Source organism: Lemur catta, chromosome 1 (genome assembly GCF_020740605.2).
Source record: "Lemur catta isolate mLemCat1 chromosome 1, mLemCat1.pri, whole genome shotgun sequence".
In the NCBI taxonomy this organism is placed as follows: domain Eukaryota; kingdom Metazoa; phylum Chordata; class Mammalia; order Primates; family Lemuridae; genus Lemur; species Lemur catta.
In genome coordinates, this window is record NC_059128.1 from 112736914 (window position 1) to 112808063 (window position 71150).

Below are 71150 nucleotides of genomic sequence, written 5' to 3' on the forward strand. Positions count from 1 at the left end.
GATCAACACCTGTATCTCACAGTAGCTGTAACCCTGAGGTGCAATCCGCACGGCCCTCTTCATGACATTGGGCAGAATCCCGTCTCTGCTAACCACAGCCTCATTTTGATCCTTTCCCTGCCCCATCCAACATCTCCCATGTCCCTTCTAATGTGTCCATTCCCCACAAAATCGCTATAATAAGAACTCATGATCAGGTTTGTTTCCTATGGGCAGTGACCAAACAAACTGAGGATAGGAAATAGAACTCCTGTTCGAAACATCCCAGAGCTATACAAAAAGGAAATCAGGTTTCAAGCCAAGGTAAAATGTGCTTACCCATTATGTGAACTAGTCCTTTTAGAATAAATTGGTGATGACAAGAGTCAGCCACCAGTATACCTTTCGCTCTGACTCATTCTGGAAACCCTAGCCCCAAACAGATGACAGAATCACAGAAAAGAAGGTATTGTAGCCAAGAGTTTCCTTATAGCTTCTGTCATGTCCCTGTTCCTTAGGCTGTAGATGAAGGGGTTCATCATGGGAGTGACCACAGTGTACATCATCGAAGCCACTGCCGTCTTCCTGGGAGAGTGTGTAAATGCAGAACTGACGTACACCCCAAAAGCTGTCCCGTAGAACAAGGACACAACCGAGAGGTGAGACCCACAGGTGGAGAAAGCTTTAAACTTTCCACTTGCTGATGGCATTCTCAAAACAGAGCAGGCAATCTGAGTATAAGAGAAAATGATCCCAGACAGAGGAACACCTCCGAACACGACAGCTGCGAAATATATCAGGATGTTATTGATGAGGGTATCAGAACACGCGAGCTTGATGACTTGCACAACCTCGCAGAAGAAGAGGGGTATCTCCAGGTGTGTGCAGAAGGACAGCCGCAAGACCATCAGATCGTGGAGCAGGGTATCCATGATGCTAATAGCCAGGGACAAAAGGATCAAGAGGCCACAGAGACGAAGGTTCATGATGACCGCGTATCTCAGAGGGTGACAGATGGCCACATAGCGGTCATAAGCCATTACTGCCAGGAGAAAGTTTTCCAAAGTAGCAGATACCAGAAGGAAGCACGTCTGGGTGAGGCAGCCTGCATACGTGATGCTCTGACTCTGTGTTTGGATGTTTGCCAGGATCTTTGGGACGGTGGCTGTGCTTAAACAGATGTCAGCGAGGGAGAGATTGGAGAGGAAGAGGTACATGGGGGTGTGGAGGTGGGAGTCCGAGATGACAGCCAAGATGATGAGCAGGTTTCCGAGGACGGTGACCAGGTACATGGACAGGAACAGGCTGAAGAGGACGGGCTGCAGTTCTGCATCCTGTGTCAGCTCCAGCAGAAGGAATTCTGAAACAGTCGTTTCGTTTCTGGGTTCCATGTTATGGATGAATCTGATGAAAAAGATGGGAGAACGAGACTGTAAAATGTGCACTTTCCAGAGAGCAGATGAAACATCAGCAGACAGAAACACCGTCTTTGCAAGTGAAGGAGACCTAGTGGAGAGGGATGCAAATGCCTTCTCTCTGTGTATTGTTTTGTTGCTTTTGCAAAACCTCAAGCTTAAATAGCAGAGGGTCAACAATGTAAATTCTGGAAAGGGTTAAGGAGTGATTATTTTTAAAATTATACCATCCTTGGCTGGGTGCACTGGCTGACATTTGTAATCCCAGCACTCTGGGAAGATTGCTTGAGCTCAAGTATTTGAGACCAGCCTGGACAACATAGCCAGACTGCATCTCTAAAAAAAAAGATAGAAAAATTAGCTGGGTGTGGTGGTGAGCACTTGTAGTCCCAGCTACTCAGGAAGCTGAGGCAGGAGGATCCTTTGAGCCCATGAGTATGAGGTTGCTGTGAGCTGTGATGACGCCACTGCACTCCAGTCTGGCCAACAGAGCGAGACTCTTTCTCTAAAATAAAATAACACCATCCTTGCTGTTCTGATTATATAAAATGTTTGGTGATTTTATAAAGAGAAACAGACTAGGGAGGCAGCTTTAAAATTCTACATGGATCTACATAGACTGCACAGCCAGGAAACAAAGATAATAGGAAGATATATCAAGAATCAGGAAAGGGAAGATGAGGTGATGTTGACCAAACGTCTTGCTCCCTATAGCCACAGGACTGCTGGTACATGTCAGAGAATTTCCTAATAATCATTGTGCTTTAGAAGAGGCAGATTTTTTACTCAGGACAAAAATGGTCCTGGCCATGGTAGAAACTGAGGTATGAGATTAGTGGATGACAAATACCTTGAGTATTGGTGCAAAGATACAAGAAAACATACGAAGAGAATCACGGACAGTTTGTCAGGAGACGCAAGGGTACCTGGGGTCTGATCATTCAATATATGTACTGTTTTCACAGTTTCCCATCTGGATGAAATAGTAGTAAAACACCCAGTTCATGTCTGAACATTTACTAAGGGTATCTTAGGGTACCTGGTTGACATCACAGTGGAAGGATGCTTGATATCTCTAGATGTATCATCATACATCATATGGAAGAGATGTGTTCACGAAGGGCAGAGAAACTGAGTGAGACCCTGGATCCCAGGCAAGAGCAATCAGCTATAGGAAGAGGCTCAGGTGGGCTGTTTCTTTCTTTTGTAGAGATGGGGTCTTGCTATTTTGCCCAGGCTGGTCTCAAACTCCTGGCCTCAAGCGATCCTCCTGCTTCAGCCTCCCAAAGTGATGGGGTTGCAGACCTGGCCTGAGGTGTGTTATTTCTTTGCTAGGGAAGAACTGACGAATGAGGTGGTCATAGAGACTACCAACTTTGTATCCCCAGAGGCTCAATTTCCAATGTTCCTCATTAGCCAAGGAATTTTTATCGTCACTGTAATCCCAGGACACTTAAATCCTTACAGACCAAAACTCTAAAAGGGAGAAATGTAGGATAGCTGCTCCCTGAACCTAGAGGCCAGGTGCACGTCATGCGCTGTTCTCCGTCTGTGTTTGCCCACCTGCATTTCATATACCTTGCACACCTGGACACATCATTCTTCTCTAATTGTCTTCCAGTCTTCTTAGGGGTGAACAAAGTCATCTTTGTATAATATCCATGATATCAAAATAGTCTGAAACCCATTTTTGGTGTGAACATAGAGTTTATACGTGTGTGTATAAGTAATTTACTTAAAAATATAGGTATGTTATTTTAAAAAGCAAACACACAGGGCTGTCCTCTCTAAGAGTCATTAAATGTTCCCTGAACCTTAATGTTTCTGGGTATACTTTATACAGCAGAGTCTAGCCAGTTCTCTGTGACCATTCTGTCTCTGATCAATCCAGACAGATCTGCATAGATCATAATCATCTTTTAAAATCTCATCACCATAGTTTCCATATACATATTTCTTCACTTTCAGGGAGCATGGGTTGAAATTATAGATCTTGACTCTTTTAACTAATTAATTAATTAATTTTCTGGGACAATGTCCTGCTCTGTCCCCTGGGCTAGAGTGCCATGGCATCATCATAGCTCTCTGCAGCTTCAAACTCCTAGGCTCAAGTGATCCTCCTGCCTTTGCCTCCCAAATAGCTAGGACTATAGGCATGCTCCACAACACCCAGCTAATTTTTCTATTTTTTGTAGAGATGGAGTCTCACTCTTGCTCCTGACCTCAAGCGATCCTCCCAGCACTGCCTCCCAGAGGGCTAGGATTACAGGCTCGAGCCACCACACCTGGCCTAGACCTTGATTTTTAATAGAATTCTGAGAAATTACCATGTCATGACAAAGCACTAGTGTATAAGTGTAATCTCAGTATATATACTTAAATTTCACCCATCCTTTAATACATGGAGAGGGTATTCCATATTGATACTTAATTTGTAGGAATGCAAAACACTTATTGGGGAAAAAGATATTTAATTCTACTAAGTGAAGTATCCCAAGAATGGAAAAATAAGGACCACATGTACTCACCATCAAATTTATTTCACTGATCAACACCTAAGTGCACATATAGGAAACACATTTATTGGGTGTCGGGCAGATGGGACGGGGGAGGAGGGGTTGGGTATACATACATAAAGAGTGCGATGCGCACCGTTTGGGGGATGGACACGCTTAAAGTTCTGACTTGAGGAGGAGAAGGGGCAAGGGCAATATATGTAACCTAAGCATTTGTTCCCCCATTATATGCTGAAATAAGAAAAATTTTTAGTTTCAAAGAATTCAATATTTTCATGTTTATCATTTTATTGTTCTCTCTTGTTGAATACTTCTGTATGAACTTTCTTAACCTATGATAGTCTTGCTATTTTAAAACCAGTAAGAGACAAGAGGGCATTGTAACGTTATCTTTCATTATCTTAACCCTATTCATTTCAAAAAGATAAGAAATAAAGTAGAAAAGTACATAGAGATATAAAATATAAAAAGTCAAGAGCACAGGTAGAGCTTTGTTACTCAAAAATGTGAGTGAGATCAACTGTTTTTAATATTTAGCTCCCACATATGAGTGACAACATGTGAGATTTGTCTTTCTTGCCTGTTTTATTTCAATTAACATGATGTTTTCCAGTTCTTTCTATGTTGTTGCAAATGGCAGGATTTTATTCTTTTTTATGACTATCTAATATTGCATTGTTTATGTATCCCAATTTCTTTATCCATTCCTCTGTAAAACATCATATGTCCCTTATAAATATATACAACTACTATGTACCTGTAATAATTAAAAATTAAAAACAATAAAAAAAAGAAATTTGAGTGTTACTACTAGCAGGGAGGAGAGGAGGAGTAAACTCACACCTAATGGGGGCAGTGCGCAGTTTCTGCTGGATGGACAAGCTTGAAGCTCTGCCTCGGGTGCGGCAAAGGCAAAATATGTAACCTAAACATTTGTACCCTGGTAATACGCTGAAATAAAAAATAATTTAAAAAAAGAAGTGTGAGTGATCACAATAATTGTGGACACTTCCCTGACTTACAACTGGACCCAGAACAGCTGGGAGTTTAAAAAAAAATCCTTCAAGGAAGAAGTGAACTGAGCTCCCTGCTGGCTCCCTTGCTGAATTCTTTGATAGTCTCAATGTCACCAAGTAGCAGGGTGAGTCATTAGGTGGAACTCAATTTTAAAGGACTGGTGACTGGTAAAGATAACTGTGAATCCATTAGCTGAGAAATAATGAACGCATGCGTAGGAAGAGAGACAGGGAAACATCTATAGTTATTCAAGTAGAATCTGTGAATCAAAATTTAATTGCCCATGGGAAAAATGATCCTCAAAGGATGAATCTACAAACTCAATCATCACAGCATAAATCCATTCTGGCTGACATTACACTTATAAAAGTGGCATGATAACGATGTTAAAATAAATGTCTGCTTTGGAGTCTGCCTGCCTTTGATACTCATAAAAGTTGCTGCATGTATCACTAGCTCCTGCCTTTTTATTGCTATGTTGTATTCAATTAGAATAGACAACTATGTATTCATCATTCCCCATGGAAGAACATTTGGGTTGTTTCATATATTATCAATTGTGAATGAAGCTGCCACAAGTATCCATGAGAAGATTTGGGGAAAGTATGTTTTCATTTATAGGAGATTATGAAAAAGACAGAACTGTAGGTATGGAGAACAGGTCAATAGTTCCCAGGCATGAGACGTAGCAGAGTGTGTGCCTACGAAGAGGGGGCATGGGGTGGTTTATCGTGGGGTGATGTATCTGCTCTACATCCCGACTGTGGTGGGAGTTACAGGAATCTATACATATGTTATAATTCAAAGAACAATACTCAAAACCCACATTTTACTGCAGGATAATTTTTTTATTTTTAAGAAACAAATAATAATTGTATATATGTATGGAGTACAACATGATGTTTTGATATATGTGTACATTATAGGATGATTAAATCAAGCTAATTCACATATCTATCACCTCACATAATTTTTTTTTTGTGGTGAGAGCATTCAAAATGTACTCTGTTACCAATTTTGAAATAGACATTACATAATTGTTAACTATAGTTATGCTCTGAATAGATTTCAAAAACTTATTACTTTTGTCTAGCTAAAACTTTGTGCCATTTTGCTAACATCTCTCCTTTAACTATACCTTCCCTGTCCTCCCAGCCTCTGGTAATCACCATTCTGCTCTCCACTTCTATGAATTTAACTTTTTTTAGATTTCACATATACATTGAGATCATGTGATATTTGTCTTTCTGTGCCAGGCTTATTTCACTTAGTATAATGCCCTCCATGTTTACCCATATTATGGCAAATGACAGAATTTCTTTCTTTTTAAAAGTTGACCATATTTTCCTTATCCACTCATTTGTTGATGAACACTTAGGTTGATTCCATCTCTTGGCTTCTGTGAATAATGCTGTAATAAAAGTGGAAGTGCATGTATGATAACTTTTTAAATAAAATTTTAAAAGAGCTAAACATGAGTATATTTAGCATTCTCAGAGCTTCTGAACAGAAAACTAAGCATTTAAAAAAGAACATCTCAGCACTCTGGGAGGCCAAGGCTGGAGGACTGCTTGACCCCTGGAGTTTGAGATGATGCATGAGCAACACAGTGGGACCCCGTCTCCTCAAAAAACAATTAAAAAATTAGCAAGGCGTGATGGCACACACCATTCCTCCTAGCTACTCAGGAGGTTGAGGCATGAGAATTCCTTGAGCCCACAAATTTGAGGTTACAGTGAGCTATAATCACATCACTGCACTCCAGTCTGGGCAACAGAACAAGACCTTGTATCTGAAAACATAAAAAACAAAAAATACATTTTCTTTAATTTTAAAAATGGATATCCAAAAAATTGACACATATAAGAAAAGTTTCAATGCATATAAAACTAGTACTCTGATTATATAAAGAACTCATGAATTAATAAGAAAAACATAAATAGCTCAGTAGAAATACCACAAACAGATATCTAACAAAGAGGAAAATAAATGTTCCCAAAATCAGTGGAAAGAACTTATAATAACAAAAAATGTCAATCAATGAAATAATTTTTATACCTGATATTATCTCCATATATATGAAAATGTGTTGGTGAAGATATTGTGTCAACAGGAACTTTTCATATAAATTGATTCAACCACTTAAGAAAATGCTTTGGAACTACCCCAGGAAGCATATGTATTCCTATATACCCAATAATACCATCTTATCCATTAAAAACTCTCACATTTTAGAAGAAGGTATATATAAGAATATTCAAACAGCTTTAGTCATTCATTCAGAAAAGCTACCTGATCGGAGAATTATTGCACATAAGTAAAAATACAGAGTATTGGAAATAAGTTAGTTACTGCTACACCCAACAATATGATTGAAGGGCAAAAGTACAATTATGAAAAACAGAATCAGAACAAAAAATCATACATTAAGATTCAACATTTCACCAGTTTGGTAAGAGGCAAATTTATAAACTGTGTAAGAATAGCAACAATGATAAGGTGCAAAGACGATGAGGTTTAATCCTATTGCCAGTTTTACACAGCAAATATTCTCAAACACCAGCAATTTCATAGAAATCAACCTAAAGAAGATCAAAGAAAATGATAAAATAGAACTCAAGTTGGTGTTTTCCACTGGGAGGGAACAGGGAGATAACAGTGGAAGGCCCTTCAGGTGGGTTCTGTGATGAAAGCATTGCTTTATATTTTTTTAAACCCCAGATAGGTATAATTATCATTATTGGGCTATTCTTCTTCTCCTCCTTTTCTTCTTCTTCTCTTCTTCTTCTTCTTCTTCTTCTTCTTCTTCTTCTTCTTCTTCTTCTTCTTCTTCTTCTTCTTCTTCTTCTTCTTCTTCTTCTTCTTCTTCTTCTTCTTCTTCTTCTTCTTCTTCTTCTTCTTTTCTTCTTCCTCTTCCTCTTCCTCTTCCCCTTCCCCTTCCCCTTCTCCTTCTCCTTCTCCTTTTCTTTCTTCTCCTTCTTCTTTCTTCTTCTTCTTCTTTCTTTTCTTCTTCTTTCTTCTTCTTCTTCTTCTTCTTTTCTTTCTTCTTCTTCTTTTTTTTTTGAGACAAGGTCTCATTCTGTTGTCCTGGCTAGAGTGCAGTGGCATCAACATAGCTCACAGCAACCTCAGACTCCTGGGCTCAAGCGATCCTCCTGCCTCAGCCTCCCCAGTAGCTGCGACTACAGGCATGCACCACCACACGTAGCTAATTTTTCTGTTTTTTGTACAGACAGTGTCTCTGCTTTTGCTCAGGCTGGTTCAAACTCCTCAGCTCAAGCAATCCTCCCACCTCGGCCTCTCAGAGTGCTAGGATTACAGATGTAAGCCACTGCACCCAACCTTTGTGTTAGAGTGCAGTGCCTTCTCTCAGAACTACAGCTCAATTTTATGCACTATTTTCTGTATGGTAATTAACAAGTAAAATTAAGGAAAGGGATTTCTGTATTCTTAATTCTACCTACACACATTTTCATGTGTTCTAATATAAAAGTCACAAGTCTCAGACTTCGGAGGTCATCAGAGTCTTACAATGTGCTTAGTAAAAATTCTCATCCCTCACGTGTCTCTCAGAGGTTTAGTATGGGTAGTTCCTGAGAGATGTAAGAGAAACTGCAGTACAAAGGGCTCAAGTGATTCATCTCTGAAGCTGTTCTATGGACACCAAACAAGAAAGAGTGCAAAAAGACACTGGGAGCTGTTTCCCAGGCATGGTGCTGAAAATAACACCACTGGATCAATCTCCCACAACAGCCATCTCTAGCCATCACACCGATGCCTCTTGGAGACTCTACTGCTTAATCCTTACCCACGCAGATAATTCTTGCCGATGGTGCCACTTTTTTGAGCTAATCAGGCAAGTATTGCCCCAAATCTTGCTAACTTAATTCCCTTGATTTTTGTTTTGTCCTACACTCAACATCTCCTTCTGAAAGCAAAGTAGTTTTTCTGAAAATAACTTTCCTCATAAAGACACATTAAAAAATTTAAAGGATGTCCATTCCCCAGACAGTGCACATCGTACTCATCATGGGGAATGGACACGCTTGAAGCTCTGACTTGGGGGGTTGGGGGGGATGGGCTATATATATAACCTGAACTTTTTTACCCCCATAATAAGTTGAAATAAAACAAAAGTTTAAAAGAGAGCCCTAAGACGTCACCCAATACTCTAAGATGTCAAACAAATGATGAATTTTATTCTATTATGTTTCTCTGTGTGGACTCCACTAAAGATCAGTAAGAAACACAACAAGGAAGATGGCTTAGGGGAAAAGTGAAAACTCAGACACATTATTAACAAATAAATCAATGAGAAAGTTTCAATGCCAATAATATCCCAAAAGAATACACCACCTTTTGCCTAGACTACTTAGTAACTATTTATTTTATCCTATTGCTCAGAACAGAAAAAGCAGCTGGTAAAACAATAAAACAAATCTAATTGCCAAAGTAAGTGGTAAAAATATGGGAGACCAATGAGATTATATGATTATGAATGTACCTGCTAGGCACAGTGGTTTGTGTCTGTAATCTCAGCAGTTTGGGAGGCTGAGGTAGGAGGATCGCTTGAGGCCAGGAGTTCAAGACCAGCCTGAGCAAGAGTGAGACACCATCTTTACAAAATATAGGAAAATTAGCTGGGTATGGTGGTGCTTGCCTGTAGTTCTAGCTACTGGGGAGGCTGAGGCAGGAGGATCACTTGAGCCCAGGAGCTGGAGGTTAAAGTGACCTATGATGACACCATTGCACTCTACCTAAGGTGACAGAGTGAGACTCTGTCTCAAAAAAAAAAAAAAGAAAGAAAGAAAGAAAGAAAAATCTGTTCTGAGAGCGGCAAGATGGCGGAGTGGAGGTGATCTCCCGGATTCGTGCTCCCGGAGAGGAAGGCATGGATCTTGACGTGCCACAACGCTAGAGGATTGCTCCCCTGCAGGAACTGCGGTGTGAACCCATGGAGAATCACCGTGGGACACAGAGAACAAGAAAAAACAGAGGCGAGTGGGAAATCAGACCGAGATAATTTGGAGAGTGAGGGACAGAAAACAGACAGCGAGTGTGGGACGGCTGTACCTGCCTCACCGACGAGTGAGGCGGGTTCAGCACCACAGCAAAGCAGCTTGATCTCCCCACTGACCCCCACATCCACTCAATCAGGGATCTGACTGAAATTGGTGCAGAATCACCGTGGGAGACGCGGAGCTCCAAGGACAGGTGACATAAGCGGGAAGGAGCTTAGACTCTGGCGGGTTTCCGCGGTCACCTAACTCTTAAAGGTACAGGCGCGGACCTGCGCCGAGGCGAGGGGCCGCGAGCATGAAATATTAAAGCGGGATTTTTTTTTTTTTTTACTTTATTTTTCCCCTTCGGCGGCTCCCCAGCCGGGGAGCTGCTGTGGGCCCTGGCGCCTGCCGAGCTCTGAACATTCTCCCCGCCGGCGCGCGGTCGCCATCTCGGTTCCCACAGCTTAGCCAACGCGGATCCACAGGGGGCCGCGCGGTCCCCGCACAGCTCCCTTCTATAGCCCGAGACCCAACGCCAAGAGCCGTGGCTCTGTATGAACTCTGTGGACGGGAGACATAAGCGGGAAGGAGCATAGACTCTGGAGGGTTTCCGCGGCGACCTAAATCTTAAAGGTACAGGCGCGGACCTACACCGAGGCGAGGGGCCGCGAGCGTGAAATATTAAAGCGGGATTTTTTGCTCTATTTTTCCTCTTAGGCGGCTCTCCGGCCGGGGAGCTGCTGTGGGCTCTGTGTGAACTCTGTGGACAGGAGACATCAGCGGGAAAGAGCTAAGACTCTTGATCGCGGAATAACAGGTTTTTTGCCTTTTTTTTTTAATCTCTTTCTTTCTTTCTTTCTTTTTCTTTTTCTTCTCTTTCTTGTTTTCTCTTTTTCTTTTTCTTGTTATTCATATTGTTTTTTTAAAAAATATTATTATTATTTTTTACTATTATTATAGTGGTTTTTTGTTTGCTTGTTTGTTTGTGTGGTGTTTTTTTTTTTTCCTCTTTCTTTCTTTTCTTTCTTTTTCTTTTCTCCTTTTCGGTGGCCCTCCAGCCCAGGAGCTACTGTATACTCCTGAGCGCTCCAGACCCCCAGCTCTGATTCCTATTGGACCCTGAAAATTGCCCCCCAGTGCCAGTGATCTGCGGGTGGGCAGCAGCAATTGTGCAGTCCAAGGTCTAACTGCTGCAGAGCCATAGAGTGCCAGGCGGCTCTCCAGGAGGCTCCATCTCCTGGTCCGTGGACCCTCTCAAGGTCCCCTTCCCAGGTGTGAACACTGAGTGCTTCCCCAGACGCAAGAGTGTGGAGCCTGGACCTTGGGAACATTGGGACAGTGTAGACCTTTGCCCATGGGAGCTGCAGCAGCTGGGGCACTGAGTGAGTGAGGGCACCGCCTCCTCTGCCTAGCCAGTGTCTTTCCTGCAGAAAGAGACAGAAACCACACATCTAGAGGAAGAACCAAAAGACAGGGGAAAAAACAAAAAGAGAGGGAGAGGCTTTCTGCTTGCAAATAGTGTGAATCCTGCCTGCTAACTGAAAGTCCACAACACAGTGATTTAACTTGCCAAACTGGTCTTAGGTCAAGCCAACCCTCTGGGGATGGACCCATCAGAAGCAGTCCCCCAACTGAGATAGAAAAAAACTCTAAACAACACACAACAGTCTCCCCCTCTCGACAAAGGAAGCAACATACCTAGATTGTTTCACAGCCTAAGAACAGAGTACAAGACGTGCTGTTAACTAGACTAAAGCTGTGAGAAAAGATCTAACGATAGAGCCAGATGGGAAGGGCTCAGCGGAAAAATATGGGGAGCACAAAAAACCAAAAGGAAACCTCGCCCCCAAAGAGAAATACCAGCTCTCCTCCAATTGGCACAAGCCAGATTCAGAATACCAACATGTTACCAGAAGAATTTCAGTTTTGGGTTATAAATAAGCTGAATGATCTACAAGAAAAAATAGATAACCAACACAAAGAAACCACAAAAAAAAATCCAGGATTTGGAAGAAAAATTCACTAAAGAAATAGAAATATTGAAGAAAAACCAAACTGAACTCCTAGAAATGAGGGATTTATTCAGGGAGTTACAAAATACAGTGGAAAGTCTCAAGAACAGGGTAGATCAAATAGAAGACAGAATCTCAGAGATCGAAGATAACTCTTTCCAATTAAATAAGACAGTCACAGAGATAGAGCAAAGAAATAAGAAAAAAGATCAGAGTCTTCAAGAAATGTGGGATTATGTGAAGAAACCTAACGTGAGAGTTATAGGCATCCCTGAAGGTGAAGAGGATAATAAGCAAGGGCTGGATAAACTATTTGAAGACATAATAGAAGAAAATTTCCCAGGCCTTGCTAAAACTCTAGATATGCAGGTTCAAGAAGCTCAAAGAATCCCTGGTAGATTGACAGCAAATAGGAAAACACCACACCACGTACTCGTCAGACTGACCAAAATATCTACTAAAGAGACCCTTCTTCAAGCTGTAAGGAGAAAGAAACAAGTAACATACAAAGGGAGGCCCATTAGAATTACGCCAGATTTCTCAACTGAAACTTTACAAGCAAGAAGAAGTTGGGGCCCCATTCTCACTCTTCTGAAACAGAATAATGCCCAGCCTAGAATCTTGTACCCAGCTAAGCTAAGCTTTCTATATGAAGGAGAAATTAAGACATTCTCAGATAAACAAGGACTGAGGGAATTCACCAAGACAAGACCACCCCTCCAGGAAGTACTCAAAAGAGAGTTACACACGGATCATCACAACAAAGACCCACGAATGTAAAACCACCCAAGAGCTAAAGATCAAATTCTAGCCACCACAATGGCTCAAGAGAGAAAACATAGCAATGAAGTTCTACCCAATAAGATGAACAGAAATCTGTCCCACTTATCAGTTTTCTCACTAAATGTCAATGGCCTGAATTCCCCACTCAAGAGACATAGACTGGGCCAATGGATAAAAAAACACAAATCAAGTATCTGCTGCCTTCAGGAAACTCACTTAACTGGCAAAGATGCATTTAGACTGAAAATAAAAGGATGGAAATTGATATTTCAAGCAAACGGTAGCCAAAAGAAAGCTGGTGTGGCAGTTTTAATTTCCAATAACTTAGTCTTTAAACCAACAAAAGTAATAAAAGACAAAGATGGTTACTACATACTGGTGAAAGGCACAATTCAACAAGAAGACGTAACCATACTTAATATATATGCACCCAACCTAGGTGCACCCTGATTCATAAAGCAAACCCTACTTGATCTAAACCAAATGATAGACAACACCACTTTAATAGTTGGAGACTTTAACACCCCACTGACAGCACAGGACAGATCCTCCAAGCAGAAAATAAGCAAAGAAATAGTAGACTTAAACAGAATGCTAGAACAAATGGGCCTGACTGACATCTACAGGACATTCTACCCAAAATCCACTGAATATACATTCTTCTCATCAGCTCACGGGACATTCTCTAAGATTGACCATATCCTAGGACATAAAGCATGTCTTAAAAATTTTGAAAAAATACATACCATGCATCTTCTCAGATCACAGTGGAATAAAAGTAATAATAAACCCTAACAGGAACTCTCATTCCTACTCAAAGTCATGGAAGCTAAACAACCTTCTCCTGAATAACAATTTTGTAAAGGAAAAAATTAAGTCATAAATCAAAACATTCTTTGAATTAAATGACAAATGTGACACAACTTCTCAAAATCTATGGGATGCAGCTAAAGGAGTCCTGAGAGGAAAATTCATTTCCATAAATGCCTATTTCAAAAAGACAGAAAACTTACAAATAGACAACTTAATGAATAGACTCAAAGAGCTGGAGAAAGAAGAACAGACTGACCCCAAACCCAGCAGAAGGCGAGAAATTATTAAGATCAAATCAGAATTAAATGAAAAGGACAACAAAAATACTATAAGGGAAATTAATAAAACGAAAAGTTGGTTCTTTGAAAAGGTAAATAAAATAGACACACCACTGGCTAGACTAACCAAGAGCAGAAAAGAAAAATCTCTAATAACTTCTACAAGGAACATGAAAGGAGAAATAACGACCGATGCCACAGAGATTCATGACATCATCTATCAATATTACAAAAATCTTTATGCACACAAATTGGAAAATGAGGAGGAAATGGACAAATTTTTAGAAACACACAGCCTTCCCAAGCTCAATCAGGAAGAAATAGAATTATTGAATAGACCAATATCAAGAACTGAAATTGAAACAGCAATAAAAAACCTTCCCAAAAAGAAAAGCCCTGGTCCAGATGAGTTCACACCTGAATTTTACCACACATACAAAGATGAACTGGTGCCCATCCTACATAAACTATTCTTCAATATTGAGAAGGATGGAATTCTCCCCAACACATTTTACCAAGCCAATATAACATTGATACCAAAACTAGGAAAGGATGCAACAAAAAAAGAAAACTACAGACCAATTTCTCTCATGAACGTAGATGCAAAAATTCTCAATAAAATCCTAGCAAATTGTATCCAAGTGCTTATTAAAAAAAATAATTCATCAAGACCAAGTAGGCTTCATCCCAGAGATGCAGGGGTGGTTCAACATACGAAAATCTATAAATGTAATTAACCACATAAATAGAGGCAAAAATAAAGACCATATGACCTCTCAATAGATGCAGAAAAAGCATTTGACAAAATTCAACACCTTTTTATGATAAGAACACTTAACAAAATAGGCATAAATGGGACGTACCTAAAAATGAGACAAGCCATATATGACAAACCCACAGCCAACATCACACTGAATGGGGAAAAATTGAAAGCATTCCCACTCAGAACTGGAACCAGACAAGGCTGCCCACGGTCCCCATTACTTTTCAACATAGTATTGGAAGTCCTTGCGAGAGCTATCAGGCAAGAGAGCAGAATCAAGGGTGTCCAAATAGGGACAGAAGAGATCAAACGCTCACTCTTCGCTGATGACATGATGTTGTATCTGGAAAACCCCAAGGACTCAACCAAGAGACTCCTGGAATTAATTAATGAATTCAGTAAAGTCTCAGGTTACAAAATCAATACACACAAATCAGAGGCATTCATATATGCCAATACCATTCAATCGGAGAACCAAATTAAGGACTCAATACCTTTCAAAATAGCAACAAAGAAAATAAAATATCTAGGAATATATTTAACTAAAGAGGTAAAGGACCTCTCTAAAGAGAACTATGAAACACTAAGGAAGGAAATTGCAGAACACGTAAATAGGTGGAAATCCATACCATGCTCATGGATTGGAAGAATTAACATTGTTAAAATATCTATACTACCCAAAGTAATCTATAGATTCAATGCAATTCCTATTAAATTACCAACATCACTTTTCACAGATTTAGAAAAAATAATTATACACTTTGTATGGAATCAGAGAAGACCCCGCATAGCAAAAGCAATTTTAAGCAATAAAAACAAAATGGGAGGTATTGATTTGCCAGACTTCAAACTGTATTACAAAGCTGTGGTTCTTAAAACTGCCTGGTATTGGCACAAGGGCAGGGACACAGACCAGTGGAACAGAACAGAAAACCCAAATATAAAACCATCCTCATATAGCCATCTAATCTTTGACAAAATAGACAAAAACATACTCTGGGGACAAGAATCCCTATTCAATAAATGGTGCTGGGAAAACTGGATAGCCACATGTAGAAGACTGAAACAGGACCCACATATTTCACCTCTCACAAAAATCAAATCACGGTGGATAACAGATTTAAACCTTAAATGGGAAATGATTAGAATTCTAGAAGAAAATGTAGGAAAGACTGTTACATACATTGGTCTAGGCAAAGAGTTTATGAAGAAAACCCCTAAGGCAATCACAGCAACAACAAAAATAAATGAATGGGACCTGATTAAATTAAAAAGCTTCTGCACAGCCAAAGAAACAGTCATGAAAATAAACAGACAGCCTACAGAATGGGAAAAAATTTTCGCATACTACACATCAGATAAAAGACTGATAACAAGAATCTATTTAGAACTCAGGAAAATCAGCAAGAAAAAATCAAACAATCCTATCAAAAAATGGGCAAATGACATGAATAGAAATTTTTCAAAAGAAGATATGAGAATGGCTAAAAAACGTATGAAAAAATGCTCAACATCCCTAATCATCAGGGAAATGCAAATCAAAACCACAATGAGATACCACTTAACTCCAGTGAGAATGGCCTTTATCAAAAAATCCCAAAACAACACTTGTTGGCGTGGATGCGGAGAGACAGGAACACTCATACACTGCTGGTGGGAATGCAAACTAGTGCAACCCCTATGGAAAGCAATATGGAGATACGTTAAACAGATTCAAGTAGACCTAACATTTGATCCAGCAATCCCATTATTGGGCATCTACCCAGAAGAACAAAAGTCATTCTTTAACAAAGACACCTGTACCCGAATGTTTATAGCAGCACAATTCACAATCGCAAAGATGTGGAAACAACCCAAGTGCCCATCAATCCACGAATGGATTAGTAAACTGTGGTATATGTATACCATGGAGTACTACTCAGCTATAAGAAATAACGATGATACGACATCTCTTTGGTTCTCCTGGAGAGAGTTGGAACCCATTCTATTAAGTGAAGTATCCAAAGAATGGAAAACCAAGCATCACATGTACTCACGAGAAAGCTGGTTTCCCTGATCATCACCTAAATGCACATCGGGGAAGGATACCAATTGGATATCAGACTGAGATGGGGGGTGGGGGGAGGGGATGGGTATATGCCTACATGATGAGTGCGTTGCACACCCTCTGGGGAATGGTCATGCTTGAAGGTGCTGACTCAGGGAGGTGGGGGGTGGAGGGGATGGAGGTATGACTACATGGTGAGTGCCAGGCGCACTGTCTGGAGAATGGACACGCTTGAGGCTCTGACTCAGGGGGATGGGCGGGACATGGACAATGTATATAACCTGAACTTATGTACCCCCATGATGAGCTGAAATAAAAAGTAAAATAAAAATAAAAATAAAAATCTGTTGTACATAGTGTTTCTATTCCTAGCAGGCCCATAGAAGGACAGTCAGTTTTCAGTCTCCGGGCATCACAATGCGTCTTTCACAGCTGTTTGGGTCCATGGGAAAACCAGTCTTAGCGTGAAACTGCATCAGGAAGGACTGGATAACCCCCTACACTATTGTTGCTGTACATTCCCTACCTCTGACATCCTTGTAATGAAAGACAGTGCTCTTACTGCGTACACATGATTCAATCCGGGTTTCTTTCTTAGAAAGAAGAGCCTCCCCACTGATGAAGTCCAAATATCTCAAACCACTGTAATAATCTAATTATAGCAGCTTTATTGACAATGAAGCTCAGTATTGCTGGTGTTCACGTTGCCCTGAACAGAGACCAGTCACAGTAAGTACTGAATGGGGCAATGGAAGTTCAGCACCTATATCTCATAGTAGCCATAACCCTGGGGTGCAATCCACATGGCCCTATTCATGAGATCAGGCAGAATCCGGTCTCTGCTAACCACAGCCTCATTTTGATCCTTTCCCTTCTGCATCCACCATCTCCTATGTCCCTTCTAATGAGTCCATTCCTCAAAAAATCACTATCACAAGAACTCATGATTAGGTTTGGTTTCTATGGGCAGTGACCAAACACACTGAGGAAAGGGAATAGAACTTATGTTCGAAACATCCCGGAGCTATACAGAAAGGAAATCAGGTTTCAAGCCAAGTTAAAATGTGCTTACCCATTATGTGAACTAGTCCTTTTAGAATAACTTGGTGATGACAAGAGTCAGCCACAAGTATAGCATTCACTTTGACTCATTCTGCAAACCCTATCCCGAAACAGATGACACAATCACGGAAAAGAAGGTATTGTAGCCAAGAGTTTCCTTATAGCTTCTGTCATGTCCCTGTTCCTTAGGCTGTAGATGAAGGGGTTCATCATGGGAGTGACCACAGTGTACATCATCGAAGCCACTGCCGTCTTCCTGGGAGAGTGTGTAAATGCAGAACTGACGTACACCCCCAAACCTGTCCCGTAGAACAAGGACACAACCGAGAGGTGAGACCCACAGGTGGAGAAAGCTTTAAACTTTCCACTTGCTGATGGCATTCTCAAAACAGAGCAGGCAATCTGAGTATAAGAGAAAATGATCCCAGACAGAGGAACACCTCCAAACACGACAGCTGCAAAATATATCAGGATGTTATTGATGAGGGTATCAGAACAGGCAAGCTTGATGACTTGCACAACCTCGCAGAAGAAGAGGGGTATCTCCAGGTGTGTGCAGAAGGACAGCCGCAAGACCATCAGATCGTGGAGCAGGGTATCCATGATGCTAATAGCCAGGGACAAAAGGATCAAGAGGCCACAGAGACGAAGGTTCATGATGACCGCGTATCTCAGAGGGTGACAGATGGCCACATAGCGGTCATAAGCCATTACTGCCAGGAGAAAGTTTTCCAAAGTAGCAGAACCCAGAACAAAGCACATCTGGGTGAGGCAGCCTGCGTATGTGATGCTCTGACTCTGTGTTTGGATGTTTGCCAGGATCTCTGGGACGGTGGCTGTGCTTAAACAGATGTCAGCGAGGGAGAGATTGGAGAGGAAGAGGTACATGGGGGTGTGGAGGTGGGAGTCCGAGATGACAGCCAAGATGATGAGCAGGTTTCCGAGGACGGTGACCAGGTACATGGACAGGAACAGGCTGAAGAGGACGGGCTGCAGTTCTGCATCCTGTGTCAGCTCCAGCAGAAGGAATTCTGAAACAGTCGTTTCGTTTCTGGGTTCCATGTTTCCGGTGAAAAGACAGGCTGACAAACAATAAATATATATTCTCTAGACCAACAGGGGGAGCTTCAGCAGAGGTAGTCACCAGGTTGGGAAGAGAAGAAGACTAATCAAAGACAATATAAAAGGTGTTCCTTATGTGTGTATATTATTTTTTCACTTTTTAAAAAAGACATGAATTTGAATTAACAAAGTGTCAACATTTGCTAATTCTGCAGAGTGAAGGGGTGGCCATTTTTAAAAATAATTACGCTGTCTACATTGTTCTGATTATTTACCACGTTTGGGTAATTTTATAAAGAGTTAACAGAAAGACTAGGGAGTCAGCTTGACAATTCTGTGTGGATCCCCAGAAACCTCAGAGCCAAGAAACAGAGACAATACAAAGACGTGTCAAGTGGCAGGAAAGGAGTGGTAAGGTGATGGTTACCAACGTTTCTGCCTACCTACATTACGTGATTACAATGAAATGTCAGAGAATTTTAGAACAGCCTCCTATTTTAGAAGCAGATGACTGCTCAGGAAAAGGAGGTTGTTTCCACAGCCTGGCAGTAGAGACAATACACAGGTGTGTTTGAAAATCAGGAATTGGAAGATAAGGTGTGACTAACCAAGCCTCCCTGCTGTCACTGCTAGGAGAATTAAGTACATGTCAAAGCATTTGGTAACAGTCACCATGTTCGGGAAGGAGCGTATTCCTGCTAAGAAGGAAAACGGTCTTGGTCGTTGCAAAGAGAGGGGAGGAGAACTGCAGGGTGGGGGTTGCTTGAGGATTGGAGAAAAGCTACGAGGGAACAAGTAAAGATGATGGAAGACAGGTAGGCAGCAGACCCAGGGGGACTTGGTTCTAATCAATCTCATCCATGTACTTGCCTCACATCACCCTGGATAAACTTATAGCGAAATACCTGTTCTTGTTTCCAAACATTAAGGGACATTCGGTTACCTGGAAGGCATCACTGAAGAAGGATATTTGACATCTCCCCTAGATGTTGAATGGTGAAGACTGAAGATCTGTCCTCAGGAAGGGCAAAGGGACTAACAGGGACACCAGGCTTCTGGGCAGGAGGAATCACATCTAGGAGGATGCTCAAGTGTGCTGCTTCTTTAATGGAAAGGAATTTTTTTAAATTTACTTATTTTATTTTATTTTGTAGAGACAGTGGTCTTGCTATGTTGCCCAGGCTGGTCTGGAACTCCTGGCCTCAAGCGATCCTCCCACCTCAGCCTCCCAAAGGGTTGAGATTACAGGCATGAGCTGAAAAGGACTTTTAAGTGTGGGTATTACAGATAGACTAGACTATTGGAAGTATCTCAACCCTTGAGGGACCAACATCCACAGCTCCTCATTAGTCAAACAATGTTTTTATCATTATAATCCCAGAGCAGTGCAAATCCTCAAAGACTGAAACTGTACAAGGGCAGAATTCAGGATGGCTTGTTTTCTGACCCTATGAGGCCAGCTGTAAGCCATCCACTTCCCTCCACCTGTGTCTGATCACCTCCATTTCTCACACCTTGCAAACGTAGACACACCACATTTCTCTAGTTGGTTTTTTAGTCTTATTTTTTTTTTCAGGTTCAGCCGATGGCAAATCTATGTATTCAATGATATCATGAATCCTGACCACAATTTTAGGTGTGGGAAAAGAAAAGTCTTGAGAACACCTAACACTTGCATTTTTCAAGAATACAATATATAGTCATTGACTATAGTTAACATTGTCCATGGTGGACAATAGATCTCTTGCACTCACGCCCTCTATCTAACTGTGATTATACATCCTTTGATGAACGTCTCCTCATCCACCCGAACCACCCTAGCCTCCAGTAACCACTATTTTACTCTGTTTCCACGAGATCAACATTTTTCAGATTCAACATCTGAGTGAGAGTGTGCAGTATTTGTCTGTCTGTGCCTGGCTTATTTCACTTAGCATAATGTCCTCCAGATTCATCCGTGTTGTGGCAAATGACAGAATTACCTTCTTTTTTAAGGCTGAATAGTATTCCATTGTGTATATAGACCATGTTTTCTTTGTCCATTCATCTGTTAATGGACACTTAGGTTGATTTCATATCTTGGCTACTGTGAGTAGTGCTGCAATGAACCCAGGAGTACAGATATCTCTTCAGCATACTGATTTCAATCGCTTTGAAAGTCAAGACTACAGACATATAAGCAACTATAAATATATATATATACACACACAGAAACACACATATGCGTGTATATATGTATACACACACACAGTTGGCCCTCAATACCTACACATTCCACATTCATGGATTCAACCGATCTTGAATCAAAAACATGTAAAAAATAACAGTACAACAATAAAAATAATATGAATTAACAGACAATACAGCAGACAATATAGGGGCCAGTTGCACCGGCTCATGCCTGTAATCCTAGCACTCTGGGAGGCCCAGGCAGGAGGATCACTTGAGGTCAGGAGTTGGAGACCAGCCTGAGCAAGAGCAAGAACCCGTCTCTACTAAAAATAAAAAAATTAGCTGGGCGTGGTGGCGCCTGTAGTTCCAGCTACTTGGAAGGCTGAGGCGGGAGAATCCCTTGAGCTCAGGAGTTTGAAGTTGTAGTGAGATATGATGATGCCACTGCACTTCAGCCTGGGTGACAGAGTGAGACCTTGTCTCTAAATAAATAAATAATTTAAAAAGAAATTCTTGAAATGTACTGGTGAGAGAATTTACACCACGGAATTCAGCCAGTGCTACACATCAGAACTTTTACTGACTTCCTAGCAAATCATTGTCTCTAATGATCAATTTCTTCATCTCCATGTTACAGCCCAGCCAGGTCCCTTGCTCACAGCCCATTAAAAGCCAACATACAGAAACAGCAGGAGTTGTAGTGGAGAAAGACTTTACTTTCGCAAGGTGCCAGGCGAGGAGATGGGAGTAATTTTTCAAATCCACCTCCCCGAGAATTTGGGGGCTAAGGTTTTTAAAGGTGGTTTGGCCAACAAAGGGCTAGGGAATTGGGTCTGCTCATCGGCTGGGGGTGAAACTCATAGGGTTGGGAAGCAGAAATTATCTTCTCAGGTGGACATTTCCTGGGTAGGGGGGTCTCAAGGCTTGCTGGATCTGTTTCCACACATGTCCACGGATCCAGTTGATGTCAGTGGGTGCCCCTGACCCTGAAGGCAGAGTCTGAAAAATACCTCAAAGTCCAGCCTAGGTCTTACAATAGTGATGCTATCTATAGACGCTGTGGTTGGGGAAGTCACAAATCTTGCCCCTGTCAAGAAGGGAGTATGTGCCCTGAAACAATAAGCAGTTACCTCAGTGGAGAATGGAGAAATTAGGGAACAATGGCTGGTTAATTTCTGGCAGGAGCTATACTTTTATAGAAATCAGACTTTTATTACTATTTTCACCTTACGGCTTTACATTATTTTAATATAGGCGGATTTGATCATAGCATCTAACTCATAGGTTGAAATAATTTCTTGACTCATAATGGTAATATTTACTTAGTTCTTATTTGGGTCTGATATGGTGTTAAGTAAGTAAGCTACAGTGAGAAAAGACTGACAAGTTATTTTTTTAATTTATTTTTTATTTTTTTACATCTCTACCTTTTGTAACCAGGAAAAAAAAAAAAAAAAACCAGAGAAGTGCTTGTTCCCTTGGGGTTGTAATTTGCAGACAGAGTGGACTTTAATCACATACTTGCCAAAGTCTTGAGTCCCAGTACAATCTTAGATGAGTGCTGTCAATGACAGGAACACACATGAGAAAACTCCAAACAAACGTCAACGGAAAAACCAAATTCTGCCAAAATGTTTTATGAGCTTTATTCTGAGCCAATATGAGCGATCATGACCCGAGAGGCATAGTCTCAAGAGGTCCTGAGAAAATGCACCTGCGGTGGTTGGGTTACAGTGTGGTTTTATACATTCGTGGACACAGGAATGACAGGTAAAACCATAAATCAACACATGGAGGGAAATCTCAAAGCAGGGGCTTACAAGTCATAGGTGGGTTTTAGGGACTCTTTAGTTGGCAACTGGTTAATAGAGTTTAACTTCGTATAAAGACGTGGAGGCAGTAAAAAGGAATGCTTAAGTGAAGATGGTGGGGGCGGGGGTGTCTGTTGTTATCTGTCATGTGATGCTATTTCAGATTCTGGTTGGAAAATAAGCTACATTAAGCTGGGTTAATTAAAAAAAATCATTTAATGAGATTGTATGGTTGGTAGGCATGACCCACCAGGTCTAAGAAAGGAATTTGGGCAAGAGATAAAAGGTCAGAGTTCAATCCTTACCAAGGACCTGGCCCTAGTGTGGAATTTATAGGGGGCTACCCTGAGCAGATGCTCCTAGAACAAAAATCTAGAAGCTGTGGAGATGGCAATGATTAGTGTTTCCAACCAGGGTACAGGGAGAATTTTTAAGATTACAGATTTTTAAACAAAAATTTTATTTTTATTTTTTTGCCTTTTTTGAATCTTGAGTCTTTTTCTGTTTCGCAGGCTAGAGTGCAGTGACATCAGCCTAGCTCACAGCAACCTCAAACTCCTGGGCTCAAGCGATCCTCCTGCCTTAGCCTCTCGAGTAGCTGGGACTACAGGCATGTACCACCAAGCCTGGCTATTTTTTTCTATTTTTAGTTGCCCAGCTAATTTATGTTTATTTTTAGTAGAGACAGGGCTCTCGATCTTGCTGAGGCTAGTCTCGAGTTCCTGACCTCAAATAATCCTTCCACTTCAGCCTCCCAGAGGGCTAGGATTACAGGTATAGATTGTCATATGTATTTTGAACATATATTTTAGAAGATAAAGGGACTTCTAGTACAGGTGGGATGTGGTAAAGGGTGATTGTCATTGCTGTTGGGCATCTTGGTCAGCCCCTGGCTGTGAGCTTCAACTCTGGAAGAGAAGAGAGGCAGGCGAGAGGAGTGGGCACATGCTTGCCCTCCCTCAGGTAATTGGCAAGCCAGCAGTCTCCTTCCCTCTGCTGCAGGACTGGAATGAAAACAGAACAATTTGGCTAGTGAGTAGTTTTGGATATAAGGCCCCTAGGACCAGGAAAAAAAAAAAACACCAACTATAAACAGACCACACGTCCCCTATCAGCACAATTTTCACCCTTGCCAGACCAGAAAGAAGGACACTTTGTCTCTTTTTTAAAAATGTGTCTTGTCCAGAAACTGTACTGCCTATCTCCCTGAAATTCTTGAGGGTTGATGTGCCTTCAACGTCCACATCTTGGAGAGAAACTCAGCCCCTGTGATCATCTGTGGAGCCATCCTGGAGACACAGAAATCCCTTGTAAATTCTGGAGGAAATGGGGCAATTTCTAAATTATTATTATTATTAATGCCATCTGGGGTAGTCTTAGTTTAATTAAGTAGAAAGTCTAAAGCAAAGGTTCTCTAAATATTGTCCCCAGTCCAGCAGTCAGGGCTCTTGGTTTATGGCTCTGCTGTCACCACCCTGAATTTTTTTTTTTTTTTAGAGATGGGGTCTTGCTATGTTGCCCAGCCTGGTCTGAAACTCCCAGGCTCGGGCAATTCTCCTGCCTTGGCCTCCCAAAGTGCTGGGATTACAGGCGTGAGCCACCACACCCAGCCATATTTTTTCTTTTCATGTGTATTCCTGGGGTGTAGGGACTATAATTTAGTTCCCAGTTGTTTTGAAAAACAAAAGCTGAAGCAGGTTTAAGCTTTTCCCTCCTTGGCCTTACCCAGGATTTGAACCCAGATGTGGCTGATTCTACACCATGCTTTAGAAACTTCTATAATATCACAGTGGCTCTCCAAATGGGCAGTATTTGCATCACCTGGGAACTCGTTAGAAATGCAAATTCCTGGGCCTCACCCCACACCTAGTAAATTGGAAACTCTCTGGTAAGACCCAGAGATCTGTGTTTTCACGCAGCCCTTAGGAGCATTCATTCTGATGCAAACTAAAGTTGGAGAACCACAGTGCTATCGTAATTTCTGTCTTCCTCAACAATGACCAACTCTGTTTCTGTTTTGCCCTTGGAGGCTGGGTGTTGACAGCTCTGTGATTCTCATTGTCACTTGGCCTCTCACCCCTGGAGACTCATTACAGACTGTTGCTATCCCTTCGTTTGTAAGAACAATTGGTAGACACCTAGAGACTCATTCAGTCCTTTCTGGCCTGTTTGCAGGGCCCAAGAATCAGTCTCCCAGGATCCCGAAGCAGAGGGCGGACAGAGTTGGATCTAAGTCTTGCCCATACTGTGGATTTTTCCTGGAGACAGAACTTACCCTGTCGCTCCTGTGCCGGACTTGGGCGTGACCCTACGAAGAACAGGATGAGGTAGGGTCTGATTGTCTGCGAATGGTGTTAAATAGAATCACAACTTCCTCTTGTATAACCTACTCTTGTAATAATAACAACTATTCTGCTATTAATAAAAATAATAACAACATCAATTATAGCTAATATCGCCAGAGTATCCACTATCTCCCTAGCACTAAGACCTTTGCTTGTTTAAAGTATATAGCATATTGTTCATCTCAAGGGACACAAATGAACATGGCACAACTTCTTTTGTCTTTGTCATGGATTGACTAATGTCCTTTTCCCCTGCTTCATAAACCATCACATGGTTTGTGATTCTGTCAAGTGGCCTGAATGTTAGCAAGATGCACAGGTCTCAATGGAGTGGTTTGATCTAATTGTGAAATATAGAATATTTAAAGGAATGGATTAATGATGCTAACAGGCAGTAGAGAACAGAGATTATAACTTCCAGCAATACCTGAGATTTGCAATTATAAGCAGACTTGGATGAAGCAGAGTTAACAGACCAGGTGTGGTGGGTCACACCTATAATCCCAGCACTTTAGGAAGCTAATGTGGGGTAGAGCGTCCAAAGCACTGCAGCCTCCAACTCCTGGGTCACTTGAGGTCAGGAGTGTGAGACCAGCCTGGGGACCCTGCCTCTAAAAATTAATAAAATAAAAGTAGCTGGGCGTGGTGGCATGTGCTGTAGTGCCAGCTACTCACAAGGCTGAGGCGGGGGATCACTTGAGCCCAAGAGTTCAAGGCTGCAGTGAGTTATGATGATGCCACTGCACTACAGCCTGGGTGACAGAGCGAGACCCTGTCTCTAAAAAAAAAAAAAAAAGAAAGAAAGAAAGAAAAAGAAAAAAGAAAAGAAAAAAGACTTCCCTCAAGTGATGATTGTGTGTCTGTTTCATTATAATTCATGTCTCTATTTTCCATCAAACTTTTCAGCAACATGAAATCAGAAAACCAAACAGGTGTCTTGGAATTCCTCCTCCTTGGCCTCTCAGAGGATCCGGAACTGCAGCCCATCCTTCTTGAGCTGTTCCTGTCCATGTACCTGGTCACGGTGCTCGGGAACCTGCACATCATCCTGGCCGTCAGCTCTGAGGCCCACCTGCACACCCCCATGTACTTCTTCCTCTCCAACCTGTCCTTTGTTGACATCGGTTTCACCTCCACCATAGTCCCTAAGATGCTGGTGGACATCCAGACAGAGAGCAAACCCATCTCCTATGCAAGCTGCCTTACTCAGGTATATTTTTTCATGGTTTTTTTATGTATGGACAATTTACTCTTGACCATAATGGCCTATGAGCGCTATGTGGCCATCTGCCACCCTCTGCGTTACACGGTCTTCATGCACCCCCATCTCTGCACCCTGTTGATTCTACTCTCCGTGCTCATCAGTGCTTTGGACGCTCTACTCCACAGTCTGATGGTGTTGCCACTGTCCTTCTGCACAGACCTGAAGATCCCCCACTTCTTCTGTGACCTCGCTCAGATCCTCAAGCTCGCCTGTTCTGACACCCTCATCAATAACATCCTGGTGTATTTAGTGATCATCCTGTTAGATGTGGGTCCCCTCTCCGGGATAATTTTCTCTTACGCTCAAATTGTCTCCTCTATCCTGAGAATCTTATCGACGGGTGGGAAGTATAAAGCTTTTTCCACCTGCGGGTCCCACCTGTCTGTGGTTTGCTTGTTCTATGGGACTTGTGTTGGGGTCTACCTTAGCTCTGCAGTTTCTGACTCTCCCAGAAAGACCACAGTGGCCTCGGTGATGTACACCGTGGTCACTCCCATGATGAACCCCTTCATCTACAGCCTAAGGAACAAGGACATGAAGGGAGCATTGAGGAAACTCACTTCTGGAACACTGTCTTAGTAATTGTCTACCACCTTGGCTGTGGGCTTCTGGAATGAGTCAAAGGGAATGAAATATTGAGTGTTCCAGAAATCGTGACTCCTCCACAATTCAATTCTCCCAGCAGAGTGGTTCGTCTTGGGCTCTCAAGGCAAATAGCTTTGTATTGGATCCTGTATTCCTGTGGTTTCCCACTGTCATTGATCAACCAACTTAACTCTCGAATTCAGTTTCAACATCTATAAAATGGGCAGAGTAATATTGCACAAATAATAGTGATATTGAGACAACATGCTTCATATATTGGGAGGTATAATTCAATATATTGTATATACTCAAAATATTATGTGTATTAAGTAAGCACTAGTAGCCAGACTCTGTGGCACATTCCTGTAGTCCCAGCTACTGGGGAGGTTGAGTTGGGAGGATCGCTTGAGCCCAGGAGTTGGAGGCTGCAGTGAGAGCTGTGATGACACCACTGCACTCCAGCCTGGGAAACAGAGCAAGACTCTATCTCTGAAAAAATAAAAAATAAGTAAAAAAAAATCACTAGTAAAATTAAATCACTAGTAAAGTTATCTGTGTGCAGCCCCGTGTGAGTACACTTTTAGAGGACACTCATTTGCTTCCATATTTACTGATTAAATCAATTCTCACTTTTTTTTTCCCTCTCCACTTGGAGTCATCTTCATTTTCCTGTTTATTTTTTCCTCATTTCTGCTGGAGTCTACACAGAGAAACGTACATGAGTAAAGTCCATTGGGATATCTTATTTAATCCATGTGTTATATAGTAGTGCATCTCTTATTATCCAAATATATGGAGGATCTCTTTTGGCATGTTTGTTATTGAATCTAGCCTATTGCATTGTGGTCAGAAAATATACTCTCTGTGGGATTTTAATTCTTTGAAATCACAGATTTATCTTACATAGCACCTGTGGTCAGATGTAGTGTTTTGTTTGTGCTGAAAAAATAAATGTATATTCTACAGTTATTGGGGGCATTGTTCTATATTTGTCCTATAAGTCAAGTTTGTCAATCGTGCTCAAATCTGGCTGGTTTTTATTTATTATTCTTTTTTTGTCTCCTTGTTGTATTCACCACGGAGTGATGTATGTTATAATCACCCAGTGTGATTCTGAATTTGTTTATCCTGCTTGTAGTTCAATCAAATGACCAGTGAGTACAAATTCAGAATTGTTATGTCATCCTGGTGAATTGGATCTTTTATCTTTATGAAATTACATTTGTTATCTCTGGACACGTTTTTGCATTAAAGTCAACTTTGATAGTAAAACAGTGTCGTCACACAGTTTTTTCTGGGTCTCCAGGTGATGGGAAGCCTGGCTATAGTCCATAGAGTGATTGGTTTGCTTCTAGTTCTCTCATGTCTAAGATACATCCCTTTGGGGGTATCCCAGGCCAAAGAAGGGAGATCCTGACTCTCATTCTTTACCCCTGAGCCTGGAGACACCTAAAGCCCACATTGGCCCCTAACCTGCCTCTTCTAGACCAAGGGTAAAACCAGCCCTGTTGTTACCACTCTGGAGCCCTGTCCTCTTATAGTCTCAACACAGTAATTTGCTGGTAGCAGTTAGGTATTTGGTGCTTTTAAGACACATTTTTTAAAATACACATTACATGCAAACTTTTTTTTTTTCCCAAGGAGAAGACAGGGTCTCACTGTATTGCCCAGGCTGGAGTACAGTGGCACAATCATAGCTCCCCACAGCAACCTCCAACTCCTGGGCTCAAGAGATCCTCCCACCTCAGCTTCCTGAGTAGCTGGGACTACAGGTGTGCACCACCACACCTGGCTAATTTTTCTATTTTTTTTTTTTTAGAGATGGGGTCTTGCTATATTGCCCAGGCTGATCTTGAACTCCTGACCTCAAGTGATCCTCCCGCCTCGGCCTCCCAAAGTGCTAGGATTACAGGCCAGGACTATTATAGTATGGGGCCACAAACTGGGTGGCTTAAACAATAGAAATTTATTGTCTTGCAGTTCTGGAGGGTAGAAGCTAAAGAACAAGGGGTTGGCCAAATGGTTCTTTCTGAGGGCTGTGAAGGAGAAACTGTTCCATGTCTCTATGCAATAGCCTGAATAAGATGTCCCAATTACCCTGATTTGATCGTTACTCAGTGTGTGCTTATATCAAAATATCACATGTATCCCATAAATATGTACAGGCATTATATTTCCATAATAATTAAAAAGTTAAATAATTTTTAAAATAGTCTAAATAAAATTAATCTCCTAACTTGTTTACTTTTTGTGGTTGTTGTTTGTCTCTGACAAAAGATAGCACAAACACGTTGGAAGAGTGAGTGAGCTTCATTGAAGAATATTGACAACCTCAGCAGAATGCTAAGGTGATGCTAATGAAAAGCTCACCCTCCAATATTGACCTGGGGAGACTTCGAGTCAACTCTAAGGCTTTTAAGAGGCATTAAAGTGAAAGCAAAGCAAGGCAAAGGTGAAAGGAAATAAAAACCCCGGGACAAAGAGGTTCTTGTTGCCCCACCCCACGCCAACCCATCATTCTAACAGCTAATTCTCTGTAGAAAAACTATGGCACTGCTAATTCATTTAAGAGAATCATCCTTATTTGTGAAGTGCCAAACACCCAAAGACGGTGAAAAAGTTTTTGTTTTCCTAAAGCCAGTTATTTCAGAAAGACTAAAAATAAACAGATATCCAACCTGGCACACCAGACCTCTAGATAAACCAAGAGCTAGCTGGGAAATGTAGTCCTAAACTTTGTGTTGACAGTATCAGCTTATTTATAGTCACAGATGGGTATGCTCTTCCGGGTCTGCTTACAGGGAGCAGATGAGATCTGAATTCTGAATGGCATTCATGCAAACTACAAAAGTGTGGACCCTGGAGATCAAGCAATATTTCTAGTGAAAAACTCAACAAGGAATTTCTACAGCTGCCCACTGAGGAGATGAGAAAGCAGCAGCAGTCAGACCCTTTTATGTATCATTTATAGGCATTTATAAAATAAATAAACACTTCACGGACCATAACGAAAGGCTCCAATTTATAGTTTGTAGTGTCAATGGAAAAAAAGCCAAACTCTGTAAAATGATTTTAAAGAGATTTATTCTGAGCCAAATTTGAGGATCATGACCTGGAGCCATGCCCAAGCAGCCTTGAGCAAGTGGACTTGGTGTGGCTGGGTTACAGTTTGGTTTTATACATTTCAGGGAGACAGGGGTTACGGGTAAAGTCATAAATCAATATGTGGGAGGCATACATTGAGTGGGGGGTGGTGGGGGTGGTGCTTATAGGTTATAGGTGGGTTTAAAGATTCTTTGACTTGTAATTGGTTAAAGACATGAAGCTTTGTCTAAACGCTTGGAATGTTTTAACATAAGGAGCTGTTTATCAGAGACAAGCCACCAGACATATTTTTTTGTGTAAATTGAGGACCTGCAGGTTTGTCTTGCATACCCTTAGGCCTGTTAATGGGTTACAAAGGATGTCCCCAAGAAGGGAAGGGAGCATGATGAGCCATGTCTGACCTCTCTTCTCCTGGCAGGCAATTTAGTTTTAGGATATTCCTTTGGCCAAGAGGGGGTCCATTCCATCAGCCAGTGGGGGGTGAGTCTTAAGATTTTATTTTAGTTCACAGTAGACTGCTTGTTGTATGTTACTATACTCAGAAGAAGTCATAGCAGTTGCTCTTCCGGCATCAGAACACAGAGTCTGAAAAATATTTCAAAGATCAATCTTAGGCTTTACAATAGCGATGCACAAGTCCTTGAGTTTCAACATGACTAGCTCCATTTTGCTTCTGATTCCTTGCAGTAATATCCTTTAGGATAAAAGATTCTCCTTAGCTCTGAACATGGGCCATTATAGGAAGAATTTAGTTTGTAGTTCAACTCTAGAAGAAAGATGATAACCCTCCTTTTCCCAAAACTACCCCAGGGGGCAGGGGGAGCAGTGTTAAGGACACAAGTAACAATGTTGTGTTAGAGATTAATAGGAACATTGTGACCTGACCTACGTCATCCCAAGTTAAACTGACCAAGCACAGAGAATTTTTATAACTTGCTGGGACCCTTGTTGACACCCAAATGTCTGTGGTCCTGCCTCTTGCAACCCCTCCCCATTCAATCCTCTTCCCTTAACATAAAAAGGAACCTAAAATTCATACTAAAGATGGTTCTTCTTTAGGACATTAGTCTGCCATCTTCTCAGTTTGCTGGCTCTCCGAATAAAAGTTGCTTTCCTTGCCCCAATACCTTGTTACCTCATTTCTAGACTTACTGGCTAGACTTACATGAGAAAAGCTTGGACTCGGTTACAGGAGGATGAGCAATTTCTTGGTAACCCAGGGGAAGTTCAGCTCCTCCGGTTCTAGGAAGCCGCCATCCCAGGATTGCTAACGTCCTATGCATGGTCTCAACTGCATACTCACAGCTTTTAATTTCTCCTTTTGCTCATGTCTCCGTCTAGGAATGTCTCAAGAAGCAGGGAATCTGGATCGATGTTCCAGGCAGAACCGACAACAGTCTCTGAAGTATCTATGGACATGGGAGGGACAAGTAAAAAGGTCAACGATGTTGCCAAGATTTACAATGAACAAAGGGGAAAGTGAGGTGGCTACTGTTTGAGGTTTAGAAGGTGGAGACAGGAGCTTGATCTGCGACCTTTGAACAGGTCTATAAAATATCCAAGTGGATGATGTCTCCGACAGTCTGGAATTCAGGGTAAAGGTGTGGGCTGTGGCAGGAAATCTGAGACTCTTGAGTGTTTAAATAGTACCCAACGTGGTCAGATTCGCTGCTGACACACAGCGAATGATGATAGAAAGAGAAGAAGGCTGAGGACTGAACCCTGGGGGACTCGAACAATGAGAATTTGGGGAAATGTGCCAGAAGATCAGTTCCCACCTGGGCTCCGCCAAGCCGGTCAAAGCTTAAGAAATACATTTCCCAGAATCCTCTCCGCCCCCGCTTCCGTGTTAGAGGTGGCTAGTGAAGTCCCGCGAGATTTGGAAGGCGGAAGTGAAGCGGAAGCCATTACTCGCAGGAGGCGATTGCACCGAGACACATGGACGGCGGAGGGGTCCCCGTCGACTTCTTTCGACATGTTGGGGACCCTCCGCTTCCCCGCTGCAGACGGAACCTCCCGGATGAATTTCTCATCCCTTCGGCGACAGCTTTCGTGATCTCCGCTCTCCTGGTTTTACCCTACAAGTCATGTAAGCCCCAATTTCCTTACTAACCCTTTCCCCCGGGTGTTCCTGGGGTCCCGGGAGGCTCCCCCAAAACTAAGAGGAATAAGGGGTACGAGGGTCGGGGACCAAGCAGCCAGGCAGCCAGGCGAGATGCGCGGTTTAGACTCTGCGGTCAGCGGCATGAAACGCTGCTGTCACCGGGACTGAAATTCGATCACAGCATTTAGGGATGAGCGAGGTAGTGGTAACTGGTCAGAAAAACCTGCTGAGTCTTTGGGGTGCGGGCGGAAAAGCGCGGCCCAAGTGAGTTCAGGAGATTTGGGGGATGTCGGCATGAATTGGAAACAGCAAGGAAAAATCACCTGCCTTCTGCTCTGTAGTCAAATATTACTATAGGAACACTGGTTTGTTGTTGTTTTGTTGTTGTGGTTGTTTTGGTCATCATTTTCCTTGAATACCTTTTATATTTTTAAACTGTTCTTCAGTGCACTTATTTATTTATTTTTATCTTATTTATTTTAGTTGACTCTCGCGTAAATAGCCTATAAGCAGATTTAAAATGCAACGCTCTGTAAATTGAGAGTCCACTAATACTTGTTGTTATTACTAATATTTTGCATGGATTTTACTATCTTATTTTGTGCTGTTTGTTGTTTTCCTTGCAAATATTTTAAAATTGGAAAATAGGATATATGTACCAAAAAAGTATGATTACACACCCGCGTGAACACACACACTCTTAAAATGACAATAAAGCAAATGAATCCATAAACCAGGACAAGAAAGAGATTATTAAACCTCAGAAAGCTATGTGCTCCTTCTAAACTTTGTCCTTCTCTCCTCTCATGAAAGAAATTCTTTATGAATTTTACTGCTTATATATGTTTTCCTAAAAATATATTTTCTAATTTTGGTAATGATTTGTAAGTGAATCCACACTCTTCAGTATTTTCAGAGACATTCTTTTTTCCATACTGATGCAAGTACATATTAAGTATCTGTGAAAAGGATTTAAGTTGTTTTTGTTACATTTATTCCTAGGAACCTTTTTTTTAGGTCCTCAGAAGTTACATTGTTCTTGTTTATTGATAAAGTTCAGCAAGCTTGCTGAAGTATATAATTCTCTTAATTTTGTGTAGTTTTTTGTACTTCATACATTAATACAATTTTATCATCTGTTAAAATAAGCAAACATTATATTTTACTTTTGAATCATATACATTTTTTATTATTTTCTTTCTTTGTTGGACTAACTGGGGACTTCCAGTGTCATTGACTGGAATTTGGGTAGCAAACTCTAGGCACGCCTGGTTTTTTTTTTATTATTTTTTATTTTAAAGGCAATTATCTTTCATGTTTGCTGGAGATGTTTCTAAGATAGTTTTTATTAGGCCAGGGAAGCTCCCTTTTCCTAGTTTAAGAGTTTTTCTTGTGCATTGTGGTAGGCTTTTAACAAGTGATTTTTTTCACCATCTACTTTTATATCAGTTTATTGGTGTATTTCAAGTGCCTTAAATGGTGGCACTCAGTACTGCTGTGTATTGAATAAATGAGCAAATAATAAGATTTTCTTTTTTATCCGATAGTATAGTGAATTAAACCAGTTGATTTTCTAATGTTACATTAAGTTTGTATTGGTAAATAATGTGGAAAGGGCGTGTACTATTTTGTCATTTTTGGCATCACTTTGCTAGTATTTTGTTTGGTGTTTTTGGATCTGTTTGAGTTAAATTTTCCTTTTCTGTTTCATATTTATGGCAGCCTCACAAAATGGGGTGGAGAGTGTTCTCTCATTTCTTTTCTAAACTCTGCAATATTTTCCATAAGAATAGAACCATTTTTTTCCTTAAAAGGGAGTAGTACCTGGAAAAAACATTTGGGTCTGGAGTTTTCTTAGAGGAAAGTTTTTGTTGCATTTTTTTTTTTAACTTTCTGATATGTTTCCGGTTTCTTGTGTTGGGTGCCTGTCACATCCCAAAGAATTGCAGTATAGTACTTTATTATGTTTCAGTTCTAAGTATCAAATATCATGGCTTCTTAGACATATGAAATTAGAATTTTTTTCTTTTAATTTCCACTTCTGTAACTTTTTTTTCCTGGTCATCTTTTTGTCATTGTTTGCTAACTTCATTGCACAGTGGTCAAGAGATTGATGGCATTTTCTGAGACAAATATGGCCCCATGTGTGGTTGGATTTTATAGTTAGGAAGGTTGGATTTTATGGTTAGGAAATGCTATTACATCATGTTCAATCATGGTATTGAATTGCGTGGTTGAACTGTATTTGTAAGAGATGCAAGGTGACTTTGCTTATTTCTCATTAGAGTTATTCCTTCCCTTTCCCCTTTTTTAAAACTTTTTGGGGCTATAACATATATCCAAGCACACACGCATACACAGACATACAAACACATACAGCTCTTTTATGATTTGTATCTATCTTCATTATATAATATCTCATTTTTCTCTATGATCCTTTTTGCCTTTATTCTGTCTGATAGTAATGCAGTTAAACCAGCTTTTTTAAATTTGCCTTGTATATCTTTATTTCCATTCTTGCTATATCATTATATTTTAGATATCTCTTGTAAATAACATAATTGTATTATTTTTAATCTGTTCTGTGAATATCTGTATTTTAGTTAATGCATTTAGTCCATTAACAACATATTAATATATTTGGATGTTACATTTGTCCTATCTCTGTTTTTTTCTTTCTCCTAGCTTCTTTTGATTTGAGTATGTTTCTTTTTTTATTAAACATTTTGAATTTTTTTACTATATTATTTCAGTGATCATCCTGAACAGTTCTTATTTATCCATGTTTGTTCATTAATTTAGATTTTGTTATATGTTATCACTCTCTTGATTCACAGGGTTTTCTTGTTATGTATTTCAGTTCTTTTTTTGTTGATATAACATAGGTGTACATATTTAGTTCTGTCCTTTTTTAAACCTCAGAAGAGAGTATTGCATAGTCATTTCTTTTGTTGTTTCATTATACTCATATTTGCCACTTTGTGTGCTTTACTTGGTTCTTACACTCTGCTTTGGTTCTTTGATTACTTCTTTCTCTCTGAAATACATCTTTTAGAATATCATTTTTCTGTGGATGACAAGCCCCCAAAATAATTGTTTTTTCCTCTTTCTCAGTGGACATTTTGGTGATTATAGGATTTTATATTTTATTCCAAAACTGTGAAAACATTCCACTATCTGTTGGCTTCCATTATTGCTAAGTTAGCTGTTGGTCTGACATTCATTTCTTTATTTTATTTATTTATTTTCTGAGATGGGGTTTCACTCTGTCACCTAGGCTAGAATGCAGTGGCATCCTCACAGATCACTGCAGCCTCAAACGCCTGGGCTCAAGCGATCCTCTCACTTTTGCCTCCCAAAGTGCTAGGATTACAGGTGTGAGCCACCACTCCCAGCTGTTTTGTAGTTCTTTATGTAATCTGAATATAAATTCTTTGTCAGTTATATGCATTGCATATATTTTTTTCCCAGTCTGTTGCTCAGTGTTCATTTTCAAGGTGTCATTTGATAGTAGAAATTTTTGATTTTGGTAAATCCACTTTATTGTGGTTTTATTAAATGTTCTATTTAGTCTAGTCTGAGATATTACGTAACCTTTAGGTAAGTCATGAAGTTTCTTTATGAATTTTATTTATTGGTATCTGATTTACTACAAAAAGTTTGTTTATATTCAAATTTTTGTGTATGCAGTGAGAAGAGAGGTCAAAATTCCTTTTTTTCAAACTTTGCATTCTTACTGAAAATCATTTGACTGCTTATGTAGGCCTAATTTCTAGCTCTGTTCTGTTCCATTGTCTTTTTGTCTATGCTTCTTCCAGTAATTCTTTATTACTGTGATAAAATTAATATGAATCTTCCAACTTTGTTTTTCTTTCTTAACATTGTTCTGACTCTTCGAGATCTTTTGCATTCTTAATTCTTGTGAATTTCAAGAAAAAAGCCTGCTGGGATATTGATAAGGACTGTGTTGTATCTGCAAATGAATTTGGAGGGAGTGAATGCCTTAATAATATTGAACCTTACTGTCTATGAAAATGGAATTGCTCTCGTTATTTGGCTCTTAAATTTCGTCCAGCAGTGTTTCATAGTTTTTATTGTCAAGGTCTTGCATAGCTTTTACTTGAGTTATTCCTAGCTATTTGATACATGCTATCATAAATGAAATTGTGTTTAAATCTTCATTTCCCAGTTCTTGGCTGAGGTACGTTTTTTAGTTGTGATTATTGTGCAGTGAAATGCAAGTTTTATTTGCTGATAGTAAGGGTAACTATAAGAAAGTTTTTGATTCAGGAAAACTGGCCAGATTTTACATGGTCTTTGGGAGACTGGAAGATTGGATTGACTAGTCGGCTTCTGTTTAGTGTAGATGTGCCTTGGAGTTAGTGGCTTCTGAGTTTCTACTCTACCGCTGTGACTGGTTTTGTGCAGACTCATTTTCCCAGGTACCTCCAGGGAGGAGGCAGATGGTTGGAATTGTCCACGCTGGTCTTTTGCTAGTTAGGGGTTCTAATAGAGTTAAAGGAGTTTGGACATATAAACTGTTGGAAGTGGTGGGTTGTGGTGAATCTCAGCTGGGCAGGTGAGAGCAGAAGATGGCCATTAGGACACAAGACCGCAGAAGCACAGGTGGCCTGGATTCTCTCTAAAGTGGGGGAGTTACTGTGAGAAGGCGGCTGTGTAGGAGTTTTTGTCCAGAGACCAGACTTCTAAATCATTGTCTGGGAGGTGAGGTTGATTGTAGTGATGATACAGTCTAGGCTGTGGCCCAAGGATGTGTCTATTGCTGTGGGATGTGGGTGCAAAAAGCATTGGCGATTGGAACTTGTAGTCCTGGCTGGACTATCCCCATGGATAGAGGCGTCCTAAAGGATAGCAGGCCTTGAAGGTGGAAGGAAGAACCTGGGATTGGAGTATTTCATGAGTGAGGGAGTTTGAGTTGTGTTTGATGGCAAATCACTTGGGAAGAGAGTGAATCTGAATCCTACTTGAGGCAGATCAAGGGCTTCCCCTTCCCCCCACCACCACATTGCTTGGAGGCTTTACCTAGATAAGAGAAAGACCCAGCGTCAGGCAGAACTTGCTGTTCAAAAAAGGAAATATCAAAAAACAAAACTTAAGAATTTTCTTTGGTGAGCAAGGGAGACAGCCTTTGACTACTCACTCCTGGCGTTCTTTTGTTTACTACAGATGCCAGCCTGGAGAGTCCCATGAGAGCAAGAGAGTAGCTTCCTGGTTCTCCCAGTGCTCCGCTGTTCAGGCAAATTGACTGTTGTTCTCACAGGATGGCTGCTCTTGGGCTGTCCCCCACGTTTGGTGAGTTTTGGGTGAATGCCTGCCCTGGGGAATTGAGTGTAAGTGGCCCCTGTCCCTTGACCATTCAGGGCTACCAAGGCAGGGTGGGTGAGTAGAAGAGAAGGGGAGCAGAGCCGCAGCGGCCACTCTGGTGACTGTGTCTGATTTAGGGTCTTGCTGGCTCTGGGAGAGGGAGAACATAGAGTAATGGTGTGTGAAGAGGGCATAGGTGATGGGTGATCTTGTATTGTCCTATTTATTATTTTGATGAATTTGAGCAAGGTAACAACTGTCTCTTTCAGAACTTCCATTTCTTCACTCGTAAGTTGGAAATATATGTCACTTCTTGTGGGTGGCCGGCCCACCACCCTCTTTTATGTCTTTGAATGGAACAGAGCCATTCTGGATTTTTTAAAAACGTGCGTGTGTGAGAGAAAGAGAGATGTTTGGGGTGTGGACACTCACTGTGGAGGAGTTTCCCTGTTTGCAAGTGTTGTGACGTAGAGCAGATTCTTGGGTCACAGCAAGTACTTAAACGTGATTCTCATGGATCCTCTTTTCTCCTCCAGCGTTGTCCACTCAGGACCCCACCTGTCTCCAGGAGTCAGAATTTTCTCTTTCTTCAAAAGACCGTCCCTGTCCCCAGGACTTGGACCTGTTTGCTTACGATGGTCTGGAGCCTCATGCACCAGCCAGTGTTGGTTCCCAGGTACCCCACAGTGTCAAGGCCCCTGAGGGTTGGAGAGGCACTTCCCAGAGCCGCCCCACCAGTGCATGTTAGAATATTCAGATCTTCATCTTGACTGATGGACACCTGAACAGGGCCCAAAAGAGAGCGCCAGGGAATTTTGGGGGACTGTCCTGTTTTCGGGGAAGTTGGGGAGATGACTTACATTGCAAGTGTTTCTCTCATGTTTGTAGAGTGCTCAAGCCCATGTTCAACCTCAGAGACAGGGAGGAAATAAAGCTAAACGCTCTTAGACCAGGCTAGAAGTAGACAGAGATTTGGTCCCTTGTCAGAGTAGCATTTGAAGTGATGAGATGGGACAAGATCCCCTCACAGAAAGAGGAGATATCTGACGACTGATGTCTAGAGGAAATGTGAGACCTATGTAGCACACTGTCTGAAAATCCCGCAGTAGGTCTCTCGTGCCCAGTCTTCAGCCTCAGCCCTCTTTCTGTGAACACCAGCAGGCTGGTTCCTCCCTGACCCCAAACGTGTGTGGTGTTTCAGGAGTCAGTGACTTTCCAAGATGTTGCTGTGGACTTTACTGAGAAGGAGTGGCCCTTGCTGGATTCTTCTCAGAGAAAACTGTACAAAGATGTGATGCTGGAGAACTACAGCAACCTCACTTCATTGGGTAAGGCTGGCACCATTTCTCTCTTTCTTCATTCATGAATCAGATGTTTTTGTGTAAGTTCTTGCTGTGACCCAGGAACTGTGCAGGGGTTCAGACCCACAAGCAGCTCTGGCACCCACTCTCATGCATTCTCCTATGAGCATTGACCTTGGATGTTCTCCAGTGTGTGAACTTGAGCACAGGTTCCTTCATTTTGGAGGGCCAACGTGTGGGTGTTTGTGGATTTATTTTCTATGAAAGACTCTCACTGTGTTCTTCAGAAATTTGGCACCATCATTTTGCTGCTCCTAAATCAGACTTGTCCACCTTCAGAACACTGAAGACCAAAATGTTGACCCCAGTCTAATGGAAGGGGTTGTCCTCTGCACGGCCCGCCCTCAACTGTGTCTTTCCCGTGAGTACAGGGTATGAGGTCGGCAAGCCCAGCCTCATCTCACACTTGGAGCAAGAGGAAGAGCTGAGGACAGAGGAGAGGGGCACCCACCAAGGCCCTTGTCCAGGTGGGTGAGCAGCAGTGTGGTGACTCTCACCTCTACTCAGTGAGGTGGAGGGAGGTACATTGGGAAATGTCACCCAGGGAAATTGGGAAGTGCATGCGCGCGTGTGCGCTCACTCACGCTCTCTCATTGCCTATACATTCTCTCACAAATCCTTTAGCCTCCATGCCCCTTCATCTTTGAATTTGACATTTCCATGTAGGCTCTTTGTCCCATTCTTTCATACTTGACATTCTTGATCATCTTCTTTCTGTCTTTGTCAACATCTATCTGAATTGACTTAAATTTCTCCCTGTCACTGACAAATATCTCCAACAACAAGATTTTCAGCCATTGTTTTTGCTCGTGTGTATCTTTCCCTTTCGCGTTGGCTCTCCTTGCTTAGGGTTAGAATCTGCAAAGAAATCCACCTCTTTTTGTCACCACAATCCCACCATTTTTTTTTTTTTCCAGCAAGTTCATCCTTTGCTAATGTGTTTCAGATTGGGAGACTCCATCTAAAACCAAGTGGTCGATTCTTATGGAAGATATTTTTGGGAAGGAGACGTCCAGTGGTGTGACGATGGTAAGAGTTCCTTGGGATAAATCTAGATACTCCTCCCACATTTGCAAAGATTGGGCAGCCTAAGTTAAAAAAGCAGCTCAAGAACGAGGCACTTGGTGTTCCCCGAGAGGAAGCATGTTCCAAAGACACTGAATACTGTCAAGTTGGGGAAAACTCTCAGCCTCGCCTCAAACTTCTTGACTTGGAGTTCTTGTTAGTAAATATTTCTGTAACTATGTCTCAGATATTAAGTGTTGGTGCCCATTTCAATTTTAAATAATGAACAAATTCTGTATGCAGAAATCTTTGTAAAAGTAACATTCATGGAGCCTTACAGTTTAGCATTTGCCTGATCTTTTTGGTGGAGTTCAAATCAGACAGGAACAGTACATTTTCACTGTAAATTATGGCATCTCTAGTCATGATGATGTGCTTCTATTAGTAGCAATGTATGTGGGGATGATCCTTAGGAACGTAATGAATGTGGGAAACGTCTTAGCACTTGTCTCTTAACCAACAGGAAAGAGCTCGTCTTGGAGAGAAGTCCACTGAATACGCTCACTTGTTTGACGTCTTCAGCATGGGTGCTCATCTTACCCAGCCAATGGCCAGGCATGCTGGCAAGAGGCCCTATCACCGTCGTGACTATGGGGTAGCTTTCAAGGGCAGGCCACACCTAACTCAACATGTGACCATGTATGATGGGAGAAAAATGCACGAATGTCATCAGTGCCAAAAAGCCTTCACCACAAGCGCTTCCCTCACACGGCACAGGAGAATACACACTGGGGAGAAACCCTATGAATGCACAGACTGCGGGAAAGCCTTCAATGACCCTTCAGCCCTTAGGAGTCACGCAAGAACTCACCTCAAAGAGAAGCCCTTTGACTGCAGTCAGTGTGGAAATGCATTCCGGACCCTCTCGGCCCTGAAGATACACATGAGGGTTCACACTGGTGAGAGGCCTTACAAGTGTGATCAGTGTGGGAAAGCCTATGGCAGAAGCTGCCACCTCATTGCACACAAGAGAACGCACACTGGAGAGAGGCCCTATGAATGTCATGACTGTGGGAAAGCATTCCAGCACCCTTCCCATCTTAAAGAGCATGTCAGGAACCACACTGGGGAGAAGCCCTACGAATGCACACAGTGTGGCAAAGCCTTCCGTTGGAAGTCTAATTTTAATTTGCACAAGAAGAACCACATGGTCGAGAAAACCTACGAATGTAAGGAATGTGGGAAATCCTTTGGTGATCTCGTGTCGAGGAGGAAGCATATGAGAACTCATATCGTCAAGAAGCCTGTTGAATGCCGACAGTGTGGGAAAACCTTCAGAAACCAGTCCATCCTTAAGACACACATGAACTCTCACACTGGAGAGAAACCCTATGGGTGTGATCTCTGTGGGAAAGCTTTCAGTGCAAGCTCAAACCTAACCGCACACAGGAAAATACACACTCAAGAGAGACGCTATGAATGCACTGCCTGCGGCAAAGTCTTTGGTGATTATTTGTCCCGGAGGAGGCATATGAGCATTCATCTTGTAAAGAAACGCGTTGAATGTAGGCAGTGTGGGAAAGCCTTCAGAAACCAGTCCACCCTGAAGACACACATGCGAAGTCACACGGGAGAGAAACCATACGAATGTGATCACTGTGGGAAAGCCTTCAGCATAGGCTCTAACCTGAATGTGCACAGGAGAATCCACACTGGGGAGAAGCCCTATGAATGCCTTGTCTGTGGGAAAGCCTTCAGTGACCATTCATCCCTCAGGAGTCATGTGAAAACTCACCGAGGAGAGAAGCTCTTTGTGTCGCCGGTGTGGAAGAGGCTCCAGTGAGAAAGCCTCCTTTAAAAGAAACATAAGCACTCAGACTGGAAACAAACCTTGTGGGTGTGAGAAGGCAGGAAGCTTTCACCTTACTGGGCACAAAAGAATACATGTAGTTTGGGAAAAACCCAATTCCTATAAAGATTATAGGTACACAAGGTGTTTTCATCCTTTAGATCTGTGAGAACTTATTCTAGGGTAGAAAATGTACTTCTGTAGCATGGAGAAGTCTTCAGAGTACATTCTGCACTTAACAAACATGAGAACTTAGGGGACAGAAACTCCAGTTTGGCAACTAATGTTGAAATGAATTTAGCATCACCTCTCACCTTCTGGGCACAAGAGTTAATAAGCATACTAGGGAGAATCTCTGTAAATCTCTGCAGTGACAGGGGAACCCTTTCCCAGTCTCACACTATTCTTCATGAGAAAAATCACACTGAAGAGAAAAGTCAATAAAAGTGAGCAGTATGTGGAAGTTGCTAACAAGGATCAGCAAACCGTGGCCAGCTATCTGTTCCATTTGTAAAGAGAAAAGATACGTGACAGAGACCACATGTGGCCAACAAAACCTAAAATATTTGCTCATCTGACTCTTTCCAGAAAAATGATACTGACCTTTGACCTACAGCAGTGGTTCTCAACTGGGGACGATTTTGTTGTCCAGGGGTTATTTGGCAATGTTGTCTGGAGACATTTTTGGTTGTTAGAACTGGGGGTATGATGGCGGGGTGGAGGCAAGCACTGCTGGCATGTAGCAAGAAGACATCAGGGATGGTGCTAAATATCCTACAATGCACAGGACCCCCCAAAAGAAAGAATTATGCATCCCCAAATATCACCGTTGCTGAGGTTGTGAATAATCACCCAATTACTCCTCGCTTTTTACCCACAGTAATCCCTCCATTTTTATGAATCTTGTGACTATACTAGGAGAAATTCCTTTTCAAAACTTTAAAAATATGATCAGTGGTGATAACCCCTATGTGGAGGTGATTCCAGCCATGATCACCTCACTTGCTGTGCATGTGAGAATTCTCCCTGAGAGAGACCCCAGTGGGATTTTCCAGTGGATATTGGATTGCACTAACCAGTCTTCCATCATGAAAACAGACCCCGGCTCATTCATTTTTAGTCTTTATTTTTAAGGTTATGCTCCTCTAAATAATCTTTAAAGCCTCATCATGAAAGGTTTGTATATAGTATTTTTACTATACTTCATCTTTGATACGTCTTAATTTCCTTTGGGATAACTTCCTTGACCAATGGCATATGTAGAATTGTGTTATGTACTGTGTAACGTGGGTATTTTTTAGTACCTGTTTGTTACTGGTATGTAATTCAAGTGCATTGTGATCAGAGCATGGCATCTCCATTGGAGGGACCTTTGGTATGTTTGCAGCCTGCTGTCCAGCCAAGAGTGGCATATACTTCTAGTTGTTTCTCCGGTATCTACTCTCATCTCCTTCCATATCAGGAGAATCCAGGTTCTGCCAGATTAGTAAGGTGTGCTATTTTAAAAAATCTCTTGTAGCTCTTGCAACTAGTACGGTCCATGTCCCATAGCCTTGGCCATTGTCAGATAAGCAGGTGTCACTGTGTGGGCTTCTGAGAAAGCTCTTTATAAAGGGGTCATTCTTACTTGAACCCTCCTCCACACATTCTGTTCTGTGCTTTCCACCCTACTTCTCACCTTGCAAGGAGAACCGGTACCTAGTGTCAAAAGGTTTGTCTTGTGACCATGAGGATGAAAGCCACAGTCTAAGGAGGTCACTGCAAAAAGGTCACAGTGACCCTGGCCTCCCCCGTGGCTCCCATACTTATATGCACTAGCCCTGGATTTGTTACTTCCGACTTCCTGTTACATGAGAAATAATAAAATTGATTATTGGTTTAAGCTGCCATGGCTATTTCATTGTTTTTCCACTTACTTTATTTATTGGTGGGAGGAGGGGTCTGCACCACACTGCTAGATGCAGTCTGGAACCCACATACCTGGTCATTGGTAAGTTTTGTAACTGCCACCTAAATGTGTAGGCATAGCATTTATACTTTTAATTGTTTGATACAGGTTTTAAATTCTTCAACCAAGCTTTTAGACTATATTTCAAATCTTTGATGTATTTAAACATTTATTTTCTTGTTTATTATGTTTTTGAGACAGGGTCTCTGTCACCCTGGCTAGAGCACAGTGGCATTATCATATTATATCTCACTGCAGCCTCAAACTCCTGGATGCAAGCAATCCTCCTGTCTCAGCTCCCTAGTGGCTGGGACTACAGGCTTGCACTACCATGCCTGGTTAATTTTTCTACTTTTTGTAGAGATGGGGTCTTGTTCTTGCTCAGGCTGGTTCGAACTCCTGGCCTCAAGCAATCCTCCCACCTCAGCCTCCCAAAGTGCTAGGATTACAGGCTTGAGCTACTATGCCCAGCCAACTTGGGTGTCATGGGAGAAGATGAGGTCAGAGCTGTGTCAGCGACCTATTCATGGGGGCATCTTGTGGGTTCACTGGAAGGACTTTTTTTTTTTTTTTTTGAGACTCAGAGTTTTGCTCTGGTGCCCAGGCTGGAGTGCAGTGATGTTATCATAGCTCCCTGCAACTCAAACTCCTGGGCTCAAGCCATCCTCCTGCCTCAGCCTCCCCAGTAGCTGGGACTACAGGCGTGTACCACCACACCCAGCTAATTTTTCTATTTTTAGTAGAGATGGGGTCTCACTCTTGCTCAGGCTGGTCTTGAACTGAGCTCAAGTGATCCTTCTGCCTCAGCTTCCCAGAGTGCTAGCATTACAGGCGTGAGCCACTGTGCCCAGCCCCCAATCCTTTCGAAGCTGTGAGTGTATTTGTGTTTCTTGAGAAGATTTAAGAGTTTTCACCAATTTGGTTGCGGAGTGTGTTGTACTCGGAGACGTCAAAGGGGACAACCTGGTTTGCCTGCATCACTTAGTAAACAAATGCTTTTATCAACTACACTAAAATGCTACCTGTGTCATATTAAATTCTCATAAATAACTGGAAATTGACAGATTAATTCCATTAACTCAGCATGTGTTATCTGCTTCCAGGTTTTTGCAGGCACTGGACATGGAACAGTACACAAAACAGGTCATGTTTATGTGGATCTTTATGTTAAACTTTTGGAGTCAGTACAAGTTGGATGGGATTGAACCATTATTAAACCTTTGCAGTGTACAGTGCATAATCATTTTTTGCCACTTTACCTTTTCGGGAAACAGAGTCTTTGTAGAAATGTTTAAGAGGTGGCTTATGTTTCAGTTTATAGCATAGAGGGCTGGGAATGCTTCTTGGATCACCCAAGCTTTTCTGGCTGCCAGAACAGAGCAATTCCAGTTTGTTCCACGAGATTCTGTCTCTTTTACTCTGTGTGTTTGGTTCTCAGGTTGCAAGATTTGAAAAATGCTTGCTTGGTCATGTCAAAACTTGACTTTTGTTTTTGTTGCCAAGAGCAATTGGGTCTGCATTAAAAATTTTTTTTTTTCTTTTAAATAATGTCCTTGAGTCCATTCGATTTTTTTCTGGTGTGACCTCCAAGATCTTAATCTTTTGCCGAAGAAAATCCTCCCTGCTTAGGCAACATGAGGTCCTTCATTTGTCGTTAGCCCACTGCTACTTTTCCAAACTCAGTATAAAAGCTGATTTTAAAACCAATCTAGTTACTCCTTGAGAATCTAAATCAACCAGTTTGCTTCCCAGAGACAGAAGTTCCGGCCTTGAGCATTGATGATTATTATATATGTATATATTTTAAAGTTAAGCCTAGAGATGTACCGACAATTATTTTGACCTAACGTTCATGGTAAGTTTTCAATAGTTGTTTCTCTACCTCTCCCAAGAAGATGGTAGACTCATAGCTCATAGAGCTCTTTCTGTAGATTTGCTAGTCTGCCCAGCTTCACTGGGAGGTAGTCATTCACTTTCTGCAGAAGAGGCAGGTGCAAAGAGTCACCTTACCAGCTGGAACCTGGGACCAACGTCAAGTGCTTACTCTGACAGTCCTTGCCTCACCTCTTTGTACCAACTGTTGGAGCCATCGGGCTCAGAAGTGTGTGGCTCACCATTTTCCCTTGGCTTCCTAAAATCCCCACACCCTTCCTTTCCCCGTGTGGTGCTTCCACACAAGCGGTTGGATGTGTGATGGGGGCAACCGCATATCCCAGAGTGAAAGTGTCGAATGCTCAGGAAGCCTTGGTCAAAAGTTTTCCTACGGGCAAGGCGTGGTGGCTCACACCTGTAATCCTAGCACTCTGGGAGGCCAAGGCAGGAGGATCGCTTGAGCTCGGGAATTCAGGAACAGCCCGAGCAAGAGCAAGACTGCATCTCTACTAAAAATAGAAAAATTAGCCAGGCATGGTGGTGTACACCTGTAGTCCCAGCTACTCGAGAGGCTGAGGCAGGAGGTTTGCTTGAGCCCAGGAGTCTGAGCTGGTAGTGAGCTATGATGATGCCACCGCACTGTACCCCAGATGACAGAGTAGGACTCTGTCTTAAAAAAAAAAAAAAAAAAGTTTTCTTGGGCTGATTAGTGAAGAAGTGAAAATCACTGGCTCTTGCTTAGGTTTGGGAAAAAGAATATGCACCCTAGAGGCCTGGCCTAAGGAGGAGGAGAGTGAAATGGGGCCATTTCTTTAATGAGGAGCTGTGGGAATCTGGCACCACTGCTCCCTTTGTCCCCAGTTCCTCCGTCAACAGCAGTAATGAGGGGAGAGGAAAATAATGAATCCCATGGATAACCTTAGTGGCTCAGGGCTGTTGCATCCTATTGCACTTCCCCTCCAATTCTTCGGATAGACAAAGTATCTCACAGATGTCTCTGGAGGGAACTTCTAATTACACTAACACAGTCTTGTCTCAGTGTTTTCGCTTCTTGAGACCTCTCCAACATGGACCTCCGTCTTGGTGACATTTGGGTAAGCTTCAATCCAGTCAGGAATTTTCCCCTCTGGGGAACATACTGTATACACCCAATGAATATCGGTTAAGTGTCTTACACTTAATTGAGTTTGGGGAAGCAAGACTGATAATTGATGGTACTGCCCTTAAGGGAGCACAGGTCAGGAGGTCAAGGAGGGCCACTGGGAGAGTAACAGAAGAGGTGGTGCCAGCTGAGTGTGGAAGGACTGTTAAGAGTTCAGGAGCAGACTTGAATAAGCACACCAATCCCTACTGCAGAGGCACAGAGGAAAGGACAATATATCACATTCTTGAGATACAAAAGGATCTTTGAGTAGGAGGCAAAGCTTAAGTGTAATATGGGACATTGTATAACGTACACACACACACATACACATCAGTATGTTAGTATCAGTCTCAATTTCAATATTAATTGGAAATTGATGGGAATCCATTGACGTTTGATACGGTTTGCAGTTGAGCCAGGAAACTGGTACCCTAGCGAGGAATGGGGTGAAGGTGGCCTGTTTCCATTAGCTTTTGTTGCGTGACCACCCAGAACAGCTGTTTAAAACAACCACGGTGGTTTTACGGTTTGTGGGTTGGCCATCTGGGCTGTGCTCAGCCGGGGAGTGAGTGCTCTTCCTGTCTGCCTTCTCTAGCCGGTTGCCAGGCGATGGGGGCGTGGCTTGTTCTTCACTCCAGGTCTCCTCCCCCAGGGCGAGTTCACACGTTGCTGGGGGAATCCGGAGGAGCGCAAGGTCTGCTGCACAAGCAAGGAAACACTTGGCAAGCCCCGGCTCCTGTCTGTTTTGCCTACACCCCCTGGGCCATTGTAGCCACGTGGGTGAGCCCAGAGCGGAAGGGCAGAGTTACACAGTAGAGGCTTGGGTACAACGAAAGGAAGACATCACAACCTTTCTTTTTTGCAGTTGGCCACAAGGCGAGCATGTTTCTATTGCATGAGTCCAAGTGAGAGGGAATTGCTTTATTGAGAAGCAGGAAATTCACCTATTTAAGGGATATAACCTGATACGTGTTGACCTATGTACACCCCCATGAAACCATCACCACAATCAAAATAGTGAACCCCCCAAATTCCCTCATGTGTCTCTGAAATTCCTCCCGGTCCTTCCCCAGGTGAACAATGATCTACTTTTGAGTGGGAGTGGACCAAGCTTCTCCCAGTGGCTTATTCCATTACTGAAGAACTCGAACCATGTTTTTCTGCAAACGATCAGGGCCTGACTTCCATGATCTCACTGAGAGAGCAAGTTCCTCTGCCGAAAAGTCTCCTCAGAGCCCCTTTCATGTCCCTGTTCCTCAGGCTGTAGATGAAGGGGTTCAGCATGGGGGTGACCATGGTGTACATCACCGAGGCTATTGAACCCCTTCTGGAGGGCTGGGCTGTTCCAGAAGTTAGGTAGACCCCAAGGCCTGCACCATAGAACAAGGAGATGACGGAGAGGTGAGACCCACAGGTGGAAAAGGCTTTGTACTTCCCTCCAGCAGAGGAAATGCACATTATGGAGGAGATAATTCTAGAATAAGAAAAAAGGATCCCAGTCAGGGGAATAACACCGAGCAGAGCAGATAGAAAATATAGCAGGATGTCATTAACAAGGGTGTCAGAGCAAGCGAGCTTGAGGATCTGAGCAAGTTCACAGAAGTAGTGGGGGATTTCTATTTCTTGGCAGAAGGACACTGTCAAAACCATCAAACTTTGCAGCAGAGAATACGTCAAGCAGATTAACCAAGAAAGGAGAAGCAGAAGACCACAGAGCCTGGGGTTCATGATGACCGTGTAGCGCAGGGGGTGACAGATGGCCACGAACCGGTCATAGGCCATCACCGTCAGTAGCAAACTATCTAGCCCACCAAAAATCAAGAAAAAACACATCTGGGTGAGGCAGCCTTTGTATGTGATGGCTTTGCTGTGCGCCTGGATGTTCACTAACATCTTGGGCACCGTGGAGGAGGTGAAACAGATGTCAGCAAAGGACAGGTTGGAGAGGAAGAAATACATGGGGGTGTGGAGGTGAGAGTCAGAGATGACGGCCAGGATGATGAACAGGTTCCCGAACACAGTGATCAGGTACATGGACAGGAACAGCCCAAGGAGGATGGGCTGCAGGTCCATATCTTCTGAAAGTCCCAGAAGGAGGAATTTTGAAATAGCTGTTTGGTTCCCTGGTTCCATATAACTTACGGAAATTGCCTAGAAGGAGGTAAAGCATAATGTTAAAACGAGTGTGCCACACGTTTTCAACTCATGCACTCATGAAGCCTTATATTTTATTATCTAAGTGGTTTGCTTTCTTTAGCTGACCAAGATGTCTTCAATGCTACCGTCCCTCCCTTGCTTCTATCGCTACTCCCTGAAATGCCTTGCCTTTAAAATGAATGTTCCACCTCTTGTCAGTTTTTTAACTAACTTACATTTCAGCTTTCTCTGCTCTGCTTAGTCCCTGAGATGTGTAGGAATAGGGAGGGGAGGGGAAGAGGTCAGAGGGTAAAGCTCAACGAGCAGCAAGGTGCACTGTCCCCTGACAGCTCTTAAACCAGAAGTGTCAGGTAGTTCTGAAGTGTCAAGTTGGTATACAATAAACAAACAAGCAAGAAAACTGGCTGAAAACCTACGCAGGAGATGTTGTGGGTTTGATTTCAGACAAACACAATAAGGCAAATATTGTAATAAAGTGGGGCACACAAATTTTTTGGTTTTCCAGTGCATATAAGTAATGTTTACACTATACCATAGTCTGTTAAGTGTGCAATAGCATTATGTCTAAAAAAAATGTGCATACCTTAATTTAAAAAGTACTTCATCGCTAAACCATGCTAATGAAAAAGAAAAAAAAGAACACTCCACACCATGCAGGGGTCTCCTTTGCATAATCCTTTTTTTTTTCTTTCTTTCTTTTTTTTTTTTTTTGAGACAGAGTCTCACTCTATTGCCCAGGCTAGAGTGCATGGCATCAACCTAGCTCACAGCAACCTCAAACTCCTGGGCTCAAGCAATACTCCTGCCTCAGCCTCCCAAATAGCTGGGACTACAGGCATGCACCAACCTCTGGGAGGCTGAGGCGGGAGGATCACTTGATGTCAGGAGTTCAAGACTGGCCTGACCAAGAGTGAGATCCTGTCTCTACAAAAAATAGAAAAAAATTAGCCAGGTGTGGTCATGTGTGCCTGTAGTCCCAGCTTCTTGGGACGCTGAGGCAGGAGGATCACTTGAGCCCAGGAGTCTGAGGTTGCTGTGAGCTAGACTGACACCATGGCACTCTAGCCTGGGCAACAGAGTGAGACCATGTCTCAAAAAAAAAAAAAAAAAAGAATGGGATTCTTGAATGCTTTAGGAATATTAACTGGTCAAGCTTAAGGAATACTCTATCAACTCAGTTAAAAATCCAAGAAAGTTTGTAGCAAAAGATAAATGATGTGGCCTGCCACAGTGGCTCATGCCTGTAATCCTAGCACTCCGGAAGGCCGAGGCAGGAGGATTGCTTGAGCTCAGGAGTTTGAGGTTGCAGTGAGCTATTACGATGCCATTGAACTCTAGCCCTGGTGACAGAGTGAGACTCTGTCTCCAAAAAAAAAAAAAAAAAAAAAAAAAAATGCCATCAAGCAGTGCATGACTGTACTTCTTTATGTGCAGGTCCTAGCTTAGTGTCAGGCACAAGGGAGATGCTATGTCAATGTGGAAATGTCCCCTCTAGAAAACAGAAAAGTGTGGTGGGGTGGGAGGATGTCTTCAAGGGGGTGGAAAAAAGGTTGTAAGGGGTAAGTCCAGAAACTGAGAGGTAGAGTTGCAGCCGGGCCCCTTGAGATTGTAGTTCCCTGACATTTTTAATGGCTGAAATAATGTAAAATTAGACTTGGCCCTTGGTTGTTTGCTCAAGTTACCTGTTTACTTCCTTCTCTACACCCCTTGTTCTCAGAGCAATTATTAACTGTGGATGCACTCTTTCTTTGTCAAGCAGGAGGAGAGAACTCCAGGGTCAGGAGGAGAATCTAAGAATTTTTTTTGCAGAAGAAATGACGGTCCCTGAAAAAGTTGTGACTAGTAAGAATGGTTCTTCGAGGTGTTATCTGAGACTGAAAACACCACGGACTTCCCCCTACCCTACCCCCAGCTCCTCATTAAACTCACTGCCTCATCTTTGTGGGAAGGCTGATCTGAAAGTTGTTCTCTCCTGTCTTGTCACTTTGGCCAAAATGAATAATAAACCTTTCTCTATCTCTAAGCACCAGTGTTGCAGTGTTGGGCTTTAGCTGCATGTCGGGTACACAAGCCTGAATTTGGGGTTCTACAACACAGTAAAAGGAGAACAGACCTGGAGACAGAGATAAGAGTGTAAAGTGTGTGTTCTCTCCCAGCCCCCTCCAGAGTAGACTTTCCCTTTCTCTGTATCTCTGATTCTGCACCAGGAAAGCTCAGCCCACGTGTAAAAGCGTCCATCCCTTCTTACCTCTTTGCCACGGCACTTTCTTTTATTTATTTATTTATGTTTTTGAGATGGGGTCTTGCAATGTTGTCCAGGCTAGCCTCAAACTTTTGGGCTCAAGCAATCCTCCAACCTCATCCTCTCGCATAGCTGGGATTGCCACAGCACTTTCTGATTGAAGAGAGAGCATCTCAGTTCTGAAGTTTGTGCTCTATTTTCTTTGCTTCTTCCAGTGGAGAACTAATAAGACAGCACCATGCACCCAGAGGGGCAGAGACAAAGAGCTAAGCAGGGAGCCCAGGGCCAGCCTGACACCTGGGTGGCCCAGGGGCATTTCCTCCTGACCTGGGATAGGTGAGCTGGAGGCAAAAGGGCACAGGTGTATTATCTGGGGGCTGAACCCCTTTGCTTGTCATTAAATAAATTGCTGTCTTCACTGTGTGTTTCTGGAGATTTCCCCTCTTGAGGGCAGGGGAGGGATCTGTTCTGCTGTGTTTATCCACTTGGAGCAGAATCAGAGCCACATGTATGATCTGCCCCCACTCAACTCCTCCAACCCCGACTGGGTCTTTTTATCTTCCTAAAGCAATTCTTCTCTTGAGCGTGGCCTCCGGGATACTCAGTTTCCCTTTAAGAAAATCTTACTACATCTCCAGTCTCTTAGCAAGTCTAAGGATTAAGAAGCACTTTTGAGTGCCAAGCTGTGGTGGGTCATGCCTGTAGTCCCAGCTGCTTGGGAAGCTGAGGCAGAAGGATCACTTGAGGCCAGGAGTTCGAGACAAGCCTGGGCAACATAGCAAGATCCCATCACTACAAAGTATATGAAAAAAAAATTAACCAGATATGGTGGCACATGTGCCCACAGTCTTAGCTACTGGGGAGCTGAGGTGGGAGGATCACTTAAGCCCAGGAGTTCAAGGCTGCAGTGAGCTATGATTGTGCCACTGCACTCCAGGCTGGGCAGCAGAGCAAAATCCTGTATCTAACAAAATTAAAAAAAAAAAAGAAAGAAACACCTTTGGTCAAGTTTTGCTCAGTGTCCAGAGCCTTCTCCGAGGTTCCCATGGATGTGTGTGGACCACAATTTGGAACAAGAATCAAAGTAGCGCAAGGAGGGTTAGAGAGACGGGGGAACTTGCCACAGGGCCACCAAAGTAACAGAGCAATGAGCTTGGCCATGCTTAAGCTTAAAAGGGGGTGTAGGTTGTGAACTGAAACAAAATCTTAAGTCATGTATTTGGGTTGTAATTTTTCTTGTCCATTCAGCCAGTCTATGTCATTTAAGTGGGGCATTTAGATGGTTCATGTTCAGTGTTAGTATTGATATGTGATGTTTTGTTCATGATGTTGGATGACACCTTGTTTTGGTTTCTCTATTGTGTTATTGTTTTATATGAGCTGTGAGCTTTATCTTCTGGGTGTTTTTACACTGGTGAGTGCCTATTGTGCTGTTCCATGCGTAATGCAGTTCTGAATAGTTTCTTGTAGGGCGGGTCTGGTAGTGACAAACTCCCTTAGTGTTTGCTTGTCTAGAAAAGTCTTTATTTCTCCATCATTTATGAATCTTAGTTTTGCAGGGTACAGAATTCTTGCCTGGCAGTTGTTCTATTTAAGAAGACTAAAAATGGAGCCCTAACCCCTTCTAGCTTGTAAAATCTGCACTGAGAAATCTGCTGTTAGTCTGATGGGCTTTTCTCTGTGGGTTAGTTGTTGCTTCCATCTTGCAGCTTGTGGAATTTTCTCCTTCATTGTTTATTTCAAAATGTTAAGAAGGTACAAATGTTTTTGTTACATGGATAGTTTTTATAATGCTTGAGTCAGGGGTATTAGTATGTCTGTCACCCAAATAGTGTTCATTTTCCCCATTAGGTTGGTTTTTGTCCCCCCCCACTTCCTCCCACCTCCCCCCTTCTTGATTTCCCATGACCTTCTCTCTGTGCCCATGTGTGCCCATTGCTTAGTTCCAACTTACTGCATTTTGACTTTGGCAGGTCCATCACTATGTTTCTTGGAGATGTCCTAGTTACTATGAATCTTCCCGGTGTTTGATGACCATCTTGTATCTGGATACCTGAATCTCTGGGGACACCAGGGAAGTGTTCCTCAATAATTCCCTTGAATAGGTTTTTCATGCTTTTTGTGTTTTCTTCTTCTCCCTCAGGGATATCTATAATCCATACATTGGTTCAGTTCACATAGTCCCATATTTCTCTGAGTGCTTGTTCGTTCTTCTTCGTTCTTTTTCCTGCATCTTTGACTGACTGGGTTAGCTCGAGAGCCTTGTCTTTGAGCTCTGAGATTCTTCCTTCTACTTGGTCTGGCCTGTTGTTGAAGCTTTCTGGTGTATTTTGAAATTCCCTAAATGACTCTTTCATTTATTTAAGTTCTGGTATATTCTTTCTTAGTTGTCTAGCTCTTTAATGACCTTTTCTTTCTTTTTCACTGATGTCCTGAATTTTTTTTCTTTTTCTTTTGACTTCTTTGTATTGGTTTTCAACTCTCTTCAATCTCATTCATCATATTTGTCATCCGTATTCTGAATTTTGTTGCTGACATTTTGACAATTTCCTTTTAGTTGGGGTCTATTGCTGTAGATCCATTGTGATCCGTTGGGGGTGTCTAACCAGCTTGTTTTTTTCATGTTGCCAGACTTCTTTTTCTGGTTTATTCTTATCTGAATCCTCTTGTTTTAGCTCAGGGCTGATAGGTTTGCAGGGCACCTCTTCTCCTTTGCTGGGAACTCTCCTACTCAGTGAGAGGAAGGAGAGGTCCCTAGATGGTGCTTTTGTTACCTACTCTGGAAGAGTAACCTGGCAGGAGAGGGGCAGATAAACTGAGAGCCTGTCACATGGCTGTTCTGTGTTGTCCCATTCCCCTGAGGTTGTCACAGTTCAAGCTGGTGCTGGATGATCCTTATGAAAAGTAGTGGGTTGTTGAGAGAGGTTTTTTTTTTTTGGTTTTGTTTTTGGTTTTTTTTGACAGAGTCTTGCTCTGCCACCCTGGGTGGAGTGCAGTGGCATCATCATAGCTCACAGCAACCTCAAACTCCTGGGCTCAAGCAATCCTCCTGCCTCAGCCTCCCCAGTAGGTGGGACTACAGGTGTGTACCACAATGCATGGCTGATTTTTCTACTTTTAGCAGAGATGGGATCTTGTTCTTGCTCAGGCTGGTCGAGAGAGTTATTTTAATTCTATAATAAAAGGGTTACATCCCAGAAAAGTATTTACCACACTTAGGTGTATATTTGAAGTCAATGAAATTTATTTCTGCAAACCCCACAGATTTTTATGCATTTAATTTTAAAAGATCTATCAGTCATTTATGGATGTATGGATAAACAAAGTGTAATGTATACATACAATGGAATATTATGTGGCTTTAAAAAAAGAAGAACATTCTGACACATACTACAACATGGATGAACCCTGAGAATGTTATGCTAAGTGAAATGAGCTGGTCACAAAAAGATGAATACTATATGCTTCCACCTATGGGATACTTAGAGTAGCAAGAATAATAGAGACAGAAAGCAAAACAGTGATTATCATGCCCTGGAGGGGAGGAGGATGGGGCGTTAGTGTTTCATGGGGACACAGTTTCAGTGTGGGGAGATGAAAAGGGTTATGGAGATGGATGGTGGTGATGGTTGCACAACATTATGAATGTATTTAATCCTCCCAAAACATACGCTTAACAATGGTTAAGATGGTAAATTTTATGCTGTGGATATTTTACTACAATAAAAAGTTGAAAACATTGTTCAGTCCCTCCCAGACCCACCATACATAAAATACTCCCCATCATGCTACCAAAATTGCTCTTTCTAATGTTTTCTACACCACTGACCGAAACAGATATTGTTCCCCCTTTATTTTACTTGGCCTAATAGCATCATTTCACATGGTTGACTGTCCCCCTCTTGAAACAGGACTTTCTCTACCTCCTGCAGCTGATACCGTTGCAGGGAATTCACTGGAGACAGACAGACATCTATTTTTGTTTTGTGTTACTTTGAGACCCTAGTTGTTGGAACTACGGGGAGATGGGTGTTTGTAGCAGAAACACATTCCTGAGGGAGAACCTCTTTATCTCAAAGTCAATCCAATAGTGATGAAAGTTCTTCCAAGAATAAAGAGGCTCCATGGGGAGAAGGGGAAGAGAGATCATCTACCTGGTCCCAAAGCTGCCCTCCTAGAGGCATAATCAGACCACATCGTTCCTTTTTGTGATTTTCTCTGCATCCCAAGGGAGCTGAATTTCTTGGAGAGTAGAACACCACCAGGACAATTCATTTAATGAGGAACGATGAGGAATCAGCTCCCTGGGGCTTGAAAAACCATAAATACTTCCCTAGAACCCCTTACCTGGTCAGTTTCCTGATACCTGACCAGGTGAAGACCACATGGGCTCCTTACAGATGTGAGTTAGAATGATTTCATGGCAAGTTCCATCTCGCCACCCTTCCCTTCTAGAGTCTGTCTTCAGCATCCAACATCAGAGGAGAAAGATGTTGTACGAACATTTTTTTTTTTAAGCAATGCCAGCTGAGTGAGTCACACTGTCCTAGTGAGTACTATGTAGGAAAAAAGAAGATTTTTAAAATGAGTGTGGGAAGAAACAGAGATGGAGGTAACACAGTTTACAATGTCACATGATGATTGTTTTTAAGTCTCTGGAGTTTATCTCCCTGTTTATATATATATATATATATATATCTTTTTTTAAAAGATTCTATTGCAACTGTTTTCTGTCACCTCCAGCTCTGATGGCCCTAAATTCTGGAAACTAGTGACTTTCTCAGTGTCATTAGGAATTGGCACTCCCTCAAGTGTGTCACGTTCTCAAGAGTTTCCAACCCACTGGCAAACACCTTCCTCATTTCTCTCTGATGTAGCAGTTCTCCAAGTGGGGTTTCCGGAGCAGCAACATCAGTATCACCTGGGAGCTTGTTAGAAATGCAGACTCCCGGGCCACACCCAAGACCTGCTGATAGAAACTGGGGATGGGGCCAAGCAATCTGTTTTGTATTGTTTTTTAGAGACAGGGTCTCACTCTGTTGCCCCAGGCTGGAGTGCAATGGCATGGGCATAACTCACTACAGCCTCAAACTCCAGAGCTCCAACAATCCTCCTGCCTCAGCTTCCTGAGTAGCTATGGCTACAGGTGCCCACACCTAGCTAATTTTTTAAATATATATATATATTTTTTTTTTGTAGAGATGAGGTCTCACTATGTTGTCCAGGCTAGTCTCAAACTCCTGGGCCTCAAGCAATCCTCCCATCCTGGGAATACAGGTGTGAGTCACCACATCTAGCCTGCAATCTGGTTTAACAAGCCTTCCAGGTAACTCTAGTGCATGCTAAAGTTTGAAGACTTAGGCTCCAGCAAAGTACTTAGTTCTCCACCGAACCTGCATCATCAGTCAGTTTCCATTAGATTGCAGACACTCTTCAATTCAACAAGTAGGTATGAAATGCCCACTGTACACCACCTATCATCTATATTGTCATTGCAATTGTGGATGGACTTTTTTTTTCTCTTATCTTTTCTAAGGATTGTTTGCAGATACATAAGAAAACTGATGATGCTGATTAGTTGCAATTGTGTTTAAGTTGACTTTCGTTAGTGTTTTAAGCAGGCAATCCAATAGCATCTGATAGTGACCAATTTGGGGTTTGATTTTCCATTATCATGTTCATTTCCTTTTCTGGTCTTACGGTATTTCTTTTGAATGACTAGAAATGATGTTAAATAATAGTGATAACAGCAGGTATATTTTCTGCTTTCTGATTTTTGTCTGTTGCTGTTGTTGTTTTAAGGGTTTACTGATGGATCTTGGTTTAACACTTGGTTTAACACAGTTAGCAGTATCTTTCTTTTCTGCATGACAGAAATTCACACTGTTCCCTTCACTTCAATGGGTGTTAAATTTTATTAAATGAACTTTAGTGTATGTTAAAGCTCTGATTTTTTCCTGCATTGCTCTATTCATGCATATACTTTGTTATCCAGTTTTCTAATATTAAATTGTTTTTTGCATTCATATGATGAACATTTATTAGTAATGGAGTGTGTCATTTTATGAAACATATAACTTCATTTTACTCCCTTTTCAGGCTTTTGCATGTACAGTCAATGTGAGATTAACTCATGGATTTCTTGTTTGTGTTATACACAGTCCTGTTTGGTTCCAGACATTATTTGGCTTTCTGTGAATCAAATTATTACATACATAAATGCAAAAGCATACCTATGATTCATGCAATGAAGAAAATATAGAAGATTAGAAGGCATGGACTATGGAGATTGTATTTGGTGGGCCAGGGTGGGGGGTGTGCAAGGAAGTCTTCTCTGAGGATGTGATGTTTGATCTGAGAGCTAAGGACAGGAAGAATCACAGGAATGCAAAGATGCTAAGAGAGGGGCACCCCAGAGGAGGGAATCATTGTATTTTTAGGACTCCTAAGAAGGCGACAATGTTGCAGTTTAAAGGCTGCTCTGTTGCTTGATCAGACAGAACAGTTGGCAGGAACCAGCGTGTGCAGGTCCTCGTGCACCACAGTGAGTAGTTCATCCCCACACAGAGGGAAAGCCTGTTACAAGGGCTGGATGGATGACATAGGTGTGATGTTAGTGACAATTTCTTGTCCACTGAATTTCTTGTTACTTGTATATTCTGTTTTCTTGAATTAGATATCTAGTTCCCTTGAGGGGAAATGTCCATTTCTATGAGTTTTACATTTTAACATCCACTTGTACACAATAATCTCTTCTAATTTATAATGTTTCCTCTATGTGTCCTGAAGGTTTTTTCTCATTTTCTTCAAATGTATTTGTGCTTTCTTTTTCTTTATTTTTTTCCCACAATGGGCTAATCAGATGTTTGCATGTTTCACTGACCTTAATTCCAGAAATATGTTCTTGTGTTTTGGCTCAATTCTCTTTGTTTTATTTTTGTGTGTGTGTGTGTGTCTGTGTGTGTAATTAATTTATACTTCATTGTTACCTTTTCTCTGACAGTATATGAGATTGTTATTTCAATCCTCACTTGACCAAACCAGGTATTATTATTTTAAAATACAATTTCTCCTTGTCATAGTTGAAAATGACACATCCATCTCGATTCAGTTTTGACTTCTTGATTATTATTAGTAAGGGTGGACAATTCACTGTTTTATTATTGCTTTTAATTTTTGGTTTTAATTAGGACTCTTTCATCATTGATTTTAATTAAAACTGTGTATATTAGAGATATTAATATTTCTCTGCCATATAGATTTAACATAGTTATTTTCATATTTCTTATTTTCTTTTCTTTTCTTAATTGTACTTATTCATGGGGTACATATAATGTATAGTGATCAGATCAGGGTAATTAGTATTTCCATCATCACATACATTTATCATTTCTTTGTGTTGGGAACATTTAATATCCTCCTTCCAGCTATTTAAAACTATGTATCATTGTTAATTATAGTCATCCTGCAGTGGTATAGAACACCAGAACTTATTCCTTTTATCTAGATGTAATTTTATCTTGTTTTACAAATCTCTGGTACTTTTTTTTACAATAAGACACTTGGTTTATTTTTTAATACATAATTAATAAATTAATTAATAATTTTATTTAATAAAGCTTTAGAAAAATAACATGAGAGAAATTTTGTTAGCCTTACATGCATAGCTTAGGAAATAAGAAGGGTTGAACATGAATGAGCTGTATCCATCCATCTCAAGAAGTGAGAAAAAGGACAGCACATTATATGCAAAGAAAACAAAGAAAAATTAATCATGATTAGAGCAGAGATGAAGACATGGAAAACAAAATGCAATGCAGAAAATCAACAAAGACAAAAGACGATTCTTTTAAAAGATGACTATCTTTGATAAACTTCTGCTAAAATAATCACAAAAAGCACTTAAAAGGTCACCACAAAAGTAAATGTCTTTATACCAGAACACTTGAAAATTTACATAAAACAAATTCCTAGAACAATGCAACTCCCCATAACTGACCCAAGAGCAAACAAAATCTGAATAGCCCTACATCCATTTAAAATTTTTTTTATTTTTAATTATTATGGGTACATAATAGTAATACATATTAATGGGTTATGTGTGATGCTTTGATACAGGCATATACTTTTAAATAACAAAAGAGTAGAATGGGAATGTTCCTAACACAAAGCAATGATAAATGCTCTCTATCCATTTTTAAAGTTAAACCCATCATTTAAATTCTTGCCACAAAGAAACTTCAGGTCCAGACGTCACTGTGTATTTATTCAAACATTTAAGAAAAACATTATTCAAACATTTAAGAAAAACATAATGCCAACCATCTTCTAGATGATATTAGAATATGGAACAATTCTCAACCCATAAGAATGACATTACACAAACCTGGAAGTGGTATTGAAAGAAAAATCATACACCAGTCACCCTTGTGAACATGGAGACAAAAATTCTAGGATGAAAGCACCTTTCAGAGTGGATTAGTGTTTGCTTCTGCCTGGGGTCAGGGGCACAATTCCTCCAAAACCACTTCAGATTCAGTTCCTCTGGCTTGCGGTGTCTGGGTGAATAGGAATGCATATTCCAAATCTCAGCTGCAGTTTCCTTTGAAATGTGTCTCTTTTCTGACATCTTGTGGATGAATTTTCTTCCTTTTCTTTTACTTCCTACTATTTGGATTGTGTGTAAGTGCTCCTTAACTTTTTATTTGTATAAAATCTGAGATTTATGGAAAAGTTGCAAGAACAATACAAATAGCTCCCATGTATATCCTTACCCAGATGCCCCAAACATCAACATGTTACCACATTTACTGTTTTTAAAATTCCCTTTTCTTCCTTCTCCTCCTACCCCTCCTTCTGCTTCTCTCTCTCTCTCTCTCTGTAATTTTTCAGAACCCTTTGAGAGTAAGTTGCATTGAAGATCTGGTCCCTCTGTACCTCTACAAATTCAGTATTTCCCCAAAAAACATGAACATTGTTTCACATAACCACAGCACAATTCATCACAAGCACTAATACAATAATATTATCAAATCGACAGGACTCATTCCTATGTCAATAATTATACCAATAATGTCATCTATAGCCAAAGAAAATCTCAGATCACCCATTATCTTTTGTTGACATGTCTTTTTAGCCTCCTTTAGTCTGGGCCATTTCCTAAACTTTCTTTCTATCTTACGGCGCTGACATTGTTGAAGGGCACAAGTTAGATTTTGTGTAGAACAACCCTCAAGCTCAGTTCGCCTGACATTCCCTACTCTTTAGATGGAAACCATGCATCTTTGGCAGGAATCCCTCATAAGTGAAATTGTGTCTCTTTCAGTGAATTCTATCAGAAAGCACTTCATATTGATTTGTCCTTTTTGTCACATTACTAAAGCTCCTTGACCACCTGCAGGAGTTGTTATAAAATGGATACTTAAGAAAGACAGTTGGGGCTAGGCACAGTGGCTCACGCCTGTCATCCCAACACTTTGGGAGGCTGAGATGGGAGGATCGCTTGAGGCCAGGAGTTTGAGACCATTTGGGGTAATACATATATAGCAAGACACCAACTCTACAGGAAAATTGTTTTTAAAAAATTAGCCAGGCACAGTGGCACATGCCTGTAGTTCCAGCTACTTAGGAGGCTGAGGTGAGAGGATTTCTTGAGCCCAGGAGTTCGAGACTGTAGAGAGCTACAGTCACACCTCTGTACGCCAGCCTGGGATACAGAGCAAAACTTGAAAATAAAAAATAAATATGGGTGGTTGAGATGACAGGCTCCATGTTTTAGGATTCCATTTCAGAGTGAGAAGGGATCCAACTTTTAGACAAAATAACACTCTTCGTAAATAACTTGACCAAAAAGCACGGTCAACATTTCTATTTAACAGAGGATGCCTGTTTGATGCTAACCGATGTTGTTGCTCTTGTCTCTTCTTTTGTGGACACTTCAGCTCCATGGAAGCAGAAAACCAAACAGGAGTCACAGAGTTCATTCTCCTTGGACTCTCCGAGGATCTAGAACTACAGTCCATTCTCTTCGGGCTGTTCCTGTCCATGTACCTGATCACTGTGCTCGGGAACCTGCTCATCATCCTGGCCACTATCTCAGACTCCCACCTGCACACCCCCATGTACTTCTTCCTCTCCAACCTGTCCTTTATCGATGTCTGTTTCAGCACCAGCATAATCCCCAAGATGCTTGTGGACATGCAGACAGGGAGCAAAGCCATCTCCTACAGGGACTGCCTCACTCAGGTGTATTTTACCATGTTTTTTCCCATCCTGGACACCCTCCTCCTGACCATGATGGCCTATGACCGGTTTGTGGCCATCTGTCATCCCCTGCACTACATGGTCATCATGAACCCCCGCCTCTGTGCCCTGCTGGTTTTTGTCACCTGGTTCATTGGCGTCATGACGTCCCTTCTCCATATTTCTCTGATGACGCATCTGACCTTCTGCAAAAATCTTGACATTCCACATTTTTTCTGTGAACTGACGCAGATCCTCAAGCTGGCCTGCTCCGACACCTTCCTCCACAGCGTGCTGATATATTTTATGACTGGTGCGCTGGGTGTTTTTCCCCTTCTTGGGATCCTTGCGTCTTACTTGCGAATTGCTTCATCCATAAGGAAGATGTCCTCATCCGGGGGGAAGCAAAAAGCCTTTTCCACCTGCGGGTCTCACCTGTCCGTCGTTTCTTTATTTTATGGGACAGGTGTTGGGGTCTATTTCACTTCTGCAGTGACTCACTCCTCCCAGAAGATCTCCGTGGCCTCAGTGATGTACACAGTGGTCACCCCCATGCTGAACCCCTTCATCTACAGCCTGAGGAACAAGGACATGAAAGGGGCCCTGGGAAGACTGCTTGGCAAAGCAGCCTCCTGTCTGTGATGTATCAGTGGACCACATGACTGAGAAGATTTGTGAGCACCAAATGGGGCACACACACAAAGACCCCTTTTATCTTACTATTGACTCTCTCAAGCCATCTTGTTTTTTCACCCAATCCTGGAGGATCTATGACTTTGCTCTTTCCTAGTTTTTACACACTTTCTCATAATGAATCTTCCTGTAATTTCTTTGATGACATATATGCCCTATCTATTGTCCAAACATATTGTCTTTGGTCATCTTTCTTACTTCCACACTGGTGCATTTTGAACTTGGGTTGGAAGCATTTGCTAATAGCTTTGTTATCTCAAGTGATGGCACAGAGTTCTTAAACTCATTTATTTCTGTGTTTGTGTGTGGATTTGTGTTTTGTGTGTGTGTGTGTGTGTGTTATCAACAGTGTTTTTACTTTTTACTGGATAAAGTATGATTAAAATACATATTAAAGTATAGATGACATTTTAGTGTTTATCGTGTATTTTTTCTGTGCTAAGTGCTCTCTCTATATTATCTTATATGATTTCTCCAATGAGAATGGTTACTACCACCATTCTAGATGTGAGGAAATGAGGCTCTAAGAACTAAAAACAAACAAACAAAAAAACTTTTCCAAAGTTACAGAGACACCCAGTGGCAAAACCAAGATTCAAACCCAGAAATCTGATCCTGAGCCCATTTTATTTTATTTTATTATTTTATTTTATTTTATTTATTTTTATAGAGACCAGGTGTTACTCTGCTGCTCAGCTCGGGTGCGGTGGCACAATCATAGCTCACTGCAGCCTGGAACTCCCGGGCAAAAGTAATTCTCCTGCCTCAGCCTCCCAAGTAGCTGAGACTACAGGCATGCACCACCACACCTGGCTAATTTTTATTATTTTTTTTAGAGATGGGGTCTTGCTGTGTTGCCCAGCTTGAACTCCTGGCCTCAAGCAATTCTCCCACTTCAGCCTCCCAAAGTGCTGGCATTACAGGTGTGAGCCACTGTGCCTAGCCCTCATTTAACTTTAATTACTTCCCTAAAGTTCTTCTTATCTCCAAAGGCAGTTGCCACATTGGGGGTTAGGGCTTCAAGATATTAATTTTGGGGGCACACAATTCAGTCCATAACAGATGGTTTTGCAGATCTGAGAAAGTTTCAGTCAACTCAGAAGGGAGCTCTGGAGCAAGGATTGCTCTTTGGAGAAGTCCCACACTGGGTAGAAATGACCAGGCCCTATTAGCCAGGAAGAGTGTGGCCTTGAGAGTTTAGGTAGATCCTGAAAGTGATAACAGCTGGATGCCATCATCCAACTCTGCAGTTCCCAACCCCTGGTCCATGGACCAGTACCAGCCTGTGGCCTGTTAGGGACCGGGTCCCTAGTGCCAAAAATGTTGGGGACCTCTGAAACTGGATTCCTTCTAACTGAATGGCAAATTGTTTCCTAAAGAGAGATTCAGGCATCACACCTTCTTGGCTACCACATTTATTCTAGTGGCTATTCTAGAAAAATGATCGATGCTGGACTTCACCATTTCTTATTAACTAGAAGTTACTTGTTTCTTTTTTTTTTTTTACAAAAAGAACATGACTAATTCAGTTCTCCCAGGTAAAGCCATATGGCTTTGAAGAAAAGTTTTTCATTAATTTAATTTCTTGGTTTAGCTTAAGTTCATTCTACAAAATAGTAAGTCAATTTTAGTATTCTATTAATTTCCGTTAGATTGGCCAATCTTTAATAGAATATTACTTAATTTTCTCTCAGTAATCTTTAAAGTTTCCACTGCTTCTATTATCACTCTTTGTTTATATATTTGGATATTCTCTTTCTTTTTTTCTTGATAGGACTTTCCAGAAGTTTGAGTATTTTCCCCAGGAATTAGTCTTCAGTTTTGTTGATCAAATCAACGGTTATTGCTTTTTTTTAACCACAATAAATTCTCCTCTTTTTATTCTCTTTGCTCTTCTTAAATTTGCTTTGCAGTACTTTATGTACAAACATATATCTTCTTGCTTGGTGAGCTGAGAGGGCACCCCAGTAGCAATAAGCACACTTAGTGCCCAGATCTCTGTTTCTAATACCATTATCCAATAAAAAGAACCAGAGATCCTTGGAGAAATAGCAGATTCTAGGACTGGGGCAGGAAATAAACAAGGTGAGCCTGGAATGTCACATTTTGCCAGAAAGTAGAAAAGTGCTAAAAACAACAACAGAAATCCACAATGATGGGGGTGTGTCATAGGGACACAGAAGCCGAGTGAAAGAATTTCCAGTGGCCAAAGAAGAGAAAGTAGCAACACACAATGGGAAAGGACAGTCTCTTCAACAATGATATTGGGAAAACTGAGTATCCACATGCAGAAGAATGAAATTAGACCCTTACCTCACACCATATGCGAAAAATCAACTCAAAATGGATCCAAGACTTAAATGTAAGACTCAGAATTATGAAACTTCTAGAAGAAAACATAAGGGAAAAGCTCTATGACATTAGTCTAGGCCATGATTTTTTTGGATATAATCTCAAAAACACAGGCAACAAAACTGAAAATAGACAAATGAGATTGCATCAAATTAAAATGCTTCTGCATAGCAAAGAAAACAATCAATAGATTGTAGAGACAGCCAGCATAATGGGAGAAAATGTTTACAAACTGTACATTTGATAAGGGGTTAATATCTAAAATATATATGAATCTCAAACAACTCAATAAGCAAGAAAAATAACATTTAAAAATGGGTAAAAGACTGGAATAGACTTTTCTCAAAAGAAGACATACAAATGGCCAACCTGATATGAAAAAAATGATCAACATCACTAATCAACATGGAAAAGTCCACAATGAGATACATCACTCCTGATAGAATGGCTATGATAAAAAAAAAAGATAACAAGTGTTCATTAAGATGTGGAGAAAAGGGAACTCTTGTATACTTTTGGTGTGAAGTACATTAGTACAGCCATTATGGAAAACAGTATGGATATTTATCAAAAACTTAAAAATAGAACTACTGTATGATCCAACAACCCCACTACTGGGTATATATCCAAAATAAATAAAGTCAGTATGTTGAAAGGATATCTACACTCTCATGTTTATTTCAATACTGTTCACAATAATGAAGATATGGAATTAACCTAATTGTCCACCAATACATGAATGAAGAAAGAAAATGTGGTATATATGCACAATGGAATGCTATTTAGCCATAAAAAGAAGGAAATTCTGTCATTTGCAACAACATGGCTGAACCTGGAGGGCATTATGTTACATGAAATAAGCCAGGCACCGAAAGATAAATATCACATGATCTCATTCATATGAGGAAACTAAAAAAGCTGATCCCGGAGAAATAGTAAAATATTTGTTACCAGACGCTAGGGTGGTTGGGGAGGTGAGAGCATTAGGGAGATAGATGTTAGTTAAAAAATACAAAATTACAGTTGGATCGGAGAAATAAGTTCAATAGATCTATGGTACAGCATGGGAACGGTAGTTAATGATAATATCTTGTATTCTTGAAAAATGCTAAGAGAATGAATGTTAAATTTTCTCACCACAAAGTGATAACTATGTGAGGTAGTACACACGTTAATTAGCTACATTGAACTATTCCACTATATATATATATATTTCAAAATATCATTTTGTACACTATACATACCTACAGTTTTATGTCAATAAATAAATTTGGAAATAAATAATAAATATATAAGTAATATATAAATTGTAAATATTATATTAAAATAAATATATAAATAAATAATAATTAATAAATTTGGAAATAAATAAACAAATTTGGAAAAAATAAGAGAAAAAATTAAAAAGTGAGGACCTCTTTGCTCCCATAAATCGTCGATGCTAAGTGATCCGTAAAACCTCCAAAGACTCTTCAAAGGGAGGCACATCCCAGAGAGATGATACCTAAGTTTGGTCCCTTATAGAAATTACATTTTCCTTCAGGGAAACCTTGTGACTTTTAAAGCAAACCAAAGAAAGAAAAGAGAGTTTCTCCTTGAAGGAAAATACACTCATCTTGCCTTACAGCTGTTTCCATCAACACAAAATTGACTAAAAATTTTCCATTCGGCGAATTTCTTTGTACCCCAAGGGAGCCGAATTGTTTGGAAGAGTGGGAAGAATACTTTGTTTAATGAGGCACTCTGAGAATTCAACCTTTGAGATACTTGAAATTTTAAACTCTCTAATCCCAGCCTTTAGAAAAAACCCAAGTGGGTTTCCTAGGGACAGGTTCATATGAAGAACCGAAAGCTTCAGTGTTAACCAGCAGAGACACTGTTCCAGTGAGGGCTGGAGCAGTGAGACGAAGAGAGGAGAGAAAGTGGGTACTGGGCTTCATCTCTGGAGTAATAAGTCCCATATTTATTTAGCCTATGAAGGTGAAGTCCCTCTACTTTGAAGGTACTTTACTTTCTGCCAAGACTAGTCTTTTCCAGTACTCATTCTGTTTCCTTTTCCCACTCTTTGAAATCCAGAGCCTCTCCCCAATAACTGATTTGTCTGGAGTGTCTCCAACTCTTCTGCACTCTTTCCTATAAATTGTAAGCTCCTGTTGAATTTCCTGCATCCAATTACTTATTTATTAACTACTCACCGAAGATCTATTATGTGTGAGGTATGGTCTATTTGTTCCTAATGGGATTGGGTTTTTCTAGAATATTCTCTAACTATTTTTATTGGCAGATTCGACTTACCAGAAGCCCTTGTTAGTTTTATGTTGTTGTTGTTGTACATCATAGCATCCACAGTATCATCTACAAATATTGTGAAATTAGTTCCTACGTTCAACACTCAGTCCGATTTTCTTTTCTCGTCTTACTAAATCCTTTTCAAGGTTCAGAAAAAATAGCGTTAGATTAAAATTGGAGTAGAACTAGCTTGGCATGTTCATGAGTTTACCACAAATACTTTAGTGGTTTAATGTAGCATGTCCTGTTGGCTGTGGTTTAAAAATAAACCTAGATTAATGGGTTAATAAAGTGTCCTTGGTTTCTTTGCTTACTGAGAGGTTCTGCCCTGGCTGATAACAGCAGTAATGGCTGTTAAATTTTCTCAAATACATTTTTTCTCTTGTGATTATGATCATGATGTCTCTTCATTGACCTACTTTTTATGATGTATTATGTTAACAAATATTCTTATGTTAAAACAGCTTCCATGAGTGTTACTAGTTCACCACGTATTATTCTTTTCAAAAAGATATGAATGTAAACTATTCCATTTTGATTCTATATTCAGGCACATGATAAGCAAAAAGATTTTCTTTTAAATTTTTGTTTTTAATTATTATGGGTATATTATAATTATATACATATGTATAATGCATATATATGCATATATATATATATATATATATATATATATATATATTTTGAGACAGAGTCTTCCTCTGTTGCCCAGGCTAGAGTGCCGTGGCATCATCACAGCTCACTGTAGGCTCAAGCTCCTGGGCTCAATTGATCCTCCTTCTTCAGTCTCCAAGTAGCTAGGACTACAGGCGCCTGCCAGCACACCCGGCTAATTTTTTATTTTTTACTGTTTGTAGAGATGGGGGTGTCTCGCTGTGTTGCCCAGGCTTATCTCAAACTCCTGGGCTGAAGCGATCTTCCCACCTCAACCTCCCAAAGTGCTGGTATTACACCTGTGAGCCAACACGGCTGGCCAGCTTTGAACATTTTTAATCAAATATATCCATCATATTTTTGGCAATTAACCCTGCTGATTTTAATGCAATACATCTCCACTTGAGAGCATGTACTCATGAGCATGCACTCACACAGACCTTGTTTTTGGCAATAATGGTGTGTGTTTTTGTTTCTTTCTTTTATGTATTTAGTCCACATGCTTTCTCCTCATCTTGGAGGAACTCACCTGGAAGGCATTCTCTGAAGGAAAGTACCGCAGGGATTTTCATGAATTAGAAGGGCTACAGGGTGGTTAAAGGAGGTATCATATCTGTTGTATCTATAATGATCAGAATTTCATCCTTGATGGCTGCTCCAGTTTAAGGGGGATGTTGATAAATGACAGACATGTAAGGCAGATTACTGTGGTGTTAGGAATACAGGCTCACATTTGTGGCATGTCCGTTGTGTGTCACTGGAACTATAGTAGGAAATTTACATGTATTACCTCATTTAATTTACTCTTCAATCTTACAGTGTAGGGATATTTACTGGTCTCATTGTGGAGGCGAGATATTTGCAGCTAAAAGAGTTTAAATAACTTTTGCAAATTCATATAATACTAAGTGGACCAAAATTATATTCCAGGAAATTTTACTCAAGATCTCATTTTTAACTAGACCACTATGTAATCTATGCGTGTAACAAAATTGCACATGGACCCCATACATTTATACAAATAAAAAAAATAAAATGATCCCATTTTCTAAATCACAGCTCTATACTCCACTTTGGAACAGCTATATATCAAAAATAATTGCATGAAAGCCACAAAATAATATTATAATAATTATCATCATAACAATGGCTATCATTTATTGATATACTACTGTGCACACAGGTATTTTTAAATCTCAGAAAGAAAGTCATAGCAATAACCAGACTTTTAGACAGACGTAAGTAAGGCGCTGAAGGTTGACCATTACATCACTAGAAGCATCAGACCACAGAATCAAGGCTGTTTGAGTAGAAAATCCATGGCTTAATCAATCACCCTTGTAGAGCTGTTAGAATAAAGGAAGTGTGGGTATTACCCAGGAAAAGACATGAAGTGTCTTCTATTATTTTGGGAGGCTCATATCCAAGAAGTAATTAGTTTATGTCCTTAGAGTCAAACAGGGGAATTAGAACCAGTGATGTTACAAAGAGAAAGATTTCAGCTAGATTAAAAGAAGGCTGAATAATACTATGCATTCAAAATAAGTACTACTTGGCTGTGGGAATCACAGTCTTTGAAAGGACTCTACAGAGGGTGAAGAACATCCACCCAAAGGTGATATTATAAAGTGACTTTGTCACCAACTGAGGTGTCAGGTGGCTGTTCATTGAGTGATACTTTTGCTTCCTTCCCCAGCAGACACACCAGCTACATGGAAGCAGAAAACCACACGGATGTATCAGAATTTCTCCTATTGGGTCTCTCAGATGATCCTGACCTACAGCCCCTTCTCTTCGGGCTGTTCCTGTCCATGTACCTGGTCACGGTGCTCGGGAACCTGCTCATCATCCTGGCTGTCAGCTCTGACGCCCACCTGCACATGCCCATGTACTTCTTCCTCTCTGTCCTGTCCTTTGTTGACATCTGTTTCACCTCCACCACCATTCTCAAGATGCTGGTGAACATCGACACGCACAGCAAAGACATCTCCTACACGGGATGCCTCACTCAGATGTATTTTTTCATGATGTTTGGTGGACTGGATAACTTCCTCCTGACCGTGATGGCCTATGACCGGTTTGTGGCCATCTGCCACCCCCTGCACTACACGGTCATCATGAAGCCCCACCTCTGTGCCCTCCTGGTTCTGATGTCTTGGTCCATCATTTCTCTGGTCGCCCTGGTTCATGTCCTACTTATGATGAGGCTGACCTTCTCTTTAGGCACTGAAATCCCACATTTCTTCTGCGAACTGGCTCAGCTCCTCAAGGCGGCCCGCTCTGATACCTTCATCAATAACATCTACTTGTATGTCACAACTCCACTGCTATGTGTGTTTCCCGTCATGGGGATCCTCTATTCCTACTCTAAAATTACCTCCTCTTTAATGAGGATGTCCTCCACTGCGAACAAGTACAAAGCATTTTTCACCTGTGGGTCTCACCTCTGTGTGGTTGCTTTGTTCTACGGAACAGCACTTGGGGTCTACTTCAGTTCTGCTATGACCCCTTCTTCCCAAAGCAGCGCCATTGCCTCGGTGATGTACACAGTTGTCACCCCCATGCTGAACCCCTTCATCTACAGCTTGAGGAACAAGGACGTGAAGGGGGCCCTGGGAAGACTGCTCAGCACGGCAGCCTCCCGTCTGTGACAGACAGATCACCGGTTCAGAACTTAGTGGATAACATGGACTTCAAAGGCAAATGTTGTGAATTTAAGTATCCTCTTTTTCTCCTCCCAAAAGACATGGTTCCTGTCTTGTATTATCAAAACACTTATGACTTTGCTTATACTTGTCTTTGTGTTAGTTTTCTGCGAAACTCCCTGTTTAATTCTTTTTTGGCTTTTCTTCCCAATATGCTGTCTAGAATGTTCCATCTTTAGGCTGGGAAAGGTGGCTCATGCCTGTAAATTTTTCCAAGAAAGGAGTCAGAGGACCAGGATAATAGTCTTGACTTGATACTTTGGTGTCTCTGGTCATTCTTTGGCCAAGAGCACACCAAGAACTCCCACCTGACATCTTTGGTGCCAAAACCCGGGTTTCTGACAGAATTTCTGGATGTCTATTCAGCCACCTCGATCCCTTTGTTACACCTCTAGTAAGAGACAATATATGGAGTTCTCCCTAAAAGCAACAAAGGCCTCCATGTCACCAGCAATGTCAAGGGACATTTTCCAATCTTATCTTGTGAGTCCATTTACACACATGTACACAAACCCAAAATAATTAACCACTTTTCTTTTCTTCTCCATAACCCTGTGAACACCAAACAATCTACAAAAATCTCCAGAGCTTTCCAGGGAGGCACCTCACGGAGAGATAATTTCTTAGTTTGATTTCTTGTATACATTAAGTATTTCTTAGGGAACACCTTGTAACTTTTAAATCAAACCAAAGGGAAAAACAAGTTTTTCTTTGGAGAAACTAAATCCATCTCCCCACCACCACCACCATCACCACTACCACTGCCCACCTAGACTCAAAATTGACTGAAAACTTTGCATCTGCTTTTTTTTTTTTTTTTTACCTTCAGGGAGCTAAATTGTTTGGAGAGTGGAAAGAAAATAGAACGATTTATTTAATGAGGCGCTCTGAGAATTCAACCCTTGAGACACTAGAAATTTTAAACACGGTTCCCTTCCCCCTGTAATTCTCTGATCCCAAGGTGTGTCGAAACCCTGGTGGGCTTCCTGGGGGTGGATCACAAGGAACAGAAGGCTTCAGTGGTGCCCATCAGAGGAAGTCAGTGGGACCCAGTGAGGGCTGGTGGAATAAGAAGGAAAAGAGAAGAGAAAGTGGGTGCTTGGATTTGCTTCTAGAATAAGGAGACTGGGACAGTCCCGTATCTGTTTAGTCTCCAAAGGTGAAGTCCCTCTACTT

General features: G+C 41.4%; 7 protein-coding genes across 9 annotated transcripts; 4 read left to right on the plus strand and 3 right to left on the minus strand.

The window, feature by feature from the left end:
* Positions 1-431: 431 nt before the first annotated feature.
* On the minus strand, positions 432-1370 carry LOC123635768 (olfactory receptor 7G2-like). The gene has a single exon (XM_045548271.1). The coding sequence runs from the start codon at positions 1368-1370 to the stop codon at positions 432-434; it is 939 nt and encodes a 312-aa protein (XP_045404227.1).
* A 16441-nt stretch (positions 1371-17811) lies between these two features.
* On the minus strand, positions 17812-18750 carry LOC123637388 (olfactory receptor 7G2-like). The gene has a single exon (XM_045550596.1). The coding sequence runs from the start codon at positions 18748-18750 to the stop codon at positions 17812-17814; it is 939 nt and encodes a 312-aa protein (XP_045406552.1).
* A 7238-nt stretch (positions 18751-25988) lies between these two features.
* LOC123637452 (olfactory receptor 7G3-like) lies at positions 25989-26921 on the plus strand. The gene has a single exon (XM_045550645.1). It carries the CDS (start codon positions 25989-25991, stop codon positions 26919-26921), a length of 933 nt encoding a protein of 310 aa, XP_045406601.1.
* Positions 26922-31939: 5018 nt separating this feature from the next.
* Positions 31940-43558, plus strand: ZNF317 (zinc finger protein 317). Of its 3 annotated transcripts, XM_045548290.1 has the most exons (7): positions 32035-32121; positions 37324-37449; positions 37998-38137; positions 38663-38789; positions 39194-39289; positions 39769-39851; positions 40351-43558. In XM_045548290.1, the coding sequence occupies exons 2-7, from the start codon at positions 37419-37421 to the stop codon at positions 41668-41670; spliced, it is 1797 nt and encodes a 598-aa protein (XP_045404246.1). In that variant the 5' UTR covers positions 32035-32121; positions 37324-37418; the 3' UTR covers positions 41671-43558. The 3 variants fall into 3 exon arrangements, with proteins under 3 accessions (XP_045404238.1, XP_045404246.1, XP_045404254.1); XM_045548282.1 differs by lacking the exon at positions 37324-37449 and having other exon boundaries at positions 31940-32121; XM_045548298.1 differs by lacking the exon at positions 37998-38137.
* Positions 43559-47810: 4252 nt separating this feature from the next.
* On the minus strand, positions 47811-48773 carry LOC123637585 (olfactory receptor 7A17-like). The gene has a single exon (XM_045550667.1). It carries the CDS (start codon positions 48771-48773, stop codon positions 47811-47813), a length of 963 nt encoding a protein of 320 aa, XP_045406623.1.
* Positions 48774-60984: 12211 nt separating this feature from the next.
* On the plus strand, positions 60985-61923 carry LOC123635793 (olfactory receptor 7D2). Its single transcript, XM_045548309.1, has one exon. The coding sequence runs from the start codon at positions 60985-60987 to the stop codon at positions 61921-61923; it is 939 nt and encodes a 312-aa protein (XP_045404265.1).
* A 7058-nt stretch (positions 61924-68981) lies between these two features.
* On the plus strand, positions 68982-69920 carry LOC123635803 (olfactory receptor 7D4-like). Its single transcript, XM_045548321.1, has one exon. It carries the CDS (start codon positions 68982-68984, stop codon positions 69918-69920), a length of 939 nt encoding a protein of 312 aa, XP_045404277.1.
* The last annotated feature ends 1230 nt before the right edge of the window (positions 69921-71150 follow it).

Bases quoted from the DNA above. Each gene is read 5' to 3' on its own strand.
- LOC123635768 (XM_045548271.1), bottom strand. From the start codon at position 1,370: ATGGAACCCAGAAACGAAACGACTGTTTCAGAATTCCTTCTGCTGGAG.
- LOC123637388 (XM_045550596.1), bottom strand. From the start codon at position 18,750: ATGGAACCCAGAAACGAAACGACTGTTTCAGAATTCCTTCTGCTGGAG.
- LOC123637452 (XM_045550645.1), top strand. From the start codon at position 25,989: ATGAAATCAGAAAACCAAACAGGTGTCTTGGAATTCCTCCTCCTTGGC.
- ZNF317 (XM_045548282.1), top strand. From the start codon at position 31,971: ATGGACGGCGGAGGGGTCCCCGTCGACTTCTTTCGACATGTTGGGGAC. The intron at 38,790-39,193 runs GTAAGGCTGGCA...CCGTGAGTACAG, and splicing joins CAGCAACCTCACTTCATTGG to GGTATGAGGTCGGCAAGCCC. The intron at 39,852-40,350 runs GTAAGAGTTCCT...CTTAACCAACAG, and splicing joins CGTCCAGTGGTGTGACGATG to GAAAGAGCTCGTCTTGGAGA.
- LOC123637585 (XM_045550667.1), bottom strand. From the start codon at position 48,773: ATGGAACCAGGGAACCAAACAGCTATTTCAAAATTCCTCCTTCTGGGA.
- LOC123635793 (XM_045548309.1), top strand. From the start codon at position 60,985: ATGGAAGCAGAAAACCAAACAGGAGTCACAGAGTTCATTCTCCTTGGA.
- LOC123635803 (XM_045548321.1), top strand. From the start codon at position 68,982: ATGGAAGCAGAAAACCACACGGATGTATCAGAATTTCTCCTATTGGGT.